Source organism: Grus americana, chromosome 10 (assembly GCF_028858705.1).
Source record: "Grus americana isolate bGruAme1 chromosome 10, bGruAme1.mat, whole genome shotgun sequence".
Lineage (NCBI taxonomy): Eukaryota > Metazoa > Chordata > Aves > Gruiformes > Gruidae > Grus > Grus americana.
Genome location: NC_072861.1, coordinates 15,270,870 through 15,342,137, shown reverse-complemented (window position 1 = coordinate 15,342,137; position 71,268 = coordinate 15,270,870). Strand labels below are relative to the sequence as shown.

At 45.1% G+C, this 71,268-nt stretch overlaps 1 protein-coding gene across 8 annotated transcripts; it reads left to right on the top strand.

The window, feature by feature from the left end:
• Positions 1-16,898: 16,898 nt before the first annotated feature.
• Positions 16,899-52,955, top strand: MINAR1 (membrane integral NOTCH2 associated receptor 1). Of its 8 annotated transcripts, none has more exons than XR_008578659.1 (14): positions 16,899-17,056; positions 23,739-26,073; positions 27,564-27,818; positions 31,876-31,986; positions 32,375-32,441; positions 33,968-36,148; positions 37,107-37,354; positions 37,438-37,597; positions 40,807-40,929; positions 42,757-42,978; positions 43,150-44,908; positions 46,614-46,865; positions 46,979-47,081; positions 47,509-52,955. XR_008578659.1 is itself a non-coding variant. In XM_054837289.1 (5 exons), the coding sequence occupies exons 2-5, from the start codon at positions 23,776-23,778 to the stop codon at positions 32,459-32,461; spliced, it is 2,751 nt and encodes a 916-aa protein (XP_054693264.1). In that variant the 5' UTR covers positions 16,899-17,056; positions 23,739-23,775; the 3' UTR covers positions 32,462-33,018. The 8 variants fall into 8 exon arrangements, 3 of the variants coding, with proteins under 3 accessions (XP_054693264.1, XP_054693263.1, XP_054693265.1); XR_008578661.1 differs by having other exon boundaries at positions 37,107-37,597; positions 43,150-43,297; positions 43,385-44,908; XR_008578658.1 differs by having other exon boundaries at positions 37,107-37,597; positions 47,509-47,637; positions 48,962-52,955.
• Positions 52,956-71,268: the final 18,313 nt, after the last annotated feature.

The following is a 71,268-nucleotide window of genomic DNA, read 5'->3' as shown; positions in this document are numbered from 1 at the left end:
GAGCACAGTGAGAATGTACCAACAGTTTTGTAACCTGCTAAATTAATAATGGAGCCAACTGAGCCATACACATAAAGGATCTTCCAATGCGATTAGAAATTAACCTTTAAAAGCCAGTGGGTTTTGTCTCTCAAAGTCTATGACTTGAGGCTGATGGGTTTTCTGTAATATTTAAAGATTTTGGGTTCATTAGGTGACATGGAGCTGGATGAAGCTTTGGGCTGGTTTGTCTAGGAAGACTCAAGGTTTCTGAGTGGGGGGGTTTTTGGTTTTGTTGTTTTGGGGTTTTTTAAGGGCTATTTTCCCAGCACTGTGTAGTGTGGATCAGGCTGGATCCCTGATAAACTTCCTGTAGCCTTAGCATCCACATCTGTGAGCATTCAGGGAGGCAGATACTAATACATGGCAAGAGGCACATCTCTGTTTCAATAAAATCCCTTTGTTTTGCCTAACAGCACTTCAGATAACTAAGTAAACTTCAACTTGAAGTTACCTAGATGCATGGTTTTTGTTTTTTTTTTTTTTCCAGAAAAATGAAACTTCCAAAAGAGCTGTAAATTAGCTCCAGCCTTCAGTGTAGTCAGCATTGAAAACCAGCGGTTGGACATGTATCTTAGCATTTTCTGGGGAGAAAATAACCATGGAGAAAACAATAATATGCAAGGAGAGCTTTTCAGCCTCTCTCTTTCTGAGCTAAGAGAAAGCAGGAGCATTTGGTGGAAAGCCAGGCCAAGTTTTGTGCCGGTTGCTTTACTGAAGGTCCCAGCGGTTCCCTTGCTCTGTCTCTGTCCTGCTGTGAGTGTGCATCACTTACCGGGATTTGCATTTGCTGTTTGCAGTCACGGAGCCAAATCCAACTTGACCTGAACATTTTTCTGGGTTTTTCCAGATGTTTGAAATCCTGATGCAAAGTCACATGTCACTTGTACAAGCAGATGCAGGATGGGAGGAGAAAAAACTCTTCTCTAAATTGTCTGGGGGCAGGTGAATGAACCAATTTCATGACACTTACATGGGTTTCCTTAGTCCATTTGAGTTTTTAATATGTTTAAATTAATGCATGGCAGCATTAACAAGACTGTCATTGATTGCTGACCTGTGTGATAACCACTAATACAGTGTCCAGTTGTTTGTCAGTATTTTCTTTTGCTGTGCTTTTCTATTGGCAACTAATCTCTTAGGCTCCATATAAAAACATCCTTCTCCAAAATAACGTGTTTCTCTTTGGAGGCATTTCAGACACATTTAAGAACAAACTTGCTCCAGTGACTTATTGCAAGCCCAGAGGAGTTCTCTAATGTCACTTCCATACGGCACCTTTTCTCTCTCTTTAGCAGCTATTTTCTCTTTTTTTTTTTTCTACCTGTGAAAGACAGCCTTTTTGAGACAGGGACACATGGGAGCTGCTTTTTATGCTTTGATTAACCCTTCCACCACTGTGGGCAGCTTGGGCCTGCCATGATGGAGTGAAGTGTGTCTTTTAAGCTCTCCCACACCTTCCACTGCCTTTTGCAGCCCTGCAGCACCTCCCCTCACTCATCTTTTCCTACCTGCTCCTGGGTCACCTCCTCACCTGGTTTAGGTCTGGATTTGGTCCATCAGATCTGGTGGATCTGGGTTGCTTTGGGCAGCTGAAGACTTGGTGCCAGGCCACCATAAGATGTAAAACACTGGCTGTGCATAAGGGGCTTTTAACATTTGCTGTCTCCTGGGCTGTGAGCTGGTATGTGCTCCTAAAAGATGAGGGTGTTTTGTAAACAGTGCTAGATGCTGTGAATATCCCTTCCACAAAAGCCTGGGAGATTAAGAATCCTGAAGTCCAGTAAGAACTGTCCATGCCTGTGCTGTTTTTGCAAGTGGGGTGCCAAGGCTCCTAATATCACCCTGTAATTACCCATTCAGGAGTCCAGGGTTTGCTGGAGAAATAACTAAGTGTTTTGACTATGCTAGCAAGTGCTACCAACATCATTCCCATAGACACAAGCACACCCACCCACCCCCACCCCCCTGGGGAAAATGGTGAATTTGGGGTGTTTGGATGCTGTGTGCCTGGTGGTGTGTCCTACCAGCACGAGGAGAGCAGTCAAACAAGGAGAATGTGAAGGACCACCCGATGGGACCAGGGATGCTGCTGACTGCGGTAAAGGTGGGTCTGGGGAAGAGAGCTGTGCTGCTGCTGCTCAGGCTAGCTGAAAATGGGTGAGATTGCAATAAAGACAAGCTTAATCATGTTGAGAAAAGCAGTAATAGATAACCTAGTTTTGGGCAGGCTCTGGGCTCCTTTTCAGTCTTTTCTGGAGTCACTGCCTTATGAGAGAAAGGATGGGGGAGAGAAAAACAGATGTCCCAGATACAGCTGGCATTTCTGATAACTTGACTCCTAAAATAATCTTGCTTTATAAAAATTGATTTTGTTCTTTTTCTTTTACAAAGAACAACACAAAGCAAGTTCTTGCTTCCACAAATCCTCTCTGAAGGAACAGTACTACATAAATCAAACTCTGGTTCAAGGAGTTTATTATTTTTTAAAAACCTTTAATATTTAATTTAAGCCATCAGTTTGGACTGACATGTATTCATTTTGAAAGGGCATAATTTTTTCTTTAAGAAACTGATTTTTTTTCCTTTTAATAGAACCTTTATATCATGCTAGGGGAAGAGGAAGATACTACAATATTCCACCAAACAGTATTGCACTCATGAAACCTTGTTTTCTCTGTGACGGATTCAGATTAAAATAATATCCTTCATGTTTTTCTTCTCCTAAAGCACTGGCGTGTTAAGAAGACTTACAGTCCACCAGAATAAAAGCTGAGGGCTTGGGTGGCGAGGCTGCCTTTTTGCCCAAGTGCTGGTGACTAGCGCTGCCTACGGGCCGTCGCACCAGTTGGGGTGTCTGCGTTGGTGCTTGGAAATGGGGAGGGTACATGGGCCCTGAGGTCCTGGGACCCCCTGTACCCCAGGTGATGTAGCATCCTTCAGTGGCTGCATCTGCAACCCCGCAACGACTGTAAGAGCTGCCCAGCTGCGTCAGGTGCATCATGTTTCAGAGAGAAAGTTCCCAGAGTCAGAAGAGCTTTTGAGCAAATACTCTATTAATTTTTTTTCCTGAAGGTTTTCTTTATGTAGAATAAAGTGTGTTTTCAGATCCAGCAGTAGGTATTAAAATGAATGTGTTTCTCTTCCAGGAGTTTGTTCAATGTGCAAATAAAATCTGCCCTCATGCACAGAAAATCTGGAAGGTTTCAATTTAAAATTCATGGGGTTTTCTAGAGAAGCGTATGGGATTTTTTGTGTGTGTAGAAATGTATTGAGAAAGATCCTCATCTGCATAAACCATCAGAGAGTAAATGCCAATTATGGATTCATAGAGTAGCATAAAATATCTGTTACTCTTGATTTATCCTTGTGATAAGACTTATAAAGAACAGAGTCTCTGTTAAAAAGAATGACTCCAGCTGGTATAAATAAAAACAATAAACTTAATGGCAAAAATGATAATATCAGCCCACAATATGATCTGAACAGTAAGAAGCAACACACAAATGGGTAGTTGATGTCCAGAGGAGAGGACTGCATTTCCTATTCATACTTGAGGGATAGATGAGCTTATTTGGGTCTGTAGGAGAGTTCTCATACACGATTCAAAGCAAAAGTAACGAGAATTACCGTGCCATTGCCCTGCTCATTGAAATACCAGTATACGCTTAAGTCTCCGCTTCTGAATTTGATTTGTTCATTGCTAGATCGGTTGGCACTTTCCAGTGTGATATGCAAGGTCTTAAAATGCATACATCTCAGGAGCCCTCCATCTAATTTCATTGCAGACTGCAACAAAATGTGAAAGCAAAGTCCCACATTAGTTGTGTGTCATCAGATCAGCTCTGCTGTGATAACATAAGAATACTTGAGAAAATGTATTTGCCCTGAGAAAAAACTGCTCAGGGAAGATGCTAAAATCTATTGCCTGATGGAGAAAGACCATCCAAACAGCGAGTGTGAAGGTGCTGCGCTGAAAGCTTCAGTGTGACAAAATGACTTCTTGGGCTGCTGTGCCTCTCCACAGGGAAGCAGGTCATGGCTGCGACTTGAGCAAGGCACGCAAAGCTGGGAAAAACCATTCCTGGTGTTGATGTTGGTCTCCTCTCTGACCTTGACAGCAATGATTTTTAGGCCTCTTGCAAGGCGAAATCAGGATAATTCAACTGAGAAGGCATGATCAAAATACTGATGAGTTGTGACATTGACTTTCTGTGCCTCAGTTTCCCACACACGGTTAGTATCATGGTACGTTAACTGTGATTAAGCATGGCATTTTGTGAGTCTCTTAATGCTACTGTATAAGCATGGATAATGATTTTTTGCATGATTTAAAAGCCTACCCTACCACTAGCATAAGGATTGAGTCCAGCATTATGACCTGTGCTCCCCATTAATGTTAAACATCCCACAATTCTGAGTTCTCCTTTGTACGAACCCTTCTTGCTAAGTCCTGATGTCTTTTGGTACCCACCGCTGTCAGCAGAGGCACAGGGCAGCAATCAGCAGGTTGGTCCTGCAGTGGGAGGGGACCTGGGTGACTGTGCAGATGTCAACAGGTCTCTTGGTAACCTTGATAGAGCAGGACGTAGGCAGAGGAGGTGGAGGTGGCTCCTTTGGTCCCCCCTGGGGATCCCAGCAAGAGGCAGCACTCGGCCACGTGTCTCTGCTGTGGTCCCACAGCAAGGCTATGGGCAGCGTAACCGATCCACCAAGCCCTGCTGAGCTCTGCAGGGGACACCTGGTGAGAGGGCTGGGACCTTTACGTGGTGATGTCAACCTTGTTACTGTGATTCTTGTCCTCCTCACCTCCCCCTGGCACTCCTTTCATGCAGCATCTAGACTTCCAGTCTCTGAGAGCTGAAACAAGGGAGGAATGCATTGCCCACTTACCAGGGCTGAAGCTTTGATTGCTTTAAAGCAGCCCAGCTGCAGGCTCTGCCAAGGAGGTGCTGCATTTTCCCTGCCACTGGCCTTGCTTTTCCTTCAGCCTGAACAGCAAACAGGCACCTGGTGACTGGTCTGGCTAGAAATCAGCTGTATCTCCCTGCGTGCAGCACGTGCGATTTTGGTTGCATTTGTGCCACTTCTCCGCACGGCCACACTGATGCCAGCGTACAGGGCAGGATGCTCTGTGGTCGTCCTGGCCACTGGCCCACCACCAGGAAACCATAGCCTTGGCGAAAACCTCAACTCTTAGAAAAAGAAACTATGAAACTCTTGGAAACTTTGCAGATGGTATGGGTTGAATGGAGGCTTGGAGACCTCCAGGTCTTGTGTCTGCTTGGTGTGAGAGCCTAGACCTGGGAGGATGACTTGAGAACAGCATGCTGTCGCCCCACCCAAATGTGCCACGCAAACCTGCTCAGTAACTGAGCAGGGCTGAGGGGAGAGAGGGAAAGTTTATTTTCCCTGTCTATGTGGCTATTCCAAAAATTCACTTCTCTGAAGAATTTTTTTTGGTCTAAAATTGTTCTTCATCAATTTACATCTATTTGTTCTTGTGCCAATATTCTTCCTCAGCTTAAATAGCTCTTTTCTCTCCCTTGTGTTTACCCCCTTGATGTATTTATAGAAAATAATCACAGCCCTTCCCAGGCTTCATTTCGCAAGGCTAAATGATGCAGCTTGTACAGTCTCCTCTTACAACACCGGCTCATCCCAGTTTCTTCTTGCCCTCAGTCGGACATTGCTGAGCACAGGAGAGCACACGGGGCAGGGTATTCCCAGCGAGGTTGTGCCTTGTCCTTCCCAGTGATGCTCACCCTGGTCTGTGCCCTGTAAACGTGTCAACACCCCTCTGCAGTACCTGTGTGCTACGCTACTCACCACGTTACCTTTGCTTTTCTATGGCCACAGCTCATCAAACCCTCATAAACATCCCATGCTAGACTAATGCTTCTCTTTTCCCCTTACTCCCAACTGATGAGCTTCCAGGCACTCGCAGATATTCTCCCTGGTCCTGAAGTACAGAATCAGAAATTTGTGTGAGCCCCATCCCTCTGCCTCTTTTTCTGTGCAATATTCAAGTTTTCTCTAAGAACGCTTCCCAACTTTTTGTCTAATGCCACTGAAGGCATCCGTGCCTTTCTGCTCTGTCCAGGGGTAATTAATGAAAATAGCAATTGAAGTGGGTCCCAGTCCTGGAGGAGTTCCTCTAGTAACCTCCACCCAGCCTACTCATCCTCCTTTCGAAACAGTATGTTGGCATCTCTCCTACAGGGTGAGTGGGAAACTAGCTAGCAGTTGTGAGTTAATCCAAGTAATTTCCAATGGACTTAATTTTCCATGTCAGCTGTTTTGCTGAAGTCCAGATAGATTATATGTGCTACTTTAAAAAATGAGGATTTTTATCAGAGAAAGATAATCGTGTAACTGGATGTGATTTGTCTTGGTGCATTTTCTCCTGCCACCATTACTTCCAGAGCCCTCTCCTTCAATGTGTATTAAAAAGCCTCGCTTGCTTGTGAAATCAGACTGAAGAGCCCATAGTTGTCCAGATTGCTTGTCTACACTTCCAAAAAAATATTGGAATATCATATTTTCTTATTCTATCTGATTGCACAGATTTATTAAATAAATCCTTGCCTTGTAGCTATCTTACCTCCAGATTTCCAAACCAATGCAGGAAGGGCGCTGGTTCTTTCTGTGCTGAAATCTATTGAAAAAAGACCAGCAATTGAATCTCAGTCACCATGCCTTTAATAACAAATGCAGGCAAATAAAACATCCTTGGGGACTCTCATTTTTCAAGCTCTGTATAGGTAACGTGGCTTCAGACTGCAGCACTGTCTCAATGCATTTAACCACCCTGCCACCTGCAAAAGCTAGCAGTTCAGATATTACACGAAGCATTTGGTAAAGAACGGTTGCAGAAACGGTTGCAATGAGCTCTGTTATCACAAAGAGGTTTGTCATTAAAGTGGAATATCCCGTACGGACACTAACTTTTATCATTCTCCAAAACCTGCAACCTAACGTGGTATTAACTGAACTAGTATGATAGATGGTGGTGTTATAATTGAATTAGTTGGGAAGCATTGACCTTTTTGATGTATAATGTCTCTGAATGTGAACAACAAATACAAACTAATGCTTTTATGAGTTTGCTGGGTGAGTTTAGCCATCAATTGACTTGTGATAAATAAGACGTTGTACGCTCCAGTCAATGGAAAACATGTTTGCAGCTCCTGTGCTTGTATTTCTGTACTCTGTGAAATCAGCTCTGCAGACACACATTACTCAGGTGTGGCTTTTATATTATGAGCTGGACCCAATTGCGAGCTCAAGTCCTCAGAGGACCTTATACCTGCTGGATAATGATGAGCCCAGCAGCTAGTGCTTGGTGTTAATTGTATGCTCCCTTACTGTGTGGCCAGATTAGCTGACAATGACCTGATGAGATTTCTGCTGTTTCTGCAGCACCTCTCCTCATCAAAATAGTGTAGATCAATAGCTGTTGCCTCCACAAGCCGTACCGAAAGGGAAGTTAGATGGGAAATGCAATTAGAAGAGAGGAAGCTATTTGCAAAGAATTCATGTTGTTTGTTCTTGTTGCGTTTCTACACCTTGGTCCTTCCAGCTCTAGAGCAGAAAATGAAATTTTGCTGTTTATCTTTTATTCAGTTTGAGTTTGACAGAAAAATCACTATTGCTCTAACCTGGGACATTTTATTAGTGTTTATCTGACCATGATAAATTCACATATTGCTACTTGCCACTGGAGCAAAAATAAATGATCTCCAGGTGGAGAAGGGTGCTCAGGGAACTGATGGGTGTCTGATCTGCCTCTTCAAATCCAGCCTAGGTCAGGAAAGCTTGCCCTGAAAAACATCTGTTTCATTATGTTACATGAAATGAGCTGATAGGTCTCAGCCGACGTACTGACACCTCCAAAATGGCATGTGCTTGGAGCAGGAAGATTGATTGCCGCGCCCCATTGTGCCTATTTGCAAGCGCAGCTAATTCCTGGTGACTTTGGTTTTCTGCAACTCGCTCTCCCCTTCATGCACAGTTTGAAGGTACTTTCTCGCACACAAGAATCGCCAACCCCCTCTCCGGATCTGAGACTCACCCACAGCCTAAGTAAGAGCCTGCAGCTACAGCAGCTTCTCGTAGTTACTATTGATTTAGGTAAAAGCATAAACGTTGCATTCTTCCAGTTTGCGTGTCTGTCTCTGGCCTCAGGCTCTTTCTTTTCCTCTGTGGGATCAATTACCTTCTTATCCTTCGACGGAGAGTCGGGCATGCCCTGTTGGAGCACAGGAGCAGGGACAATGCCGTAACAGATTGGATCAAAAGGATCCCTCTGATGCAATATCTTGTCACCAGGAGGACCAGCAGCAGGCATTTTAGGGAGCACTGCAGAAATGCATTGTCATGGCTTAATTTTCATCTAAGAAAAAAAGCCATCATAGTGCCTCCAAAGTGAAGTCAGCATAAGCCATGAAAGAGCAAAACCAGAGCAACCGGCGGAAATTACACTTGTCTCATCACTGCTTTTGTATCTCTCTCCCTCTCTCTCTATGTTTGGACACCTCTCAAAACTCATCTATGCTTCTGATGCATTTTAGCTCTTGACCTTTGGTAATACTTGGTGGTGATGAAGTTTATAGTACTGGTGCCGAAAGAATAAGGTCTCCCATACCATCTTTTCTGGCTCTCTGCATAAGTGTTAAATGCAACGAAGATATTTTAAAAATTTGTCTTGCAAATTCAGGGGCAAGTTCTGGCTGGGCTATATGCAAATGTTCACTGGTGGCAATGGGAGAAACCATTTCAAGGGCAGCCCGGAGAGGGGAGAGCGCTGTGAGGCCTGTTGCATCCTTAGGCAGAGAGATGGGAGGCAGTAGCTGCATCTCTGTCCTTCCCAGCATCAGGAGTCATGCTTGGCTTGTTCTTGATATCTTCTTGCTCCAAGCAATCCTGCTCAGCTCCAGCCTAGCTGCAAACAGATGCAGCTTTTCGGCATGAGGCATGTGCTGCGATGCTGCCCCTTCCCTGGGATGCTGCTCCTTGGACTTCTCTCTGTATCTCCTGGCAAGAGTTTCCTGAGTCCTCCTGGTTTTGATGTACACAAGCAGGTCAGGTACAACACACCTCGTGCGTCTTACCTGGTACACAGCAGAAGAGTGATCCCTTTAAGTATTTTATCTTTCCCACGTGCTAAACAAATCATGCCAAAAATGCCATGTAGAATGTGATTCCACATGGTCTCCACTGATAAAGCAATTATGGAAGACCTAGGCTTCAACGTGTGTATAATCCCCAGACATTGCAGGGAAAGTGTAAAGATCTAGAATAACTCACCCAGGGAGTGAACCTTGCAAACCTAATTAAATTCAATAGAGATATAGAAGGAAGAGAGATTCTTTTTCTCTATGACCTACCCATAGTCAATGGGAGAAAAGATTAAATGCTAGAAAGTTTGCAATCTATTTGTTGTGGTTAAAGAGCCTTGTACAGGATGTGTCACAAGCAGTTCACTGTCTTCATAACGTAATTTAAGCTATTGTGATCCATATGGGTCATCTGTCTTTCATCTGCTATTTTTCCCAGCATGGTGAAGCATGAATTTCTGGATAATAAAGACATTTTCTTATGATGCATCTTACTATATCATGCAATACCTCATGTGAATGATCCAGTGACCCGTAACAGGGCTGCGACACAGTGGGAAGGAATACAAGAGAATGGGAATACATGAAGACACTGCTCCCTTATTCTCTAACGGCAGTCAAATGGTGTCACACCACCTGCTCCAGCCTTACCAGTGACTGGAGAAATCCCAGGGCTGCTGAGATCGATAGGCTTTTTGCTGACAATTTCAAATGAAGTGAGTGATTTAACCCCAACCAAGCCTGAAGACAAAACCTGATGCGTGCTGCTGTCTGGATCTTTGGATTGCAGCCAGGGCATTTTGCACCAGATCGAGGTACAAGGTGGCCTGAAGAAGCCAGCAAGCAATGACTTGTCCATAGCAATGTTACGACCTACTCTCCACTTTTGGAGCACAACAGCATACATCCCTTCAAAGGATTTAAAGGCAGACAAACACAGCTCAAAGGAAAAGATACTAGGAGCAGTGAACAATTTAGAGATTTGGGACAAAACATGTGAGAGCGCTCCTTTAGTGCTTCCATAAACATGCTTGGTATGTGGGACGTCAGGAGAAGGGAAGCTGACCTTGGCCCTCACACAGCAGTTGCCTTCCCTTTTGACTCTCCACTTTGCATGGGCTCGGCCAGAACATATTGCTTAATCCGTGACAGCCTTGGAGCATCTGGCTGATATGTGATCCTTATTCCCACGGTGAAGATGCAGGAAACAGCTACAAATAAAAGCAGGGCCAATGAAGCCCAAGGTTAAGTGGAGGTACATTCCTGCCCACCATCAGACATGAACAAGCTAGACCTAGGACTGCTTCCACAATGAGATACTGTTTCCTGGGGCAAAACTGACAGAGGAGATGGGAGACTAGAGATTAGAACAAGCAAGAAAGCAATATTGAGAGAGCGAAAGGCAAAAAGGTGCAACTTTCAATCTGCCAGAAAAAGAGTCAGAATTAAACCCCCCCATCACAGCAATGGTTGCTTTCTCTGGGCCCACCTGGCAGAAATTAGAACTTGTCCTTTCACTCATCAGTGATTTGCAAAGACTCTTCCTTCATTTTTCCAGACTGCAAGGCTGGAATTAGGATGAACAGCTCCATCCTGCAGGACAGTGCCAGGCATTTCTCTGCGAGGCACACCGTGTCGATGCTGCGGGGGACACGAACCTGAGAGGATGCTGAGTGTGGACGGGGGCTTCAGATGTTGGTTCTCAAAGGTGTGGGGATATTTTGCAGTAAATATGTTTCACTTTTAAACCTATCAAGCACTAGACAAACTACTGAAGGCAATAATAGTTTCTTCATTCCTTGATGTCTTCAGTGGAGACTGCAGGCTTTTCTGGAAGATACTTTTTAATCAAATGCTAACTGCTGAGCTAAACACAGCAGTTATTGAGTAAAATGCTATGGGCTACGTTATTCCGCAGACTGATGAGCTAATAGTTTCTGCTGGCCTTAAAATCTGGATGGACATTTTAAGGGGATTCTATAAAAAGGCCATCCCAATAAATAATTACTCAGGGCAGTAAAAGCTAAAGCATTTGTGAATTCCTTGGTGACCACAAGAAACTTGAAGACAGTTTAACATATTACCTAAGTGCCAGCAAGTGCACTCTGACATCCATCGATACGACTGGAAAGTCTCCTCCGGCTTCAGTGGGCGTTTGGTCAGGTCACGGTTGTGGAAGCCGTGCAAGGGCTAAAGGCAGCAGGGAGGCAGGGCTGTGCCACCCTCCATCTCGGAGCATCGCTGGAGGTGAGATATCTCATGGGAAGGTTATTTTGATTTTCCTTTAGAAAACCTTGATGGGCAAGACTTGGAGATGAGCCAGTAACCAACAGAGAGACAGATTGCATAGAAAATTCACCTGAACGTGCAAGAAATCAGCACGTACTTTGCACAGCTTGGAAATACCTTTTCCTCTCTGGAACTCAGTATGGAAGTTAACACCTTCCCAAGAGCTCACACGGAACAAATATGTCTCCAGCCCTGACCCGAGATCGTACACAGCCTGTTGTTGAGCTGTGGTCAAAGAAATCTTGCAAAGTGGACAGGTGGTTACCTGTCACGCTTGCTGCTGCCTTCACCTGTCAGATCAAGAGGAACCGGTGCCTAAGCAGCCGGAGCAACGGCTGAGCGCAGATAAACGTGAGCTGCGCTGACTCCATCTGCGCGGCTTTCCAGCACTCCGCAAGATGCTCGCTCCCTCCCAGGGTCTACAATTGAAAAGAAGCCCCTGATTAATTTTTTTTCCCCACTTGTGACCTAAAATCAGTTGCACATGTGCTTTTGTGCATGTTCACTCCAGGAAGGGAGCTTGTCTGTGCTACTACCTGAGAAGTGTCTGAATCACAAAAGTTAACCCTTTTGCTCGTGGTTAACAATGCACTCAAAAAGGCCCTAACTGAAAAGCCCAAATGAAGGCTCATTTATAAAAAGATTGGTCATGAATACAAATACTTCAATTGTTCTGGGTCTGCTTCAGTTGGTTAAACAAGCTTAAATACAAAGTTTCTTCTCTTAGATGGCTTAGCCTGCGACCATTTCAATCATCAGTGTTTTTGTACATGGTCTTAAAAGTTCATTTTACAAATGCTTGAACATGCAATATGGGGGTTTATTTCTCATAGACATTTGTGTCAGCAAAAGCCAGTTGTTCCCACTCCCACTGGAAAGAAATTCAACATAGCGGAGGGAAACTCATTGAAACATTTATACCAATATTCACAAAAATATTTTATCTTATCCATACTACTCCACAGTCACTTTTCTCTGTTTGTAAATATATCGGGGGGGGAAAAAAAATCACTTCTGCCTAGGACTGCTGTCAAGTGCATTGCTTTGAAGAATTTGGCTTATTCTCCAGTCAGCACATCTGGTATGGGTGGATGATATTCAACAAACTGATTTTTTTTTGGTGGTTGTTATATTTCAAGTGATCCTGCGCCAAAACCTGTTTAGCTGAACAAGAAGTTTGCCAGTTATCAATCACTCACTGATAACCACTGCCAACACAAAGATGCATCTTTCCAGGCATAGCCTGCACGCTGGCCGCAGAAGCCAACTTAAGCAATATTGATACACTACTGAGATTTCAGAGGAAGTGCAAATAATGGAGTACTTGATAAAAATAGCAATCTGCAGGGTACATATTGCTAAGTGCTATTTAATGACGCAGAAAGTTTTGGTCTTGTCTTTAACCTAGGAGAACATGAAATATTTCACCCAGTCTGCGACAGGTAAAGAAAGCAGTGCCCTGGGTTGTCTGGTGGTTCCCCCCAAGGTTGCCTTGTTCTCCCAAACCCCGGTTAAGCACTCCAGGGAGCACAACAGGCTCAGAGAGTCTTGTCTGACCGGAGTGTAACCACTTGTACTCCCACCATAGGGCTATGCTTTGGGCTTTAGATTTTCTCTAAACAAACCCTGAAGAGATTGAAGACTTGCTCTTGGCACACTAGCAAACGCAAACTGGTCTCTGTACTATAAGCTATATTGGTGAAGGACTGTTTTTTCTACATTTAAATAGAATTTGACTGCTGCTAGCTGTTTAAGAAATGTCTGTGCTGAAGAAGGTACTAGGTGTGGTCATGTCCCAATTAAAATGAAATTTGTTTTCTTTTACTGGTCAGTGAAAGAGATTCATCAGGAAATGATTTAGGGGTTCCTCAAAGCAGATGGAACACCAAGTCGGCTGAAGGGTTTTTGGTATGTTGAGCTCTTGTTTTTCTAATGGCACAAATTTACCCAGAGGTTGCAATAAGGAAGGTGAAGAAAAGACTTGCTGCATAAAGACGTCTTAGTGCTTTAAAATGAGCCCTTGGGCCAGTCCCTTTGCTGTCAATGGGACAAGCAGTTTGGTTTAAGTTAATCGCTCATCTAAGTCTTTGCAAGGTAGAGCAGGTAACAGCTGTGCAGTGCTACTGCTACTTCTCATCAGATAAGGCAAAGCTAGAGCCCTGAGCCCAGGCTTGCTGCAGTTTATACGGTTCGTTGGATGCACATTGCTCTAGAGGGGTTGCAACTGAAAGAAAATTTTGCAAAAGGGTGTGGCCAAGACATTAGTGGGAAAAACCTGCCTCCCCAACGTGGAGACGGAGCCAGAAAGTTTCAGAGGAATAGCTAGCAAGCGTCGCAGTGATGAAAGTCAGATTTTCTTTCCTAGACCTCATCCTTGACACAAGCTTCTCCTTCAGCATCCATCAGCTTCAGTGTTTCCAGCCCTGGGGAGTTATTCCCGTGCACAAAGCACCACTGCTGCTCTGAGAGAGGACAAGGCAGTGGCAATGTGTTCATTTTTCTGTAGCTGGGATTAGCATCATGTATGAATGAGGAATATGCTCTGGCCCAGGCAAGCAAATGGGGCTGAAATATCTTTATATTAGGGCTATGCTCCAGAGGGAAGAGATTGCAGCCCCTGCGAGGAGCTGGGCACCGGCTCTGGGGCGCTGTGCTGCCAGCCGAGGTGGGGAAGGTGGATGTGTGCAGCCCTGGCTTGAGGGGACATCTCCTGCTTAATTTGGAAGGAGTTGCTGAAGGGGAGGGCAGAGAAGATGGGAGGCCTGGGGAGAAGGTGGAGGCTATGGGGGAGCCAGATGAGGTAAATGTGCCAGCGACTGAAGGAAAGAGGAGATGAAAGGGAAGAGGAGAGTGGAGAACAAAGCAGAGACGTCAGTGAAAGGTGGGGAGGGGAAACAGGAGATGGTGGTGCTAAAATTAGATGGGGAACGGGGACAGGGAGAGCTGATCTGGTGCTCTCCCCTCAGATGAAATTCCCACTGACTCTGCTATCACACCTGGTCTGCAGGGCCAGAGAGAATTGGAGTCCAGATGGGAAAGTGAGGGAAGGGGTGGGGGGGTCACTGCAGACCTGCAGCACCCTGAGCTGCTGGGAGGGGTTTTCCCTGGCCCCAAGGCCCCCCTCCTCTCTTGAGCATCGCCTTCATCCTGGGACACACCACCCAGTGTCTCTTTGTAAAATCAATGTCTCGTGTTCATGAATCTGCACCGTGTTTAACTGTTTCAAACCAATTTTTGCAGGTGATTCCTAATTATATGCTACTAGTCACAGCCCACAAAAAGCTAATGAAACCCTTGCCACCAATTAAATGTAATTTCTGTGTGCTGAAGGGGAAGCAAGGAAAGCAAATGGCAAAGTGACCAAACTTTCCTCTGGCTGCAGCCTGGCTTTGGGGCATTGCTGCTCCCAGTTGCCCTCTATCTGAGAGATTGGGGGTGGTGGGAACAATGTTCTGTGCAAATTACACTGCATGCAACGGAGGAGCAAGGACGTATGTTGAAGAGCATCCCTTCCACTGAAGCCTTGAGCTTTTAAATCGCTGCAGATTCTCACCAGGCTTTTTACAGGAGGCAGTTCCATATCACAGCTACAACTCAGGCCAGCGAACACACACCAGGACTGTGTGCCAAGGCAGCGCTGGCTGATACGCGACCGTTCCAGCTGCATGGTCCCTTTTCCTCCCAGGAGTTCAGGTTTATGCGGTTGGGGACTTCCTGTCAATCAGGGGATCGTTGATCAGACATCCTCTTTCATAATCAGAGAATGCATTATTGGTCTCATTATTATTTTTATTATGCTCCCTAATTTCTAGCTGGACCAGTTTTTGCTATGGGAGCCAACTCTGGAAACCTATCAGAACCTGGACGAAACCAAGTAAGATCAGCTAGACCTGGACTAGTGGTAAGAAATGTTTCCTACTTATTCTCTGGTGTTTGCAATTCTGAAGGGTACAGAGAGCTTTTCTGCCCATTCTGATGACCTGAAGGCATGCTCCATAGGAAGTGGTATAGGGCTGAAACCATCCAGCCATGCAATTTGCAAGTAAATGGCTACTTGTAGTGTAAAGCAATCTGAAAAAAAAACACGGAAAATGGGGCCCAAGGACACTGTGTCTTTCAGTGCTGTTAGGTAGTGGTAAGAATAAATGTATAAACACCTTTTTCTTCAATTTGCGAAGATGTATGTTTATCGTGTCCTCTTGTATTAGCTGCTATGTGCTTTAAGTGTCTTTACAGATATTATATATACACTGAATCACATACAATATTCTTTAAAGTCAGTGGAAGGACTTGCACATCAGTGGGTTTCAGAGAAAAACCCTCTCCTGACCCCTTGTTTCTCCCAAGAAAGCAGGGAGGTCTCTTCCCAAGGTCGTCGGAGTAAGTAAAACACATAGTTTTACACCAGTTTGTCCATAGTGGTCTGATGCCCATGACGTGTTAGTGCATACAGCCCTTTGAACTGGTTCATCTAGGAAAGAAAAGCTGATAGTCCACTTCCCAAACACTACTAATGAGACAAAAAGTCAAGCCTTTGACATCTTACTGCTTTATTCACCCAGCAACACCTCTTTTAAAAACTCTCTGCAATATTTTCTGGATCGCACGGCAAGTCGACCATCAGCAAGGAAAGAAGCAATGCTCTGACCTAAGGTAAGCTCTCGCCTGCCCAGACTAGCAGCGAGCGTGCCTCGGTACGCACTCCCATGCGGTGCAGCCCATGCGGGACCTTGCGCCGGCGTCCCGCACCGCCGGACCCCATCCCTGCAAGCAGCACAACCCACTTGCCTAAGGGGAGGTAGGGTACTGCTGGCCTAATGGGAGGTCAGGTACCGCAGGCAGCTGTGCTGCGCAAGGCCTGTGCATCAATGGCCTTTGCACCCCGAGGGTGGTGGGCGCGCAGGGGTGGGTGCTGGGGTGCAATGTCCCCAGGAGGAAAGGGGCTCTGTTTCACGCTGGGCATCCCCCTCCCCTGCCTGCCTTTGCACCAGGTTGCAGCCCCGCTGTCACCCTCTGCCCGGATTTGGGGTGCAGGGGAGGGAAATACCGGCACTGACAGTGTGGCTGGAGCCAGGCGCTGCTCCCCACCCCAAGCAGCGCCTTGGGCCGGGGGGAGGGGAGCTCCGGGGCTCGGTGCCGCCGGGACCCCGGCCCGGGCTCCCCCGCGGCTTTGGCGGCTGCGAGAGCAGCCGAGACTCGCACTAATAATAATAATAACAATAATAATTTAAAAAAGCCGAAACGCGGATCCCCCGCCTCCCCGCCGCGCACCGTCCCTGCGGGCTGGCGAGCCCCGCTGGCCGCCCGCTGCCGCAACGCCTGGGGCCGGCCGGGGCAGCCCCCTCCCGCAGCTGCGGGCGCGGGGGGGCGGTGCAGGGAGGCTCGGCCTGTGCAGCCCCCTCCCTCCTCTCCTCCCTTCCCTCCCTCCTCCCATGCCAACCTGCTGCCGCCTTTGTCAGCGCAGCCCGGCGCTATGGCATCCTGCTGGGGCTTCAGGCTCGGACTCTTCTTCCTCCTCCTCCTCCTCCTCGCTGGAAAGCGGCTGCTGCAGCGGCAGAACCAGCCGTGACGGCCGCGCTCTCCGGGCAAGAGGCAGGCGGAGCCCGCAGGTGAGCCCCAGGTGCGGGGAGGGGGGCACGGATGTGCAAAGGGAGGGGGGGCTGGCAGAGAGGGGTGCCGAGGACAAGCGCCCTCCGCTCTCCATCCCCCAGGGATGCCCTGGGGACCGGCGGTGCCGGGCAGGGGGCTTCAGCACCGGTTCCCCCCGCCGTGTTGGGGGCAGGTGGGGTAAGTGAAGGTAAGAGACCCCCGCCAGCCCCTGCAGTCCCACCTCTTTGTCAGGCTCCCCGGGAAAGGGGAGACTCAAAAATCTTGAAACTCCATCTGTGACTTGGGCAGCTCCACTTCAGTCCTGCACAGCTGGATCTGCCCGTGGGCAGCTGGAGGGGAGCAAGTGGGTGAACCCCGGCCTGGGCCCTGGGGCCCCCAAACCCCAGGTGGGGAGCCTGGAGGTATGGGGAGCACCAGGGATGGGGACCAGGGAAGCCAGACCCACCAGGGCGAGGAAGCTGGTCTGTGCAGAGTCAGGTCTGGGGTGGCAGTGGGGTTGTTACAGGTTTGCCATGCAAAAATCCAGGTTGCCCACAGATGGAATAAATTGCTCACATTTAACTCGATTAGACCTTTTTGTGTCTATCTGTCAGTGTTTGCAATGGTGTCTCCTTTTGAAAAAATTTTTGGGAAAAATGTGGCTTGGATGTGCTCTAATACTGTATCGAGAGGACAGTATTTATGTGTGTTTGTATGGGCCAATAGTTGGCAAAGAATAACCAAGAGCATATGATGCAGTAATAATTCAAGTAATTTATTGCACAGTTTTAGAATGATTGTTTGCACTTTTCCAGATCATATAGACACCTTAACCTGGATTGCATAACTGAACAATGCAAATAATCTGCCTAATGTTATTGTGCAAGAAAAATCAATGGCAAACCTTGTTCGACTTGAGCCCTGACACAGCTGTGAGGGTACGCTGCCTTTATCCACAAGTTCCCCATTAATTTATGCATTGGGAGCCTTTAAAAACTGCTGAATTCTGGTGGGGGGCTGAAGTGTTGTGCAGAGCCTGCCTCTGTTAAGGAGCTGGGTTTATAAAGCGTGGTTTTCCAAGGCTTGTTCACACAAGAGAAGAGCCAGAAAATAGCAACTTCTTCCAGTGCTAGTTCCCACCGAACCCCCCGGTGAACCGCAGATGAGGTTAGCTGTGGGATGCCTGGGAGGGTGCAAAGCGTCGTTCCTGTGCAGAACAGCAGCGAGCCGCTGGCAAGTGTGGGTGCACAAGCCCTGTGAGCTCCCAGGCTGCAGGCGTTCATCCCCTTCGGCTCTGGAGGAGTGAATAAAAATCACACCAGTGAGGCAGGGAGCCAGCACACATCTCCTACCTGCCCACCCCGCTCCCGGACAGCCGGGGGAACGGTCCAGAGGAGTCGGGCTGTTCGGGAGGGTTTTCCTCTTCAATGAAAGCTGGAGAGAAGCGATTGCTGTTGCGCGGGCAGGGCTCCAAAGTGCGCTTTTTAGTTTTCTTTTTAATGAGCAGCAGAAGGCAGGGGGAGGAGGAAGAGGAATAAGGTGTGCGGAAACCAGCATTGTTTCCCCAAGTGCTGGCTCCCGTGTGCATGGTGGAAGCCAGATGGGGCTCGAGATGTCCATTCGTTCGTCAGAAATTTCTTAATGTTTTGACAGAGAAATGGATTTTTGAGTATGGGAGAAAATAAAAACTGAATTCCATCTCGATGCATTACATGTTTCATGCAAGGCGTGAGTTGCCTGCCTTGTTTTATAGTATCTGGCACTGGCAAGACAGGCTGAAAGATTTATGAGCTCAAGTTAATAGTAAAACAGCGTATTACAGGCTCTATATTAATGTTCTCCTGCACTGAAGTAGCTGGCTCTTTCTGGGGGAATTTATGCAAGGATCACTTGCTCTGTCTGTCGTTGCCGTAATGGTATTATAGGGTGGCCCGTTAGTCACCGTGGGGGGAAGCAAAACAAGGATGCTGTTTCCCTCTCGGCTGGCAAATCAAAGGGAGAGGGGAAATGATGACTCCAGCAACCGCATCCGTGTATTAGCTGCACCTGCTGTGGATATTGGGAAATGGGGAGAGCAAATGTCAGAGGCACAAAGAACAGGGAAGGAAATGAAGGAGGAAATAATAGAGGAAGATAACGTCTGTCTGCCAGTGGCCACGATTCGGGCTCATGCAAGGCGTCTTGCCACCCTGCAGCTGCTCAGGGAAGTCTAGTGGTGGGACTTTCTCTTGAATCTCGTGCTGGGATTTACCTGCCCTGATGTGTGCTGCCCTTAGCCCATGCAGTAGGGCAGGGTTTGGGCTGAAGGTGCCACAGGGGAAAGCGGGCAGGGCAACTGGAGAGCAGTACTTATTAATTCCTGTGGATGGTGAATTTATAGGGTAGTCAGGAGGTGAGGGGGACCTCCCCACCCCAGCACTGATTTGGGAAGTGGTGAGGAGGGAAAGTGCGTTCTGGCATTTCTGCGGTGAAGCAAGCTGCGTGAAAGAGTACACGGCTTCCCCTAGTCTGGAGGACCACAGGGGAGAGGTTGTACGGAGGATTGATTCCTAAAGACACCAGAAAATAGAACAGTATATTCCCTTTGTGCAGCAGAAAGCACCACTAGGAATGGAGGTTGCAATCGTAATATTCTTGGTCTTCTCCTCCAGAGGCTGAGATAGTGGGTTAATGGTAAGACGAGAGCTCAGTTCATTGCTCTTGGTGCTGAGCAAGAAGACATTGATTTGTGGTAAGGTTGGAGCTCATCTGTGTGCAAGGAGAGTCAGACCCCATCGACTAGCCGTGCAATATGATGCTGTACAAGTCCATGCCGGGATATAATTGTGCTGTGAGAGCAGTGAATGTCGAATCTTAGGAAGCTGAGTCAAAGCGACCCTCTCAGTGTCAATATAACAAAAATCATTAAAGACAAAATGTTAAGTGGCTCCTTTGGTCGGAGACTGTCTTGCTGAAGATAAATAAGCTAGATCCTGTCCCTGTGTCTGGTTAGCTCCATGTCTCTGGAGACCAAAGTCAGTTTTGGGGTGGTTTGGAGGGTGCGTGTGGCTGCTGGTATTGAAGGTACGAGGATGTTGGTGGAATTGAGGCCATCCGAGGAGGCCCCATGCTGCTGCTCTTGCTGTGGGTGCTTTCATTCACTTTGCTGCTTTTGACTGATTCATGACCCCGTACCCTCTCTAAAAGGTCTTCCTGTGCTTATTTTGGAGCTTTGCATTTATGTGCCACGTCCAGGTTTATTCTGGTCCTGCTTTGAGAGATAATGAATGAACGCGGACATAACAGCTGAGATGGTGCACGGCCAAGTGTTTGGCACCTGGATGTGGCAGCTCCCGGGGTGACTTGCCAAGAGGCACCTGTCTCTGTCGCAGGCTGTTAGGAGGTTTGACAACAGACAGGGGAGCTTAATGTGCCACTGAAAAACTTGGCACTGTTTTTTCACATCCCTGGCCCAGGAAACAAGATTTCAAGGCCCTTTTATATTATCCTTATGGGGTAATACATCCTATTCTTCACAGCCTGAATCTGTTGCATGCTCCACTAGCAATGTTTCTGATGCTCTGGCACAAAGGAGCACCCAGTTCCGCGTCCAGGCTGAAGACCAAAGGTACCTTTCGCACTTAAGTGCGCTCACACCAGAAAGCTGTTTTTGAATAGCCGAGGGGTGAAGAGGAGATTATTCCAACTCCTAGCTAGCTTGGTTTTCCTCAAGGTCTACATCTGATATTGCAACCTGCCTTTTCAATTCCCACCTCCCATAGCTGAGCCTCAACTGGGCGAATTGGCCGAATTCCCACCTCAGCAGGCTCAGCTCTCTCCTGGTCACCCTCATCTTAAAGCCTCTGTCACCTCCCTGTCCCCTCACTGCTTTACAGCTGACCGCCGTCTCTCGGGCTTGGCTCTGGGAGCACAGGGTCCCAGGCTGAGCTAGACCAGGTCTAGCAGAGCTCCTTTGCTTGGGATCCGTGCTTCAGTGCCGGTGCCTTACTGCTTCGGTATGGACTGGAGTTCCCAAACCAAGGCTCCTTGTCGGTGCTAAATAATGTGAAATTTGGGGGTATGCAGGGTTTCCACTGAACTTACCAAACTTGTCAGCATTCAGCACCTTTTGAAAATCAGGCTGCACCTAAGTTTTACTAGATTCATAGAATTTAGAAACCTGAATTGAAGTTAAAACCTCTGATGAGAGGGGTACGCTAAGAATGGCTTGGTACAAAACAAAGAATGTCAAGAAACTGTACCTAGGATATCCTCACAGAATAAAGACAGAAAGGTAGGGAACAAAATGGGTTGACAGTTTTAAGAATATAGTATTGCAAACTGGCTACTTTTGTATTTTAGCAGGAGTGTGAGTGAGGAGAAGGTGGGGTGCTGCAGGTCCGTGCAGACAGAATAGAGCGTATGTCAGATTGTGACAATGCATAGCCAGGTGAGGGTTTTGCAAGAAGCTGTGAAGTTACAAATGGGAGGAGATAGTTGCTTTTGCTGGTATTCAGCCTGGAGGTGACAAAAAGACAGATTTCCACTCTTGCCCCAAATGGCAGATTTATAACATGCAGAAGATTGACTTGCAATGCCAGTCCCCTGGCAGCTGGGAAAGTCTCTGAGCCCCGCATGTGAAGTTTACTCTGAGAGTGCTTGGTGGCTTTGGTGGCAGACAGAGCAGTTTGGACCTAGCTCGGGAGCTTAATTTTCTAATGATGACATGTCAGTGAAATACAAAAGCCGGCTGTTAAAAAGGCTGTGCCTCCGAGCATACACTGTTGATAAAGAGAAAGGGGATACAAGCATCCTCCTCCAGCTTTTAGCCTTACTTTCTGCAGCCAAGCCCTGAGCAATGTAACATTTTTGCTCTTTTGTCAGTTAGCAGAAGAGTTGTGCTTCTATGCATAATACGCGAGCTTTAAAAGCAAACATGCGTGCAGCGGAGGTGTTGGAAAATCCCTGTAGCCATTGGTTTCTGAGAGTAGTATTTACAATCGCAGAAATACATTCACGTTGCTGCTGCTCAGCTTCTGATCATACGCAGCAGAAAGATGCTACTTAAATAAACAGCCAAGTCTGTATGAAGACTTGTTTCATATTCTTATGGGCAACCTGGTGGTTTTCTTTTTTCCCTCTGGAAGATGCTACTGTGGTGTTTGCTACGAAAGCTGATGTGTGTTGGCTTCTGGTGCTGAGAACGATCACCAGTGCGTAATGTCAGGGCAAGATGAAAGGCTACAAGAAAGGGAACAGGAGCCCTGTATTTCTGGAGTGGTGCTCAGGAGTCCTGAGGTTTTTGGCTGCGAGGTGACTTTTTAAATGAGTAATAATAAACCTTGCAAGCCTGATTTTTGTGCTTTGCTGTTTGGGTGAATATTCTGCACTTGATGCAGATGGAGAGGCTAGTTCCAGGGGTAATCTAAGGGTGGGAGTGAATGCGTAAGATACCATAGCTTTTTGGGGAAGGGAAAATATTTTTGTCGTTCCTATCAGTAAGAATAACAAAGATAAAGTGACCAAACATAGGAATTGGCAGACTGCATCATCCCGTGCTCTCTCCTAGTAGCCAGCAGCAGAGACACCAACAAGGATACTCACAGTAGGCAGATGAAAAATAATCTGCCCCACATCAACATCCTTTCCTAATCCATAATAGCTAGAGGTTGGTTTCAACTCTGAAAGCGCAGGGGTTTATATCCTTCCCAAGATGTTTGCTAGCGTTAGCTGTGCTTGCTTGAGCTAGTCTTGTTATCCACATAACTGCGCAGCCTTCGCTCTCTACCTCTGCCCTGTCATTTTGGGCTGGTGAAAGGAGCTGCACTCCCTCAGTATCTCTGGGAGCACATCGCTGAAGAGGATGTTCTCTGTCCTTGATATTTCACAGTCTCCAAATCCACCCTGATTGGCAGCCAGCCCTCTTGCATCTCCTGGAATGATTTCAAGATTTAGTGGGATATTTTTTTGTGTGTTTTGTTTAACTCTCTCTGCTCTTTTCTAAATCTTGCACTTTATAGGTGAAATGGGGCTCACAGAGACTTTTTACATGGGACTGGGCAGCTTTTCTGTTCCTGAATGATAAACTCAGGAAAAGGTATTTCTGGAAAAAGTGTCATGGTATCCAGAGGAGATAATTCAGAGTAGAGGAGAAAATAAATAAATAAATAAGCAAGATGGTAATTATGTGCTCACGTAACTTCTAAAAACATGTCAGAAGTTTATTCTCACAAAATCTTCCTGAGAGCCATTTGCAGTCAGATTTGAAAACAGCTGGGCTTGTCATGGTGTGGTAGATCATCTCTGGTTAGGCTAGGGCTAGAATTATTGCCAAACAATTTGACGTGTCTGTACTTTCAACCTCTCGCAAGTTGGTAAGAAATTCTGTGAAAGCCCCGTAGCAATCAGGCTGGGATTGTATATCTGCCATTAGTTCAGCCCCTCCGAAGCTTCTGCTGTTTATTCACTTGCTCACTTTAGTAGACGCTGACATAAATGAGTCTCCTTGGATGAAATCCTGATTCCATTTAAGTATTGATTTCATCAATGCTAGGATTACAGCCTGGAGTTCAAAAACATGAGAATGGGTTACACAAGCAAGCCCTTGACTGCATGGCTGGGGAGTCAGGTCCCATCTGTGGCTGAATTACAAGGTTCTGAATATTATCTCTGGATGACTTACAGTCTTCTTTGTTTGCTGTTGTGTGTTGTGTGTTGCTGTAGAAGTGGAAGGCTAAACAAAAAAAAATACACTTAAGCCATGGAGTCCAACCAGGAATCCTCGCTTTTCCTGGTGAAGATCTTGGAGGAGCTGGACACAAAGCAAAATACAGTTTCTTACCAGGACCTCTGCAAGTCCCTGTGTGCAAGGTTTGATTTATCCCAGTTGGCCAAGCTCAGAAGTGTGCTGTTTTACACTGCTTGCCTGGATCCTAATTTCCCAGCGACTTTGTTCAAAGACAAAATGAGATGCACTGTAAACAATCAGCAATCAAAGAAAATCATGGTTGCAGCAGATATAGTAACAATATTCAACCTCATACAAATGAACGGGGGAGTGGCCAAGGAGAAACTTCCAGTTGCAAGGCAGAAAGTGAAGAAGAAAGAGTCCTTCGAGTCCTGTAGATCTGACACGGAAGTCTGCAATATGGCAGACTGCGTGCCCAACTGCGAGCTGAATGACCAGGAGTTTAACCGGGGCTTTCCAGTGAGAAGGTCTTCAAAATGCAGAAAGATGGACTGCAAAGACTGTCAACAGTTTGTCCCCTCGTCAGAACCCAACTTTTTGCTTGGCGTTAATAAGGAGATGAAGGGCCGGGCTGCCTCTCTGGACAGGCTACAGGCGCTGGCGTCCTACTCCATCGCCACGTCTCCACCATGCGAGATGCAGAGTACGTACTTCCCCATGAACATTGAAAATGAATCTATTTCAGACCAGGACTCCTTGCCTATAAGTGCAGGCATAAAAGAAACCTTCATTTCAAACGACGAGCCATTTGTGATGCAGTCGTGTGTCCAGAAAAGAAATATATTCAAAGAAGATTTTCATAATCTGATTACAATATCTCCCAACTTAATACCATCCAACAAAAAGCCAGAAGATGGACACAGAGAGCCTCAGAACAGGAAAGAAAGCTCTAAGCAGGCTTTCTTCAACCACAGCTTTGAAATGCCATACAGCAGCCAGTACTTGAATCCAGTTTATTCTCCTATACCAGACAAAAGACGAGTGAAGCATGAAAGTTTAGATGATCTTCAAGCTTCAACGTATTTTGGTCCAACTACTATTCTTGGGCCCCAGGACACCAAAAAGTGGACTGGAAAGCCAACCAAGCAAACTGCATGGCCAGCTAAAAGCTGGAGTTTAAACACTGAGGAGGTACCTGACTTTGAACGATCATTTTTTAATAGGAAGCAGTCTGAAGAGAAGCCGCGATACCAGAGTTCGAACAACCCATCTCCAAACTTTCCTTCAGCTGACAGGCATCAGTCCTACCTAAACGCAAAGGATCAGCAACCAATTATGCAGGCAAACTATGCCGTGAAACCAAATGGGCATAAACCCAAGGAAATTCCTTCCATTCTAGATGTGGAGAAGCATGAGCCAGTCAAAAAGTTTAAGGATAAAAGCATTAATTGTTCTTCTGTTCAGATCTTAAGCATTGACAGGACCACGAGTGTTGGGACACAAACAGAGCAGCAAGTTCTGGACCACAAGAAATGCAAGGATTTGTGTGCGGCGGGCCAAGCCAAGTACGGAGAGCGGCACTCTCTTAAGCAGTCGGATGATGACTCTGAAATCGTGAGCGATGACATCAGTGACATTTTCCGGTTTTTGGATGACATGAGTATCAGTGGGTCGACGGGAGTGATGCAGTCTTCATGCTACAACAGTACTGGTTCCTTGTCTCAGGTGCATAAATCAGACTGTGAGAGCTCACCTGAGCACAATTTGACTAAAATCTCCAACGGGAGTGCCTGTAACAAATTGGATAAAGTGGTCCGGGCAGACATCAGTAACACAGATGATGAACTGAAAACGAGTGTCTGCAAATTAGTTTTGAGGATTGGCGAAATAGAGAAGAAACTGGAATCTCTCTCAGGCGTCCGAGAAGAAATCTCCCAAGTCCTGGGAAAATTGAGCAAGTTGGATCAAAAAATTCAGCAGCCAGAGAAGGTCAGCGTACAAATAGATCTCAATTCTTTGACAAGTGATGCTGCATCAGATGAGAGTAACTCCCCGCAGATATTTCAGTGCCACAATACTCCTCATGGAGGCAAACTAGAGAATAATCCAGAATGGTGCTGTTCAGACGCCAGTGGAAGTAATAGCGAGAGTCTTCGAGTAAAAGCCTTAAAAAAAAGTTTATTTACTAGGAGGTCATCAAGATCATTAACAGAGGAAAATAGTGCAACTGAGTCCAAAATAGCAAGTATTTCAAACTCTCCCCGAGACTGGAGAGCTATTACTTACACCAACCAAGTTGGCATTACAGAAGAGGAGATGAAAGAGAGAGATGGAGGAGAAAATAAGGACTGGCACAGGAAATCTAAAGAGGTAATTTCCACTTTAACTCGCATAATAAGCACTTAAAATAATCTAGTTATGAATGTCTTCCATAGTCATCACAAGCCTCAGAGTATGACAATACTTTGCCCTGCCATATTATGCCTGTCTTTATTGTTATCATAATTGTGTGATTTTGTACCTATACGTTCTTGCTTGGCAGCTGCAATATGGTCAAGTTGTTCCCTAGAAGCACTTTGCTTGTTTGAAAAGGGAGGGGGAGTCATGTGGGTGAGATCTTTGGAAGATGATGGTATTCTTCATCATCAGCGGTGACATAAGGAAGCTGGGTAATTAACTTGGTGAAAGGGGTGTGAGGAAAATTGAAATTCTCTAGTGGATGTTTTAGAAGGGATATTTTGAAATTGCATTGTGACGGCTTTTATCAGAGAAGTATGTACGTATTTAAAAGGCAACAAAAAAGATTCATGGATTCAAATCCCTCAAGAAAAGAATCCTTGTACATGTCCTGTGAGATGCAAACTGTAGTTATGTTCTCTATATCTGGCTTTCATGGCCATTTACATGACTCTTAAACCTCCCATTGAGGAAATGCAGCATAGCAGTGGTCTTGTTTTGGTCACTTAAAAAAATTCTACCCATCCCTCCCAACAGCTGCCCACTGCCATCTTCATGGATTGCACAGCTCTTGTGGCCGTCCTTGCGCTGGGCTCTGGTTGCTGCTCAGTTGAAACTGCGCATGGTGTGAGCAGTTGTGTCTGTTTTATGGATAGTGGAGAGGGTTGGGTGTCCTTCGGTCAATCAGGACCACATGATGGGCGTGCTGCGCCTCCTTATGATGGGGAGTGAGGGCAGAGAAGGATTGAGAAAGGAGAGGAAGAGATTTGATGGAAATAAGTGTAGTTGGGTGAACAAAAAAACATTAACCATGGGTTATTAGTAGGTTATAGAAGGGGAAGAAAGTTACCCTTAGTAAACCCAGACCTTGGCTTTTCTGTGCGTTGATCTGACCAGGATGAAATGCTGACTTTCAAAGTCCCTTCCTCACTCCTGCAGTAGACCGTGGCTGACACTGGATTGCTACCGTGCATGGTGTGGTGTCAAGGGGGTGCTACGTGGGGGCTTCCCTCTAGACGTTTTCCTGTTAAGATTTGATCTGGAAACAGAAATCTAGAAGTCTGCATGGGTGTCTCAGCTTTTCCAGATCAGCTAGGCTTTTCTGGATGTCAGGGTAATTTTCAGAATAGTTTTATAATCTGTAAACAGTACAAAACCTAAATTTCCTCTGCTGCATCAGCTTTGTGTTCATGTTATTGTGAACACGGAGTTGTGTTTGTAAAATATCTCTTTGGTCTGGTTGTGAGGAGAAGGTGGGGAAATGGATTAAGGCCATCCACAACCTTTGTCCTATCTGGTACTTTTTTTATCATGGTGATTCTGAAAGGAATATCTCTGTCGTTTGTGTTTAACCCCCTCATAGTCTTGTTTCTTCTCTCAAATTCTTTTGAATTCTACTGCAGGCAGACAGGCAATATGAAATCCCACAGCCACATAGACTCCCTAAACAACCAAAAGATGCTTTCTTGATTGAACAAGTCTTTAGTCCTCATCCCTACCCTGCATCACTCAAGTCACACATGAAAAGCAACCCGCTGTACACAGACATGAGGTTGACAGAGCTGGCTGAAGTGAAACGCGCCCAGCCGTCATGGACCATAGAGGAATACACGAGGAATTCGGGGGATAAAGGCAAGATTGCAGCACTGGATCTGCAAGTGAGTCCTGTTTGTTTAATTTGAATGGCTTGATTACGAATGGGTATTGCCAGAATATGCGTTTAAGAAGGGATTTGGATAGCTCAGGAAGGAGCTGTGCGGTGTTGAGCCTCTAATCTTGCTGATCCCTATCCATCCTGGCCAGGGACAAAGAAAAGTTTAGATGTTTGATTGCTGAATGGTGATCCTTGACTGGTTGGTATCCCCAGCTTATTCTGCAATGGAGTCATGTCTGCTAAGCCATTGTGGTGTTAGTAGCTCTAAAGATGAGTTTAGGGGTAAAGGGGTGCAGGGACGAACAAGTCCCTCACTGAAGCAAGGCAGAGTGATGCAGAAGCTGGCATTGCTGCTTTTTCTTTCACCTGTGTTCTATCTGAATTGCTCACAGAGAATTTAAATGTTAGGGCTTTTTCCATTTTGCTAGGGACATGAAACTTGTTTGCATTTTAGTGCAGCTTGGAAGTGTGCAGGCTTTTCTGCAACAAGCAGAGCAGAGCAAGTTACTGGCAGACAAATCCAAATTTTTGATTTAAATTTTCCCAAACTGTGCTGTATTTGAAATCACAATCCTGATATATTGTGGGCTGCCCAGACCCAGGACTGAGTGACCATGTTGGATGCCCTGTCTAGCCTGATAAACTCAAGACATCTTCTAGGAAGGAAGATATCTGAACACAGGATTAAAGAGGAAGCATGAAGAATGACGTCCAAAATGTGTAAAGACCAAACAAATGTTGATCATGAAACACAAAATGCATCACATAATGAAATCCACGCTGAGGTACAGATCACTGTGTATCATTTATATGCATTTCTACAGCAGGATGCAGAGCCAGCAGGGAGACTGGTGCTGACCTCAGGCATTTTGGGCTCCTTGCATGTGCGTGCATGCCCCAGAGCAGAGCAAGCTGCCTCAGCTAGCTACGGGCTTGGCAGCAGTTGGGGTACACTGACCTACAGCTTGAAGCTTATCGGCACCACACTAACACAGCTCTGTGATCGCCAGTCTGTGGGGTGCAGCCATACTCAAGCAGGGAGTCTGCTTGTCTCCAAAGCTTGTCTGCCAGGGAAGGTGGCATGCAAGAGCCTGAGACTTGCAGTTCCACATCAGCTCTTGATGGCTCACTGCTGAGGTACCTAACCCAGCTCCAAACCCATCAGACTAAGCCCTAGGAGACCATCAAGGTACTATGAGAAAGACTTGGTTAGGCAAGGAGAACTGCCATGCCTCATGACCCCGTGTCAGCTGGTTTGGAATTAAAACCATCACTCACACTGTTGCTGTAGTGCAACTCCCACGAGCGTTTGTGCAGGAATTTGTGCACAACAAGTTTACCTCCTGGCTCGGTTCATGCAAACTTCCCTGTCCTCACCAGCCCCTGCTCCTTGCTGTGGCTAAAGTGCACTCGGAGAGAAGCCAGGTAGCACAGGGACCAAGCTACATCTTGCATCAGCTACCTGCTGTTTTTTAGGTCCTAATAGCTTTAGAGGGCTTACTAAATTCCTCACCCTGGCATTGCAGACTGTATGCTAGAGTAGGGATAGGCTGAAAGAAGTTCCTCTGCAGCAGGCAGTCGCAAAGCATCCCCGACCTGCTGCGTGGAGGCAACAAGGGAGGTGATATTTGGAGGCAAAGCTCCCCTGGGAGAAGTGTTCTCCATCTGCTCCTCATAGGGCCGTTCCGTTCCCTGTAAGCAGCTCTGCATGACTATGAGCAAACCAGAGAAATCGGCTTATTGCCATCATTTATCTTTAGGATAAAGGTGATAAAACTTTACTGGTTTGATTCTCTCCCTCCAAAAGGACTGTCAGAATTGCATCTACTCTGCAAAGCCCATGTCTAGACGTTATAATAGAGCTTACTGACAAACTTAAAAAATAGACACAGACTGATGAGTGGGTTTTTTCCCAGTGATTAAGTTTATTAGAACTGAAAGTAAATACATTATGCTTTAATGAACATTCCTACGTCTGGCAATGAAATGAGAAAGGAAGCTGATTAACAGTAATGGGCCTTTTTAATAATGCATCTTCCTTCTGAAGTAGTTAAAAGGTCAATACCAAGGTAGAGAGGTCCAAAACTGTAATTTCCTTGAAGCGTAGCATTGACTATCTTTGGGGTTTTTCTACCTTTGTTTATTTAAAATTTCTCCTGGCGCTTGACAAGTCTGCTGGGTTTTCCTTCAAAAAAAAAAGAAATTGCAAAACTAGAGTCAGGCTGAAGTTTGTCCCAGGTGTGGGGTCTGTGTGAGATCTCATCGCTTTGCTCTGGGTATGGTGATCCACTGGGACAAAACATTGTCAGGCTATTTTCTGATGCCTTTAGAGATGAGGTTGCTCATTTTTTTCAGAAGGCTGGAATAGGTCATTCAGAGCCCGAACAGTACAATCTCAGACTCAGCTGATGGTCTCTGTTTTGGCATACTAGTGCTATCATAGAGATCTCCCTTAAATGATCATGAAACTGTTGATCAATTTTAATTGTTTATTCCTGGGGTAGCTATAAAATCACTTCTTGTAGTTGTTCTGTACATAAAGCAAACGCTGCTTTTGGGCAAAGCAAGGTTTCAGCCAGTAGCTCGTGCCCACAAAATCTGAATTAGCCAATTAAAGGCTTACCCAAATCCCTCTCAAGTCAGCTGGAGTTTCTTTGTGCGGAGTCCAACGAGCTTTGGATCAGGTCCGTTACAAGCCCAGATATGGTCTGCGTTAGGGTATTCTCACTGGAACATTTTTATGTGGAATCTTTTTCATTTTGTAAAGAAATGGCCTTTTGGAGCCCCAGACACAGGAGACAGCTTTGAGGAAAAGCTGTCATTTTTCAAAATGTTCTTTCTGCTTTATTCCTTTCTGCTGGTAAGTGCAATATAATGCACTTATAATGTTTGGGTTTTCCCCATTTCCTCCCAATTTTCCCTAACAGGAATGATGAAGGGAAAAATACAAGCAAGGTGGAAATGCAAAGCCTGAAGAGCTCACAAATCCTAAAGAAGAAAAAACTAAAATATAAAAAAGAGGGAAATAAAACATTCAGATGGAGACACTGATAGAGTTCCCCAGGTTGCCTTTTTTGTTGTTTTTTGGGGGGTTTGGGTTCTTTTTTTTGTTTTTTTGTTTAGCTGTGTGGAATGGGAGGGCAGTGTCTTCCATTTCTTAAGCATACTCTGAAAATCACCTCCAACCCAGGGAGACTCAGACTTTGGCAATGAGCAGAGTATTGCTTCCTGTGGAAATACAGATTGTGCCACTGGGGTTAAATGGTCTCATCTGTGGAGACGGTCCAGAGTAACGTGCGGTATCAAATCGTATGCCAGGTGTCCAGTTCTCTTTCTCGCCTCTAAAACCGAGACAGCATCATGCACCCAGGTGATTTTCAAAAGATGAAGCTGAAAGGAGAGCTAGAAGCTGAGGGTCACCTTGTCCTGGGTGATTTCGTGGAAACCCACTATCAGCCCCTCCGTGGGGTGTTCAGCACCCGCTGCCTGCGCTTGTGTATTCCCATGCTGAAACCAAGGGCTGGTGTCCCCAGGCATCGCTGTTCCAGAAGGGGTCTGCAAATTGCCCATCCAGAGGGATGCGGTGCCGGATGGGGCTGGGCAATCGCACCCTGCAAGCAAGTTAGGGTTAGCTTTAGAAAATGTAGTGCATGAGGAATATGTATGAAGAACCCTTCCCATCAGCTGGGCTTTAATAATTTAAAAAGCAGTAACAGACCGGTAGTTGCTGACATCTCTGCTGTCTAGCAGATTAAAGAGATTTTATTTAAATGCCATCCAAGATGACGAAGTTTCCGGCAAATCAGAGGTACGTGAGGGATTTTGCAGCAGAATTATACTGTTGCAGGAGTTTATTTTTTGCAGTATTCTGTTGCAACTTTTGTCAGCCTTATGGAACTGGGACCAGGAGCTGAAGGGATGTGAGAAGCGGCAATAACCCACTTTATCCTGACAGCAGACCCAGATGCAGTTGGGAGGCCTTCAGGCACATCTACTTGCTTTATTTATTTTATTAATGACAGATCCCAGACAATTAACAACTGTTTCCTTTTAATTTTTAGACTCAAGAATCTTTAAACCCAAACAACTTAGAATACTGGATGGAAGACATTTATACTCCTGGCTATGATTCCTTATTAAAACGCAAAGAAGCTGAGTTCAGAAGAGCAAAGGTTTGCAAGATAGCTGCCCTGATAGCAGCGGCAGCTTGTACGGTTATTCTGGTCATTGTAGTTCCCATTTGTACAATGAAATCCTGAACCTGCGGACAGACCCGTGACTCCCAGCCGCGTGTATCTCAGATAGCTCATGCTGTGTTTCAAACGTCTGATGGCAAAACTGTAAGGAATTTGCTAAGGAAGAATGTTCTGAGGATATCCTGATGGAGAATGCTGTAAATGTAGGCAAAACACAAAACAACCAGAGAAACTTTTTTTTTTTTTAAAGTATAATTTTAAATAACAGACTGTGTGGCGGAGTTAATGGGAACTTGGTTCAATTTTTATGCATTTTTAAAAGTGCAATTTTTTTTTCCTAAAGAAACAATATAATGTTTTACAGAATCAGAGACTGATGAGAATCCAGGCAAAAGAGGAAGGTTGTCTGAGCTGTGTTGCATTTAACGGAGGTATGGGTACATGGAGGTAGCACTGTATAGAAGGGAATGTTCTATGTGCATTACATCGAGGAGCTAGGAAAGTCTTAAAGCTCTCTACAATGTAGAAAACTCTGAATGTATTGTATTTATTTAATAGTATTTATGTATTTCATGATCATTTGATTGAAAGCGGACTGTGTAGCCATGAACGGAGTTCATTCCTATGTTCAGATTAAAAAGGGCTCTTTGTATTTGGTCTTGCCCTAAGACCCACTCTATCATTACTGAGTGCTTAGATAAGTGCAATGTGCTGCAGACCAAAAAGATTATGTTTTAAAGCAATCACAAGAGGTTTTAGTTGCTTCTGTTGAATAACATTTGCATAGAGCTGGCAAACTTGCCTTGCCAAAAGGGTATTCTTTACCTCCGCAGACAGTGAAATTATCTCAATTTCACTCCTGCCAGCAAGCAAAGCTGGCAAATCAAAGCAACACTCTGTTAAAGTTCTTGGAAATGTAATCTGAACAGTTGTGGTTTTTTTTTTTCCCCCACAAAGTCTTTGTGCCTTTTTTTAGACTGTAGATTAAATAGAACTGTTTAATTTTGCTATTTTAAGCCCATAACATAAATCACAACATAATGGGTACTAATGGAGGTTCTTTTCCCGCAAGCCTTCTATATAGCTCAGAGTGCTCCTCAAACAGCAGGGCTGGTGGTTACTGAGCACTTATATTAAGGGCACAGTTTTTCAACACTAGTGGAAACTTGCTGTTAATGCAATGCATTCGGCACGGGGAGATCTTTTTGCTTCCCTCTTGCTAATGTATTTAAGAATGATGGTTGACTCTACCGGACAGCAAGCAGTCTGTATCCCATGGGAGATGTCCATTTGATGCGTTATCCCAAATGCAAATAGCAGGTTCAAAGGAATACTCAAGTTATGACAGAAATTACATGCCATGGTTAGTGAAAGCAAATACCCAGACAGTATTACTCTTCTGTCAAGTATAGATGAAAAAAAAAAAAATTAAAAAAAAATATTTTCAGGAAATAATGTGATCTTGCTGGTCCTCTAAGGGAAAGGAGATTCTTTTAGTGAATGCTCTTTATGTAGGGTAATTTGGTTTCTTCAGAAGCAGCCTCCCTACACGATGACACAGCAGCTAGGAAAGCATCGGATGCTCATTCCTCCGGCTCTCTGGGATGTGCCACACTCGCTGTTTGTTTCTGGCTGGTTTAAAAAAAGTAGCGAGGAAAGGGTGTGTGGGAGGCGAAGGCTTTGTTGTGACTTTAGATGTGTGGCAGTTCTTTCCTGCAGCTGGAGAGCTGTTTATGTGCTGCTCGTGTGCTCTATTTTATTTAGGGATGGGTGATCCCTGGGACCGTTGATCCATCAGAAAAACAAGTGTAAGCACAGGGTCGGGTGTCCCATCAGCAAATACAGAACAAGGATAAGCCCCTAGACCAAAATCTGCGCCTGCCTGACCTGAATCCTGACTGAAATTCTGCAGCTTTGGCCCATTCCTAATACCAAGTTTATTTCTCTTTCCTCCCAGATGCTGCAGGATGGAGTCACAGCAGGGAGGGAGCAATTCACACTGTCTATTTTAGGCTGCCTTCACTTATGGTGTGATTCAGAGCACCTGAGTTTAGGAGCTCAGGATCCGTATGTAGTAAATATAGACAGGTAGAGAAACCTCCGGGGATGATTTGGAGCCGCCAGCAAGATATCTAATATTAGACATGTGAATACGCTCCGGAGGGCATTGCTCTGCGGTTTACCTTATGCACAATTTAGGTTGATTGTATATGTAAAAAAATCTATTCCTGGTTCCAGGTAATGTCAGAAAGCCTTTTTACACCCCTCCTTGGCCCGGCGATAGCAAGCATGAGGTGCTGTCGGGAAGAGCAGTGTGGCCCGTGGTGGCACAGCGTCAGTCCCCCGTCTGCCCACGCCGGTGGTGACGAGTCCCTCAGAGGGGCAGGATGAGTGTGGGACGGACACCGGGCAGACCCCCCGCCTTCACCAACCCCCCCTCCGCTAGCACAAGCGGTCTGACCCTGCTGGCCCCCAACCCGAAATCAGCAGCACTTCCTCCGCTGCATTTCAGTAATCTGATTTTAGAAAATACCTGAATATCTGGGTGGAGATGTGAGAAGGGTGCAGGAGATGTTATTGACTACAGGGGCGGGCTGGGGCTGTGCTGGCACTGATGCATTAGAGGAGATGTAAGGACCCCTGTTTTGTCTGTGCAGGGATTTTTATTGTCTCCCGCTGGCACCAGATGAAGCTTTGCATTAGAGAGACCCAAAATTCTGGGAAGGATTTGGCAGGTTATGGAGCCATGGGTGACATGGAGCTGGCCCAGCCCGAGCACTCAGCATCCCCAAACATCCATGCCGCTCCTAATTTATCGAGGTGCTTTTGCCCATCCTTACTTTGCACAAGCAGGCAGTGGCACCCACCTCCATCGGGGCAGTGGTTTCCCTGCACGCCAGACCGTGGTTCATCACAGACCTCCCTCTCGGGGCTTGGTTTGGCTCCCGCAGCCTCTGGGAGCATCTCCATGGTGCCAGGAGCCCGAGGGGAGCGGGGAAAGCAGAGCCCGGCTCCCTGCCTCCCCGCTCCACAAATACCTCCGGGAGCCGCTGCCTCGCCGTCTCCTCTGCTCCCCGGCTGCCTCCGGCAGCTCCTTGGCACCACTGGGATGTGCATCCCTAGCTGTTCCCAGCGGGTTTTACATCTGGCACTGAGCTCTTCGCTTAAAATAGGTAAGGAGATGGAGCGGTGGGATGCTGCCGCCGGAGGAGGGAAGGAGGGGCCCTGCGGTTCTGCACAGAGTATACAAGCTAGGTGAAATCCTGAGAATATTAACCTGCAAGAATATTGTGATCAACCTTGTGAACCAGTTATCAACTAGTATATACTGTATACTATACGATAGACTTTTGTATAAAAAAAATAAAATAAAAAAATTAAAGCTATAGGTACAGTGTAATCCTTGGTGTGATTGAAAAAAGTGACCTAGATTGTAGTACTTAATTAAAATAATGAGCATATTGAACTGTTTTTCGTATTTATGCCTTATAAACTTGATATATTACACATGATAAAACGAAACTGCAAGAATTATAAAAAAGATACTCCATTTTGGGGGCAAATCCCATTTGCTTTTCCTAAAACAAGAGTGCTGCTTGAAATCAGCTCAATAAATCATATGTGCAGAAGAGCAAGAGCAGGATCTGTCCCCAAATGACTTTTTAGGATTTTTTTTTTTTTAATGGGGCTTTGGTTAATGTACTATGTAATAATTTTATTTTATAAAGTTACTGTACAATGTTGCCTTTTGGTTCATTTAAATATAATAACAAATAAACTTGAAAATTACAGCGTCCTAAGTTTTAATGAAACAGTTATAATAATTTATTACTCCATTGCTTTTCCTCTTTTTTTTTTTTTCCAGGGACATCAAGATAGCCATGGGATGTGAGTGTCTCAGTGTTAAATAACTAAGCAGCCTATCTAGTTCTTGGCAGAATTGCTAATGGATTTCTCACTTGTGAAATAATAAGATGGCAGAAGATAATGAAAAATGAGTTTGTTGGGTTTCTTTTAAAAGCTCCTTTGCATCACGTTGTGTGGGCTTCTGGGAGATTAGCTCTTGACACTAATCATAATATTTCATTTTATAGGTTATTTCATGACTGAGTTTTGCCAGATCAACTCTTTTAACAAGGTCATGACTAATATTTTGGTATCTATTTCACTTACATGTTTATGCAACCACTGTCCCTTTTAAGTCAGTGCTATAGATAAGTATTTATAATCACCTATCGACAGGCAATCAGTTTGCTTAGGATCTCTATATGAATTTAATTTGCTGCTTTTGACTTGTTAATTGCAAAACCACCTTGTCTTAAAATTCCAGGTGTTGAAACAAAGATAGACCTGAGCCCACCACTGACGGTAATCCAGCATCAGAGGTTGCAAAGGGGAGCCGCAGAAAAGAGGGCATATGTAAATAATGAACAATGACATGAAAATGTAGTAATGTAAGATCTTGATTTCCTCATCTCTACTGCATAAGCACCTTTAATGCATTGCTTCAGCAATCCCGGTCAGGATGGGGACTGCCAAGTGCTCCCTGTGGGTCCCGGACACCAGCTTGACCCTCAGGTGTTCACGTGTCGTCAGTCAGGCTGCAAACCATCACAGGTCCCCTTGAGAGGGACTGTGATTCACAATTTAGCACTGGTTTCATTTTTGGAGATGGTAGCATGGATTTGCATCAGTTTCAGTTTTTTTCTTGTACCCATGAAGTCCAGAAGCTTACAAGTAGAAGTGCCCTCTGGATTTTTATTTTACGGCACGAATCCAGGTGCAGGAACTTCCATAAAAATGCTAAGTGTGACCACACTTGTGCCAAAAAATCCTGGCAGAGCATTCCTCAGCTAAGAAGCTGGATACGTAGGATATGTAGACCTCATCTGGGTCATCGCTGTGCTGGAAAATGGGGCAACTGCCAGGTTTCTACAGTAGCAGCTGGGTAGACTCACTGAGTCTTACGGTAGAAGAAAGCTCCTACATGCAATGCTGTATCAGCAACTAAGACGTAGCCCCACGCTCTGTGTGCTTCTTTGAATGTATTGCTCATAGCAGTTAATTGTACTGGTTGAATAAATTCTTTATTTCAGATATAGCTTTGATGAATGGCTCTGCCTGATGCACAAAAGAGTCACAAGCAAAATATTGGATCTTGGGGCTGTATTCTGCCCTCTGAGGTGCTCCTGTGACTCCATTCCATTGAATCTGCACATGGAAGAAGAGAAAGTAGCCTGTAGCCTGTTCGTAACAGTGTGGTCCTACTGAAAGAAAAGGTCACTTGTGTTGGTGTGCATGTTGGGAAAAGGCAAGCGCCTGTGGAAGGAATTATAAAGATGAGGTACTTTCTTTCATCTGATTTTTTTCTTTGTTATCTTTTTAGGAAAGAGCATTATATCTTATAAAGTGCTGTTCTGCTATTAGTTCTCCAGCAAGCTTGGTCACTTCGGATGATTTCTGGGACCATGGACCACTCGATCTCTTGCAGGCTGTTACGTCGATCTTCACAGTCCACTTAGAAACTGGAAAAAAATCTCCAAAAAAAGGAAGAAGTGGGCTGCCAGCAGCCAAGCTCCTTCCATAAGTAAGTTCCATTTGTTTTTATTTATTTTTCTGTAATATAGCACAAACTACGTGTAGGAGAGCCACGAAGTTCTTCCAAAAGCAACAGTACATCAAATCCTTCCCAAGAGCAATAGACTGAGATTTTCAAGGAAGACTAGTTAATGGTCCTGGATGAGCCCAGCACAAGAAAGCAACTGTGCATGGTACTACTAGGCATTGCTGGTCCTGGTGGACCAGCAGTGGATGTGATGAGGAGATGTGCAAAGTTCTCTGTTGGACCAGGGAAGCTGTGAGACTTAATGCAGTTTAGGGATGAGGAAAAATAGAATCATAGAATCGTTCAGGTTGGAAAAGACCTTTAAGATCATCAAGTCCAACCAAATGGCGGGGAGAAAGGTGTCTGAAGACACAGTTGCTGCTGAGGCTGGAGGCTTTTAGAAATTAAAGAGTTGTGTGGCAGCTTCCTCCCAATTACCTATCCCCAATCCTGCTTCTCTCTGCCCTCCCACATCCCAAATCTGTGGATTTTGGGATATTCCTCTGAGGCACTAAGGAGGTCTCTGGGCATACAGTGCAGGCTCAGGTCTTGCCTATTCTCAAAATTAACCAGATTTCCTCAGTGGCTAGAGGGAATTTTCTGCCAGAAAATTTCTGCTTTGTCCTCAGCTAGAAGTCCCCTGTGGTCCTCTCACCCATCCCCAAAACATCACAAGACCACCTTGGAAATGGCAGGGTTATGAAGGTGACTCCCATTTGCTTTCATGTTGGGCTTTGTGGAAGTCACATTTCCAGGCCAGCCTCTGCAACCAGAGAGTTGAAAACTGATTTCATTTATTAAAGATGAAAATAAATGGGTGAACTCCTCAAGTAAGAACATGCAGTTCTGATTGCTGGGGCTTTAGGAATAATGTCAAATCCTACTATTCACAACAAAATTGCTCTCTTGCTTATTTGGAGCCTCTTGTGCTGTCTGCACGTTCTCCCCCAGCATGTGGTGGGGCTCCAGCCCATGTCCACAACGGTGGGTGTCCCTCCTGGAAGCGGGGAAAAGAGGGAATGATGGATGGTAAACCAGCCCTACCTGGGAAAGAGATTACGGAAATGCTAATTATTCTGCCTGGCCTTGGAAACGATGGGGGGTCTGGGCCCTATTGAAAAGCTTTGCTGTAAACTCGTGCTTCAGTGACAGAGGAATCTCTGCTTGTATTGCAAAATCCTCCTGATCTGCCGTCCTGCCGGGCTGACACACTTACTGCAATAAAACATATCTGTGTTGTGCTCTGTGTTTTTCCCCAAGTAATGGTGGGGGGAGAAGGAAGAACCAAGGAGACTGACACGTTTGTCTTTTTTCCTTGTCTTGGTAATGAAATATTGCTGTTGAACTTTACCCTGCCTTTCCTGTTACTAAATTTTTTTTTTTTCAATGGTTACCTTTTAAGAGGCTCGTAAAATTGCATTACTAAAATTTATGACTGCGCAGCAAACGTGTGCACATGCATTAATTCTGTTCAAGGCCAACGTCTTGTAGCTGCAAAATTAATGTTATGGTACAGTTTCTAGTATGGCTAATGGGTGTTCAATAAAGCAGGGCTCATGCTTTGCTCACCTTATGGCACTTAATTCCTTGAAACAGCCCTGTCTTGTAGAGTTTGCCAAGTAACTGTTAAAAAGGGTACATGCACAACACATTGATATGTATTTTTATACATTTTTGTTTATTCAATTAAAGTCTTGAAATTCTTGGCCTTGTGACCTGGTTCAGTTGAGTTTCAGCTCCTTTGCATAGCGTTTAGTTTAGTTCAGATGTCTCTAAATGCAGTGGATTAAAAATGTGCCTCTTAATCCTGACTCTGGTCTGGAGAGGCTGAACTGGATGTTAGTGTTACCCTGCGAGTTATAGCCCGGGCTGATTGGAAGTGAGTGGACAATAAGAGTTCACTAAATGACCAAATTGTATCGGAGCATCTTCGCTATCTTAGCCTCTAGGAGGAAGAGCCTTTGTGGGGGCAGGGACATTTGTTTTCTCTTTGCTGGAAGACATGAGCTGACAAAAGTGAGGCATCCCTGGGATGGAGAAGAAACCCGTGCAGGGAGAAAGATAATCTCATGTGAAAGCTCTCAAGGCAGTACCGTCTGTCTTCCATGTTTTGGGACCAGTTGCTTGATCTCTGTAGGCTTTAGTTTTGTGCCAGTTATTTACCATGTCTCTCTACAGGCTTCTTCTTGGAACAGAGCCCTGTGGTTGTGAAGTGCCCAGGAAAAGAGGGGCCAGACATGGGCTGAGACATCTTACAAGCATTGTCTTGATGCTTATAATGACATTACCAGTATCATAAATAGTTACAGCCAGATCAGTCATTGAATTTGTAACTCTGGTGGTAATCAGTGATACAACACCTGGGAGGTATTTAGCTCAGCTTGTCAAAGTGTTTTGGTATTGTGAGAATGATGAATGTCACCAGGAAAGCTTTTTGGGGAGGATAAGAGGAGAGAGAAAAGGAGAGAGAAAAGCAGAGGAAGCGTGATGCTCTGCTGGGATTGCAGCATGGGGAGAGCAGGATTAGTGCTGCAAGAGATGGGCAGACCACGAGCATCTGCTCTGGGCCACCAGGATCAGAGCACAGCAGGAATGAGAAATTCTTGGACCAGTTATCAAGGAACTGGGAAACTCCAGGATACTGTACTCATGGGGGATTTTTACTACCCAGACATCTGCTGGGTAACAAATGCAGCTAATCACGGCGATAATGTACAACCCTAATTCACTATAAATTCTCTCCCATATGTTTAGAATTGTATTTACAGTAGGAAGTGAGGGATAGTTATTCATGAATCTAGGTGAACTGAGTTGCTGGTGCAGAGTCAGCCATATATTGTGGAAAATACTCTAAGACAGACTTGAACAGAATCCCTCTGAAAGCATGGCTGTGTTTCAGGTATTTTAAGCAAAAAATGTTGCTGTAATTACTGATTGCTTTTAAATGCGCCAATTGAACTCCTTATTTCTCCGTAACCTTTGTTGACCTTGAAGCATAAGTTCACTAGCGGAGCTGATGAAGAATTATCCACCAGACGAAATATGCCTCCTTGAATTCAATTCCGCTGATGAGGAGGTTGAAAAGGGTTAAGAAAAAAATAAGAAAGGAACCATGATAATGGCTGCTTAGCTCATTGCTAGCACATGAAAGGATGTTGTTTTATTGATATACTTCTATGGCTTTTGTTTAGTTGCAGGCAGTAATTTTGCGATCTAACTCACCATGGACCCACAAAAGCACCGTGAACTAAAATATATCTAATAGTGAAGTGGGAAGGAGGTGTCCAAACCGCTGGAGTTCAGGGCTGAGCATGGTTAGTTACTGATGAATTATGGTGCCTTTTCCTCCTGTTCAGTGATTCCCTGCTCCCTGGTTTTTGCTCGCCCCTGCACTGCCTCGTTGTTGGCATGGGTTTATTTCAGTAAGGATGCCGTATGTGGAGCTCTGGCTTCGGCCACTCATGACCCAGGGATTAGCATAATGGCATTACTGCTTATTCCTCAATTACAATCTTTGAATATGCAAATATGTTGATGCTGGTTACTGTAATCCCCCTGCCCTGGCTGGTCCCCAGCTGGAGAAGTCTTTGAGCCATTTGCTGGCAACAAGGGTTTTCTTGTTGGTTTCTCATTTCCAGCTGTGGGTGAAGGGGAAAACCCCTTGATCAGCTGCCTGAAACAGGAGGAGAGCAAAAACCAAAGAGAGAGGGCTGTTAAATTCAGAAAAATGGAATATCTTTTAAAAAAAGAGCTTGAATGCCTTTTCCCCTGTTATTTTCCTTGCAGGAGCTCACAGTCCTGCTGCTGGTGTGAGAGATGGGGTGGATCAGATTGCTCCATCCCACCCACTGCAGCAGGGTTTTGTCCTTGCAGTAACTGTCCCCCATTTCTGCCTGCCCTGGCTGCTTCCTGCTTGAAATCTGGTTTCAAAGTGAAATAGCTGAGATAGCAACCAACAGTTTTGAAGAAGGCTGTCCGTCTGCTGCTCTTGGTGGTCCACCTGCTCTGGTGGAGCTGAGTCAGTGTAAGGCAGGAGAGGAGTTCAGCAGAAGACTTTCTTGCTTGGGTGGAGGGATGCTCCTGAGCATGGGGAGCCTGGGGTTACCTGGCCCAGCTCGGTTACTTTGGACTAAAGAAGGATTGGTGAATTGCAGAGTATTTTAACATGTGCTGAGCTGTATATATGTGTCTAGAGCAGGAGGTCTTTTTATTAAAATATTGATTAACCTTTCCCACTGCTCTTACCAGTATTTTTCTAATAGTATTTTCAGTATTACTTATTTTTTCCCTGTATCTTTTTCCAGATAAGTATATATATAGACAGAGCAACTGTTGTTTTGGTGGGGTTTTTTTGTTTTTGTTTTTTGTTTTTTTTTTTTTTTTCCCAGAAGAAATATGTAAAACAGGAAAAACAATGCCTTTTAAACTTCCCTGGCCAAGGGTGAAATCCTGGTGCCATTGGAGTCCAACTTCCCCAAACTTCTGAAGGGACAGTATTTCACCCAAAACAACCTGTGGGGCACCTGCACTCAGTGTCATGGGGACTAGCATTCAGGTGGAGGAGACTGTCCTCAGGTCCAGCTCCCAGTCATCCTACTATTTCCTTACACAGCCATGTGTTTACCTGCTAGCTCCATCTGCACAGGCAGCATCTGTTGAGAAACAGTTACTTTGCATCTGAGTTGATAATGGTGCTGTGAGGATGTCACTGCAAATGTCCAGGGAGTTGGGGTATCTAGAAAGATTTGGAAGGAACACTTTTGCCTATGCATGGGAACATGTCCCATGCCATTATGTGTTAATGGATATGATTTATTTCAGAAAACGAAGAAGAAAACCCAGGCAAATGTAGAACCAATGATTTACAGGAAACATCACTGTTTGGAATATAAATATAGACAAGCAGCATATTTGTTGCTGATGGTGCTATGTTCCCTGGGATAATAAAATCATTTTGTAACTATGTGTCTGTGTCTTGAGCTTGCACACATTTTGTCTCAAAATTTCTAATTTCTAATGAGACTTCCTATCCCGAATATTTTTCTCAGACCAACAAAAATGGTTTGACATCCATTTGTAAAAGGCTTCATTCTAATGTATCGGTATATTCTGTTTCCACACCATTTTTTTTCTGTTCTCAGGATCTCCCCTCATACTCCTTTATCAGCCAGAAGTGGGAGAAGATACCTGCAAATAAAGATGTACGTCGTATCAGGACCCACTACTGAAAATGTCCTGAGCGTTCCTGAACTCTCCTTTCATGCCATACTCAGCAAAAGCTTGTCACGCTCCTTTCCAGGAAGATTAGTATGAACTGAAACACTTGGAAAGCAATGGTTCTTCACGTGGTTTTGACCCTTTAAGTGAGTAGTATTTTTTGGAGGTGTTCATCTTACTTTCACTGCAGGCATTTCTGCTGTACATCAAAGTAATGAAAAAAATCACCAGAGAACGAGATTTTCATCTTATTCTATGATAAAGTAGTACAAAAGAATTATTTTTCACTATGTACAAATGATCTGTATCTTTTTTAGGTGAATTGTAATCATGGAAAGGAAGGAACATCCTGGGGACTGAAGAGCTATGTTTAGGGCAAGTAAAGGACAGCATTGCATGTATTATTTTATCATCATGTATCTCTAATCTGGAAGAATTCCTCTACAAATCTTTAGGAGTAAGAAGGTAATCTAGTGCCAAGTTTTATTCAGTGTTTGGCTTGTCTGCTGAGACCAATGGGAAGAGATGAGGTTGTGATGTTGATATTTGCAGGAAGCTGAGGTGATATCGCCAAGACTCTTGAAGCATATAAAGTGCCAAGGCTACAGGAATCAACTCTATCTCAGAAATGGTGCTGATAAAATCTGTATTTGGAAACACCGCAAAGCAGGAACGTGCTCCAATTTTTGTGTTCTGGAGCAACTTGTCAATGCGGAAGCAAGAGCCAGTCCAGTAAAGGACAGGACTTGACAGATGTCACCTCATGGCCAAGGTGTCCCACCTCTTGTCTTCTCTTGACCCAGCCTCCTCATAGTCAAAAATCGTAGTCGCTGTGAGACTTGAAATACATTAATCAAGAGAGAGATTTCCTGATATGTTATTGGTCTATGAAGCTGTCCAGCCTTCCTGTCTGAATTTTGGTTTATTCAAGTTTACCCCAATAATACTGGGTTATCTTTTTTACTCCTATCAGTTTGCCATAGTTTGTAAATGGTAGAAGTGAATAAAATTCTTCAAGAATAAGTTCTGCTGCAATGATCCATTTTACTTAAACGTGTGATCAAACAAAAACGCAGCTTCTGAAGAACATTTTAGAACACAAGCAAGATCTGGCAACCTGTTAGATGCCCTCAATGACTGTAGTCTTACCACAGACTTTGATCACAGCTTCCTTCGTCTCTTTTCATGTTGCTTACAAAGTTACTCCGTGTAAAAATGTAGTGTATGATTTACTTTAACCAAGGAGATACGAATTCATTCTGAAGGCAGGAGATGGCCAATCTCCAGGCTCGAGTTGTGTGTATATCTTGAACGATTTTGGAGCGGTTGCCGTGTAGAGGATGTGCCAAGTGACTGACAGCAGGGCCACACCGGAGAACATCGTTGTGCTAGTCACTGACTATATGGAAGTGGAAAGGTGACCTTCTGCAGTCAGGTTTCATTATTTCAGAATTGAAGATGAACTTTCCCCAAAATTGTATGGTATAATGGGTATCTGTGCACTAACCCTCCCACCAGCCCTGTCTGCACACTTACATTTTGAGCCATCTGGAAGCTTTTATGGGCCAGGAGCCATACCCTGAAGCGGGACGGTCTTCTCTGGGGGAGCTGTGGTGGTTATTGAAGGAATTCAGCCTTTATTTAGAGATGATCCATCAGAGATGGTTCCAACCACTGCTGAACCGCAGGTACTGCTCAGTTGCCGTTCTGCGACTGCCGCGTTACATTGCAGTATTTCAGGAGGAAAAGTGGAGAATGACTTTTCCATTTGAAGCCATATGAGGGGATTCAGCCAGACAGCATGTAATTACCCTAGCTGGAGCCGGGCCAAGCGAGAGGATCTGCGACTCCCCATCTGCAGGCTTATTTTCAGCACTTCAAATGAGAGATTGCACAGAACACGTTGAAATTAATGAAACAAACTTAGTTTCTGTCTGGACATCTCCTCCATCACGCCCACATCAGACACAAATAACTCATAAGTACGGTTTTTCCCTGGACTGCCCTGCAAAGGCTGAGCTTACAAACACAAATGAAAGAGCAGCTGGAGGCAAGAGGACTTTCCCATTCATTCAGGTGAGTTGTGAAGTGGGTAATGAAAATGCTATTGTTTTCCAACATGGGCAAAATAGGTTGTTCAGGCAAATAAATTCTGCCTGTGACTCTTCCTCTTACAATAGAAACCATGGCCCTAATCCAGTAAAGCACTTTAGTATGTGCTTAACTGGAAATTTGTGAGTGGCCCTGCTGATTGCAAGGGATCGGCTCTCGTGCTCGAAGTTAAATATGAGGAGTGGGAGCTGGCAGGTGGGTGGATGAGCGGTGCTGTTGCCCAGGGGCCCTGCCTTATTATCTATGATTATACGGGCTTAGTGTTTAGGCTGGATCCGGGCCCGTTTGAACAAAGAAGCGGGATTAGCAGGCGTGCAAATAGGGAGCAAAGCCAGAGGGTTCCAGCAGTGTCGAACACAACGTCGTTACTCTGACAGAATGTATAAAAGTGAATGAAAAGGCAGTATGATTGCTGTTGCCATCCTGTTAATTAGGCTGAACTCATGCTTCATTAGTGCTACAATATGCTTCCATCTTAACAAAGCCCTATTGGGTGTATGGAGCCACTTTACTATTAGTAAAATGAAGCCTTATCAGAAAGCCCTGTAATTCATTTCGTAAGACAAGTCATGACATATGTTGTGTTGAAATTGCACTGAAGAGGCAGATTACTTGCTTAATGCTTGCTTTTCCTAATGAACAGGAAAAGATGTTTTCAAAACGAATTTATTTATTGTATTGGGAGCTCTTCTGACCTCATGCCTAATTACATTGCCTAGTCCTTTAGCAGTGTTTCAAGTAGCTCCTAAATAACACAAATTGAACAGATCTGCTTTTGCTCTTGCACATTCTCTCAGTGGCATTGGGAAAATACCGTCAAGCATTAAAATCCCTGTTTCTTGCTGTCATTGTGGGGAACAGCATTTTGCGTATTACCAGCACAATATCCCTGCAGCAGGAATGCAGCAAAAGCACTAGCACAACCCACATTCCCTGCTTGCAGCAATATAAAGCAGTACTGATTAAGCAGCATAGTGAAAACTTGACACAGAAGCAAGAAACGATGTGCACTGGCTCGTTCACTGCCCCAAACAAAACATGCGCTCTCTCAACACTGCTGTATCGTGAGCAGAGTGTGTAATTTGTAGTAGCGTTAGGATAGATGCTGACCTGGCAGTGATTTTCCTATGGACTCACTGTGCAGGAAAGGGAGTTTGGATTAAATCAGGGCACAGGTCCACATTAGCCTCAACTGGAGAGCTGATGTAAGTCAGTCCTGCCCTACCAGACATCCCCACTCCCTCAGTGATGCTGGTGGGTTTCTGTGGCTGCCTTCAAAACCAGATTTCTACAGATTAGAATATGTTAGGACTAACACACACACACACAAAAAAATAATCGCAAAGAGTTTTTACTGAGCTTGGTTGTTTGCCCCATCCATCTAGTGTAGCATACGGCAGCGCTCCGCAGTGCAGTCGGCACCGTGGGAGTAATCAGTCGAGGGTGGAGAGAGAAAGAGCAAATGGGTGAGAAAGTGGATGTAGGGAGGAGTGACTTTAACAGATCTACCACCGAGGGTATAAAAATTAGTTGTGTTCACAAAGGTATGAATTAGAGGCAGAATAACGTCCCAACCTGTGTAACTAATTGCTAGTGACTGTTAGGGGTGTGGGGGCAGGCTGTATTTTGTGCTCTAGCGATGGTCTCATTCAATGACTCTCTTCTACAGGCTGAAGTCAAATGGCAAACGTTAGCTTCATTTCAGTACAACAGGATGAATAACATGGTGCTCAACCATCTTCTGCAGAAGGTTCTTGTTTGATGTACCCCTTCTGGGAGCCCCAGTGGCAGCATCGCTGTCTGCAGCAGTCAAAAGCAGCCGTGTCCGGCAAAGCAAGTTACGTGTGGTGGAGTTAGACTCAACTCCATCCTAGCTCTCAGCTCTTCCTACCTGAATGATCTGGATTTGCTATTACTGGTGGTAAGTGCAAGGAGGGGAGATGTGTGGGAATACATTCTTATTTTCATGTTTCCTCCTTGTACCATTCTTTAGCCTCACTTTAAACATCTCTGCTTACTCATGTCTTCCTACAGTAGACCTAAAAATATCCCTCCCTCCTCTTCCAACGCTACACCATGCAGACCTGAAATGACCCTATATTAGAGGGGTCCAATGGAGAAGAAAAATGGCAACGAGGTAATGTAGCAAAAATAATTGTATGAAAGAGCATCTTTGAACTGCTCAACAATTCTGTTTGTTCTCGCAACTCAGGCTACTTGTATTGTCATTCAGCTCCAGGGCTGAAGGGCGTTTATTGGTGTAACCTCCTGAAATCCATGCATTTTATCACGGGGTGGCTGCAGTTGCAAGCGAGTGCTGTGGACGATGGGCACAGTCTCACATTTGTGTGCCAGCTGCCGTGCGATTGCACATCCCCAGTGAAACCAGCACCAGCAGTGTGAACCTGGGGAGCTGCACTCATTCACACCAGATCAGATTTGCCCCAGCACTCTGAAATGAGCGCAGTGATATGAAATTTATAACAACGACAATTGGGAACTAGAGGTGGTTTTGCAGAAGGAGTATTATTTACTGCTTAAATAGAAATATCTTATTCTTGCAGGCATGGAGAATGCTTCACTACCGTAAATTTGGGAAGATCCTGTAAAATTTTGTTTCAAGATAGGATAACGCCTTTCTCGATGCCTTAGGGCCACCATCACCATAAGCCACAATTGTTGGTTTTCATCAGGTTAGTTTGTATCTGGATCAGATCCCTTGCTCTGCTTTGCTATGCAGCTGTAGAGATGCTTGAGCTGAAACGAACTGATAGGACAGGATAGGGCAGGGCAGGAATGGCTGTTTTGGTGGCAGAGCCAGCTTACATCGATTTAAAGTGATCACAGAACTGTCATATGAGATAGGTGATTGCTAGTGTTCTCCGCTGCTCATGGTCAAGGACACACCTACAACTCTTTGGTCATTTAACCGAGTGTTTTCCTAAGCTCATTTGTGTATAGGTGACATATATAAGCGAAAGTGAATAAAGAAAACTGGTGTGTCAAATAGCAAGAACTTGTATACTGCCAAGTCACAACTGTGGTTTTTAGTATATATAAGCTATAAGAGCATCTAATTTTCCATTCTTCCGGCTGGGTTTGTAAATGCGAATATGAAATAAATGACCCATTATCAATGTGTTCCCACAGAATAACTTCAACAACAGTACAAGATGCAATCCACTTGCAAATGTCTAATCCAGTTATTCTGTGGATTGTTTTAGATAGCCTTCCTGGGGTGAAACAACCATTTTTAAAAAGTGGATGGTCAAAATTTAACACGTTGAGGAGCACAGGCTCCCCTCCTGTTTCCCTGTGCTTGTGAACTGAGTTTACAGGGATGGTGGGTGTCATGCGGTACTGGATATATTTTGCTTCACCTGCCATACGCCTTAACTCACCACAGTGTTTTGCATCTGGGTCAGCTGTATTTTTATCAAGCATTAACATGCATAAGGGTTTGCCAGTGCTTAATAAAAATGCTACTGAAAACTGCATTCTTCCATCTCTTTATTGAAGCGGATTATATTGTGTTTGAACTGTGTTTGAACTGAAGGTAGACTCATGTGAAAACTGTTGTATTCATAACCCACGCCCAAGCAATAACAAAGAGCCCAGTTAATGAAAATCACTCAAAGGAAATCACTGCCCACCCCTTCCAAGATCAATTAGAAAGATTATTCCAGCATCCCTAATGCTGCCACGCTGCTGTTGTACTGTAAAGCACCTCTTCCCTTTAGAAGGCCAAGGCAGGGAGTCTGACAATAATGTGTAATAAACAGTGCTGGGGAAAAAAGCACTTGTGGTGCTATTACCACCATAAATTCCTACAGCAAAGGACAACACTTGGACAGCGTAAATATACAGGGTCTCCCTGTGAGGCTCACGTTCAAAGGAGCGCAAGAATGGAAGGTTTGGGGGCAAAAGCTGCTGCCCAAAGCTGGATGGGAAAGTTTGAACCACCTATTCAGACAAAGGCTGGCAAAACTCTTTCCCAGGGGGTTTCTGTCTTTGCAGGGCTCCTCAGCGTGGCTTCCTAACCCTCAGTAAATCAAGGATCAGCTGGAAGATGACTGTTCCTCCAAATAGAGAAGAAAACATCCTTTCTGGCAGTACACCAGCAAATTCAGATGCTGTAACATCACAACAGATGGAGTAGCTGCCAGAGAAGAAATGCTATGTGTAGAGTGGGGAATCCAATGTTTTGCTGCGTAGCCATAAGCACAGCAGTGTGGGCAAACCCTCAGCTGCTGGGACGTGATGATGCTCCACTGGCTTCAGATGTACAGCAAATTATACTAGTTGAGAGGCTGGCTTTGATGCGGATCTTCCGGCTTCTAAATTTCTTTGTCCTCCTCCCCTTTCTCTTCCCCTCTTGTGTCTCTCTTGACAGCAACAGGTTTCTCTCAGGGATTTTTTTTCCCCACTGCATCAGAAGGGGAGACTGAGATTTAATGATGCAGAGCTGAATGCTGGAGTTTCTTAATAATTGCCAAAGGTCTTAAAATCTGAAACTCTAGGATTTATCGATAATGAGAAAGTCAGAACCACTTTGAATAGTTGTGATACTAATTGTTCTACCAAAAATAGCCAATTTTTTAACTATGTGAAAAATTAATATTGCCAAAACATTATTTTTCATTGCAAAAATGCACCAATCCTTTAAACAGCGTTAAAGATATGATTCATTGACTTATGCAAATGAAAAGTGTTCATAATCATTTTGGTAAATATTTCATTTTAGTGTAAATACAGAGCCATTTTAAACTGCAAACATATCCCAAGGCAGGTAAGGTTTATTTCAAACAGTTCATAACACAAAGAGCTGTTGCATTTTCCAAGTGAATCTTCCTTCTGCCCACATCTGGAGGTTAAAAGGGAGGAGAGAGAAGAGGCCAAACTTTTTTTCTCAAATGGTCATGACTAAATCACTGAATAACTACCTTTTGCTCTTTACAGGTATTGTAAATATTCTAATATGCAGCGCGATTCACAGGCTGCACTGTGAAGGGAAAAGTGCCCCAACCCAAGTAGCTAGGAACAGAAATTATAAATAGAAATCTTAATTAGCCCTGTGTTTAAATAAGAGGATTTGTGGAGCACAGCAGGAGTAACTGAGGCATTGGTTCCCTTTGAGCTAAACCCTCGCTCTTTGCTCGCTAGCCATACAATTCATTGCCGTAACACATTACGATGCATGTTAATTCCTTTGAAATACGTTTCAACCCATTGTACTTCCAAAATCACCAAACAGTTGATTTAGCTTTATGTGCTTACGCGTTGTTGGAAAGATAGGACATTTCCTATTTGACTTTGTAGCTTTCACTAATCACATACTTCAGATTTCCTGTCTGAGCAGTTAATAAAAGCTTATGAACTTCTGACTCGTGTGATTGCAATCAGGAAATGTGTTTCTTAAACACGGAAGGTGCTTGCTTTTGTCATGCTAGAAGACGGAGAAACTTCCACTAATTCCCTCCACTGATAATTTTTATCTTTGCTTTGCTTGCTGCTTACGGCCGCCTTCGTCAAAGGGCGCTGCACAGACCGCTTGCGCTTGCAGAGCGCTAACGAGCACTCGGTGCAGTCGGTAGCTGCTGGAAATGGCTTTTAACAGTTTCATTGCTGTCCACAGCAGGTGAATCCAACTCACCTAGAAAGGGGTTATAAATGCAAGGGAAGTGGTAGTTATGGGCAGTGGGACTGCCCCTGCGCTAACACTGCAAACTGCCGCATGGCTGTGTGAGGCTGCAGGGGCTGTGATTTTGGGGAGTTTGTGGTCCTCTTTGCCATGCTAGATCTGTTTGTCCACACTCTCTTCTCCTTCCCCCACTACTTCATTTCTACATGGCTGTTCATAACCACCTCAATCCCCTCCCTGGGGAGGGAAATCTCCTGGTGTGATGGGGATCACCTGTCCTCCCCTGCACAGCTTCCTCAGGGTCCTCCTCTCCCACCTAGGAAGCACATGAGAGTCCTGCCCTTCACTATTTGTGGTTAAAAGCTTCCTGAATTCCATAGGACTCCTCTTCAATAACACACCAGTTTTCACTAAAGGTCAAAGTTCTCATTGAACCCAAAGACCCCAAAGAGCTTTGCCCAAAGCCCTCAAGTTTGTTTTTCAGCCAATGCTATCAAGCAACCAGAAGAAAGAAAGTGGAGAAGGGGATATTTTCTACATACTGTTTCCCTCAGTCTTCTGCCGTGTGTGTATTCAACTTTATTTTTCTTACTTTGCAACAATTCTTTCCCTCAGATAGGGGGACTGCTGATTTCTCTTGCTGCTTTTCTAATGAGTCTCTTCTGGATTATCTCCATATTCCCAGAGGGTTTATACTTGCGTCTCCCAGAGGAGAAGCGTCTCCCTCTGTGCTTGTATTGGGTCTGGCTGAGATGGAGTTAATTTTCCCCATAGCAGCCCTCACAGTGCTGTGCTGAGTATTGGTAGCGAGCAGGGTGTTGGTAACACACCAGGGTTTTGGCTGCTGCTGAGCAGCAGTTGTTCCTCCAACATTCCCCACCACCACCACCACCAGTAGGCAAGATCTTGGGAGGGGACACAGCCAGGACAGCTGACCCAAACTAACCAAAGGCATATTCCATACCATGTGATGTCTGGTCAGCAATAAGAGCTAAGGGAAAGGAGGAGGAAGGGCGTGTGTGTGTGATTGTTTTTGCAACGTTTGTCTTCTGGAGCAACCACTACGCATACTGAAGCCCTGCTTCCTGGGAAGTGGCTGGACATCGCCTGCTGATGGGAAGTAGACAATAAATCTTCTGTTTTTCCTTTGCTTCTGCAGGCTTTTGCTTTATTAAACTGCCTTTATCTTGACCCACAAGGGTTTTTTTCCATCCTATTTTCTCCCCCGCTGTCCTGCTGAGGAGGGGAATGGACACCTGGCCTCCAGCCAAGGTCAACCCACCACAGTGCTCTTCAGGTGGGACAGGACTGTTTGCATAGCTGAAAACAGTTTTGTTTCTCACATTGGCTTTGCTTATATCTAATTTGCTGCCCTCTGTTAACACTTAGGCACTTTAAGAGCTATTGCTTACCAATGTACGCATTTGCTGTTGTTTTTTGCTAAATGCATTTCATTTTGCCCTTCTGAGAGGTATCTCGTTATCCCAAGTCCTGCACAAAGCCAGAAAGAAGCTGGTGTCCTGCCTGCACGCCCCTCTCGCAGAGCAGCGCTGCAGAGCGGCTCAGATGAAGGGTACGGGCTTTTCCCTCAACCAGAAGTTGTTGTGTGGCACGGCACCAGGACCAACAGCCTGGCTTGTTAGCACGAAACTCCCCGCAAAGCTTGGAAAGTGAAATCCTGGAGTCACCAGGGACTTTTTACCAATAACATCAGCAGACTCAGGAAATCACCCACCACCCTCTTCAGCAGTTGAAGATGGGGTCCTGCTGGCTTTGTGCTTTGCTCAGCACTTTCAGTTCAGGGTTGAAATCAATCATTTGGCTTTAGATTCAGTTTTAGTACTTCCTCGAGGTTTCCTGGAAAACCTTAGACAAACAAATAGTGCCTACATGATTTGTAACCCAGAAGAGGAACAGCCACATCTTTCTCATGGGAACAGGAGAGCATCACTGCTGCAGCGGACACCTCCCTACCTCTCCCCATGGGACCTGGGGAGCAGAGAGCACCGAGGGAATAACCTTCAGTCTGCAAAACATAAATAATATCCAGACTGCAGGCCCTTGCCTACATCTGCTCCCTGCCGCTACCGAGGTGTCGCAGGCTCTGCAGAGCTGATGCTACCTCTGGACTCCCAGCTCGGAGCTGTTGCTTTTTTCCTTTGGCACCTCGCAGCATTATGGTGTATTACAGCTGGTCTCCAGATGTACCATACTGTAAGATCTTGCTTTAAGTATTCCCTGAAGATATACACAGCTTTTACAAGTTTTAAAATGCTAATAAAAAGATTAGCATCATTATTTATTTGGTTGATATTTTCTCCCTGATGCACCCGTGTCTGACCAGACATACATATACAGGCCAGCATTTTCTTCTTTTGAGAGCGAGGCATCATCAACAATGTTCTCGCCTCCTGCTCCCACAAGGAGTTTAAGCAAGAAATTGCTCATTTAATTGCATTTTTATTTAAGATATGAACTTCAAAATGCTTTCTACTACCTTAATGGGGTCAGCTGTGCTTTTCTGTTAATTTGCCTGGGGAGAGTGGTGGAATAGGAGGACCTAAAAGGTAGGGGAGGGTCCAACAGGAAGGTGTATAACAAGAAAGGCACAAGCGAGGTGTTGGGAAAGTTGAGGTTGGAAGAGATTTAAGGACAGGGAGTCACAAGCTGGTCTGGAGCAGAGCACTGGTTTGGGCAGGGCATCCCAATCAAAATGCTGTTTTGTAAGTGAAAACACATGCAGGGCCCCTCTCCCAGCAGGCAGCCCCAAGCTATGCCCTCTGTGATGTGCTGATGTGCAGCAGCTGAGCCTGCTCACCCCTGCAAGGTGGGAGGGAGGTGGGTAGCAGCAGTGCTCCTGGGGATCCTTCCTGCTGTGGCTGCAAGGTAAGGCCCTGCTCTGGCCAGGGATTTAGAGTCTTTTTCTCTTCTTGTCCAGAAAGATGCGAGCAGATCCCTTGTTCCTGTTTGTGTAGACTTGTTTGGGGGTTGCAGCTGTCTTGTTGCTCCTCTAGGAATGAGACAGTTGTCTGGTCAGGGAGCTGAGTAGAAACTTTTCCCATTAGGACCAAACTTGGTGGAAATGAGGTGGTTTGCTTGTTTTCACTGTTTTTGCAGTATCGTGGAAGTGCAGTTGAGTTTATAAGTACAGGAGAAAGAAGTGTTTGGTGATTTGCAGGAATGCTCCCATCAGTGCAGTGGTGGCCAGCACAACCACGAGGTCACTTCAGAAGCATTGGTGTTTCTGATATGTGGATTTGTGTCCAAGGGAAGATGTGACCTTTCTGCTGAGGTTCTTGCCTTTGGTGTCCTCAACAGGAAGGATCAAGAGAAGATGCCAAAATACAGCTCAGATGTTTTCCCATAGCTGTAATGGCAGGGTGGAAGCAGTGTAGGTTTTTCTTCCAGCTAAATTAAGTACCCTGTGTCTTAGACTGTAAAGGTACCTTTTTTTTTTTTTTAATTTGGTGTAAATCAGTACTATTGAGTAAAATTGGTGGAGTACTGATAATGCTCCAGCTGCCAGGTGGCTTGTGGCTTTCTCTTAACATCACCGCTCTGGTGCTGCCTCCAAGTGCTCCTTACAGATCCTGAGGACTTTGCTGTCCTCTGGTAACTACAATAGGCAGCCTGGGTTAGTGTGTTTTCTGAGAATGGAGGGATAATTGTCTGTATTTGTGAAGATTTTAGAGTTAACTCCAACAGTTGGGATAAATAGCGGGTTGTACAAAGAAAGAATATATGAATTTCTGAAATCCATCAAAGCATTGAAAGGATTTCTCAGTGTACCCAGATGATCACAGTCAAAATGTAGAACATGTTGAAAAACACTACAAAACAGAAAGAGTAGGAGAGGAACAAAATAATCAAGGATAGTTTTAAAGGGTCCTATGCAGACACTGGATTCCTGATGAGCAATGTTTTCAGAAGTACCAGAGCAACCCAAATCACATAAACACTCCCAGAAGTGTTTATCTCATGTATCACTTATGGATCTGTCTTGTAGCTGGAGCATGTGGGTAGAAGGGAGAGCAAGCTTTCTGGGAGCATTTACAGAAAAAATGAAGTTGAATGGTTTTCACACTTGTATGTGACTTGCTCAAAATTCAGCTATGCAGTATGCAAAATTGTGGCTTGGTTGCCTCTGAAGATGCACAAATATCCATCAAAAAAAATTAAAATAACACTAACATGAATGACCACATTCTTGCAGGAGCACATCTTTTTTTGGCTGCATACACGATAACGTGCTCTGTGTTCCCAGCTTGACCTGGCCCCATCTCCCCCATGTTTTCTACCTGTTTGGCTCTTCTCTGTCCCATTTGGTTGAAGTTCACCTTCAGCATCGATTTTGATAAGGCCTGACCGCTTACACACCAACAACATAGCTCCACACGCTCATTTTCTTAACTGATCTCCAATAAGAGATTAGCTCGCGTGAAAAGTGGTAATATTTTAACCCTGTAAATTTTGAGAGAGCAGAAACATATTACTTAGAATTTGCTCGATGCATTCAGCAACACCTGGGAACAGTTCTGGATTTTTGGTGTGTCTATATGCAGACCCTTTCCCCTCCTGCCTACGGACCTGCCCTAGCTCTAATCTAGTCCAGTATTCACAACTTCCAGCTGGCTCTGGTTTCAGTTCTGTGCTAGTTTTCTGTGGCTTCCCACAACTTTCACCATGGCACCAGGATACAAAAATGGAAAAAAAAAAAAAAAATTACTAAAGTGGTTTGCATGAACAACTCTCAACCTTCTCGCTGTAGCTTTCTCAGGGTTCCTGTGACCTGTTAGGGCTAATTATAAAAAAACCCCTAGCCTTAGTGATGGTGCAGTTGTTACTGTGAGCAATGGGATTTCTGCAATGCCTGTCTCAGCAAATGGCTTGGTGTTGTTTCTGCAGATCATAAAAAAGCTGACGAGAGCATGAATCTTCCTGTTGCTCTCCCCAATAGTTAAAAGGAGAGGTAGCCTGCACTCTCAGTTGTTTCTCTGATGGTACCAAGTCAGCCAATTACAGTAATAACTGAAAAAGTTTCATTTCTCATACGATAGTGACGTTGCATCCTAGAAATGATACCCAAGTGAAAACTTGCCAGTAAGATGACCCAGGCTTACTAGCTATCAAAGTCAAGCTCACTGGCAGGCTGCTCATGGATTTCAGAAATAATCTAAAAGCAGAGTAAAAGCTCAGCCTGTACCTGAGATCGTCAAAACTGATGTTAACAGCAAAGCTGACAGCTCACTTGACTTAGAAAATCACTTGTGAGGGTTTTGCATTTTGTCGGAGTCTCCTCAGTGGTTTAGAAAAATAAATATAGATGTACTGAACAGGTTTGCTTAGGCAGCATCCTGAGCCATGTGGAGCCCTCAGATTCTTTCTGAGGTTTGTGGACTTCTCCCGTACACGTAATGACAGCTGCAATGAAAGGAGAGCACCTGGGAAGTGAGCAGTAATAATCCCAGCGCTCAGGAAAGGGTGTCTGATAAGCAAGGTTAGTCCTAGAAAGTGAGATTTGGCAAGATCAGTGTTATGTTTCAGATGTGGGGAAAAAAAAAATTGAGAAGGAAAATAATGAGTATGTGCAGTAGAAGAAAAAAGTTTCACTTCATAAAGGCTTGCGGTATGTTTGCTAACCTGTGAATGGGTAACTTGCCTTTCTTTGGTTAATCCTGGGTGTCTAAATGGCGCGATCAATACATGGTTAATTCTCGGTAACTGCACGCAGTGAAAGTCCTATGTTCCAGCTGGGACAAAAGCAGCCAAAAATGACAAGGCAGCAGTGCTTGTGATGACCTCTGAGCTGGCAGACTTCACCCAGTGTGAGGCCAAGTTCACATAAACCCAACTGGACACAGACTCCAAAAAGACCCAGCAGTGTCTTCTGTAAAACCAGATAGGTAATAGGAGCTACCGAAAAGTGCTAAAGTACTCAGGGATGTTAAGGACATTTTTTTTTTTTTTTTTTAAATTGTGGATTTATAAGAATAGATCAAAACTTATCTCTGCAGTGTCAGAAACAGAGAAACCTGAAACTGCTGGAAACTCCCTTGGGTTTGCTCTCTTTTATAAATTCTGACCTTTGACTCAGCTGCCCAGACACTGTTTGGATTTTACATTGGTTTACCTCATAATTGGATGAAGCTCAGCAGTTTCGGCTGAGTTTCTGGGTTCAATCAAATCATCATATATATGAACTCAGAAGCTTATCATGAACTACCTACTGGGAATTCACACTGCAGCCCAAAACCCAATAAAAAAATTCTCAGGAGAAGTGTTGAATTGGCATCTTGTATGGCTGTCCAGAGGAAACTGTTAAATATCTCACAGTACTTTTGACATGATCCAGCTAGTGCATCCCCTGCCCCAGTGTTTGCCTCTGGCTTTCGGCAGTCCACGTCGCTGCAGGAGTTGCTTCCTGCCCCAAACTGCTCCGTGAAGGTCCTTAGCTTGCACTAAGCTTGATCCATTTTTACCCTAGCAGTGCAATAATTTACTCTCCAGAGGAAAAGCTACGTGAGTAGCTTCGTGTTCCTGTATAAAACTTACCTTTCCTTGAACAGTTGTTTTTCTACGCTGATATGTGCAAGTAACACAGCAGGACGTTTATCCCCCAAAAGCCTCCTGTCTCCACTCTTCTGTGGCATCCTTTCTCTGTCCCAGGCAAACCTGCCTCGCTTCTCCCCTGTCTTTGATTTCTGCTGGCCCAACTTTATGGGTGCAGGTTATCCGAATACTCATGGTAAAGGGAAAATGTGAAAATATGGTAAATTGCCACAACTTGTGATTGAGTTTTTGAGGACTGTGCCTCATTGGCTGTAGTTTGTCAATAAGCAGTGGTTATTTAAATTGTACTGTTTGTTATTTGGATGTACCTACAGAAGCCTTTAGTAATCCGTTTGTTTGGTTTTTGGTTTGGTTTTTTTTTTTTTAAATAAATTGAAAAATATCTCTGGGTCAAATATTGCTTTTGCCTTTGGACTCTGTTATGGTGATAAAGCATTTCAGTATTTGCATCGCTTGCTTGCAGCTAATGCTACGCCCCTGGAGGTTCCCTTAGTGGAAAGAGCATTTTCTGTAGAGGAGCCATATGTGCGGAAAAGATAAGATTTGCAATTGCATATTTAAAAAAAACCACAAAGCACCATAGGTCAAATGAACAGCTGGTCTAACTCCTGTTCTCAGTGAGCTTCCTCATGGCCAGGCTCAGCTCAGAGCATCTATGGAAGCATGGCACTAGTTACGGCACTGGTGGCTGAACTGTTATTAAACTATTAGTAGGAAATAGCCTGGGTGAGAGACACACGGCACAAGAAAGGCCTTGGAAGCTTGTGTAGTACAGTGAGATTTTTCTGGTTAACTTTTTCACTGGGTTTCTGTGCTTGAAGGAACAGACTTTGCAGCTACTGCAAGTTTCTCTGAAAGTTTTAGATAAGCCACTGAGTTTTATTTTGGAAAACTGCGCTGCACCGAGCTGGTGCAGTGCCCTGGGGGTCTGCAGCATCTCCCACCTGAGCACAGGAGATGTCACAGGGCCATGACCTTGTGAAGGTCGAGGTGAGTTCCACTTGGGTCTGGATCTGGTATAACTGTGTCTGCTATTTGGATTGCCCAGTCTTAAAATGACTGTTCTGCGTGTTATTGGTCAGAGGGATTAATAGACTTGGAGAGATTTTCTGTGTAGGAACTTTCTGACTTCTGCATCACCTGAGCATCTCCATGAGCTGACCTCCAGAGCCAGAGTGGCCCAAGGTGGCTGAGCTGCCCATGGACACACCAGTTAGCACAGAGATTCATAGTGCAAAAGCCCTATGAATATTTGAGGCCGCGTGTGGTGGTATGAGTTTGGCTGAAATTTTCAATGCACTTCATGAATTAGAATTACCCGTGAAAAAGAAGTGGAAACCAGAGGTCCAGCCCTCTTAGAGGGTGTCTAGAAATCGTGACATCCAAGGTTGCTGGAGGTCAGATTTATGTGTTTTCATCATATGCCCCATTTCTCTTGTGCTGTTCCTTGGCCAGCTCATTTTCTGAGATCCTTCTGATTTAAGATACAGACTGTGCATTCTCCTCCCAGTCACTCCCCTGCTGACACTGTCACGCTTTTTGAGAGAATACATGAGGACACAAATCCATTACGGATCTCAAAAAGAGTGGCTTGTTTGGAAAATAGTAGCTCTAAGTTTGGTACATCTTCCTCCTTACGAATGCACGTTTTTATGTGTATAAAAAGGTAGTGCTTCTCTGGAGAGGTGTTCTTGCAGGTATGTTGCTCCTCTTATGAGCTCCATGCTCTGAAACTGGCAGCGTGAAGTCTTAGCCCCTTTCAAGTCAATGAGAGTCTTGCTGTTAACTCTTTAGTTCCACTGGCCGCTCTCCAGGCTATTATGATGGTAATGTGTTTATGGCACTTTTTCTAAGATCTGTTTCTCTGCTCTTTTCCATCTCAGGACATTAAATGCAGTGATGTTGCTGCTCATTTTCACGGATGAGAAGTGATAACTGTATATTGATTTATTTATAATTTTTTATAAACTCGGGTAGTCAGTGGTACAAGTTAATTGAGCTATGCAGTGGTCAAGGAATGTTAAATACCCCGGGCACTGTGTGCAAGTGGTGAATACGCTTTCTTGGCTAAGGGCTGGCCAAATTCAGCCTTAACTGTTGGGCTGCTAAGGTTGCTGTGCACAGCCTGGGATCCCTGGTGCAGGAGCTGCAGGTCCCGTTACCCACAGCGGTGGGCTGAGGATGATTGAGGAGGGATTCCCTCGAGAGGGGTCCCCAGCCTGCCAGAGACCTGCCCAGATGAGCCCATAGGAAACGCTGGAGAGGGATGTTTCTGCATCATTACCGGGATGCTAGCAGCCTGCAGCTAATGCAGGAGCAAAACACAGGGTACGTAAGGAATTTGCTAGCAAAAGTGCATTTATTGAGAGTAGCTCCCAAACTTCTCCCCCCCCCGCCATGCACACTGTGGGCTCTTGACCCCTTTTGTATAACAAGGGAAGGGGTGGGCATTGAGGTGACTGCCATACACCGTGCTCATCCCTGATGCTGATTTGAAAAATAAAGTATGTTACGGAGAACTTCTCCCCTAATTCATTTTTGGTTAATGGGTAAAAAGAGCTGGCACAGCTTGAAAAATGCAGCGCATGTAGTTCGAGAAAGTCTCGAGTCACAGTGGGAAGAGTTAAACTGCGTTTAGTCTTGTTAATCTGATTTATTGTAAGCAAAGGCACTCCAAGCAAAACAGCAACCCCTTAGATTTTTGTAAAAGATCTGACAACTGTTTTGTTTGTAACATTTAAGGATATTAAAAAAGCATATATAATTGCCTCCTAGGAGAGGCATTTGTGCAGTGCAAGTCAAGAGAGGAGAAAGTGGCAGATTTGATGAATAACAGTAAAGAAAAGTTGAACTCTCAGAAACAATATTATGGAAGTGTGATGTCTAAAGAATATTTTCACACTGGTAGACCTTTACACCAATATTTAGGGAATACATCACTTGTTTTCAAGAGACAGCATTTATCCAGCAAGATACACGAACTTCTCCCTTTCTTGAGTAGCAAATATTGGATCCTGCCCCCCCAGGTTTTGTGTCTTAGAACTCAATGGAAAAGTAAGTGGATCAGATCATAATATCAAAGATGGGGAGAGGAGTTAGACACCGGAAACTTTTTAACTTTTTTTTTAAAGTCTACTCTGTTCTGAAATTTGGCAGAAATGTAATTCGACAGCAAATAATGTTGTGATCAGGGTACTAAAAAGAAAAAGTAAATGTATGTATCCTGGAAAGACAATACATAGGAAACTTGTCTGAGATGGAAGGACATACACGCACGGTAGGTCTATCAGCGGGATGCAGTTGCTGCAGTCTCATTCCGGGGCACGGAGCAGTGCTGGGGAGGCGAGGATTTAGAAATGCTGCAGTCTGCCCCAGCACAGCCAAACCCTGTGAGTCATTAAGCCATTAAAGTCAAGTACGTTCAGCCCCAAGTCTCACACTCTGTTCTGGCTCTTCTCATTCTCCCCCCCCTCCTTTTTCCTACATCACGGCAGGGATGTTCCGGCAATGTCCCTCCCTCCCTGGGCTGAGTCAGGGCAGCTTCCCACACATCAGCACAGCGAGCTTTGCTCACAGCGTCCCATCCCTTAGCAGACAGAAGAATTGTGGAGGTTTGGGTTACTGTTGTTTTACATGCTGTACTAGCACATGCAAAGGGCGACCACAGAGAAGAACAAACCTTTCTCCCCCATCTCTTTATTTTTGGAGACGTGCACAAGGATTCAGTGGTGAGGCTGAGGCTGGCAGGAGGTGGCAGAGAAGTCACAGGTGGCTGTTGCAAAACATCTGCTACCTCAGCCCATGGGGAAGTGTTGCAGAAGGCCAGTATTACATCTCCTTCCTGGCCATGGAAATGCATCTGGAGAAGTGCAACCATGCACTACGTATCTACTTACTCGTTTTTCTTGTCCGGAGAAAAATGATTTTAGGATGTAAGAAGGAGGTCTTCTGCATAGGATCCCGCTCTGGGACAAAGCAGACTGTGAGCAAATCCCTTGGTACAACCTGGGTCTGCAGGTCCGGCTTTGCTCTGGAGAGTAAGGCTGATCCACCAGATCTGAAATGGGAGATGCCTTCCTTCTAGCTATTTGCCCAAAAAGAGGGTCTGTGGAAAAACTTCTTCCATCTGACATCAGATCAATTTTCCCCGCACTTAATGGGTGTGAAACTGCATATATTAACTTTCAGAGAGTCTGTTTATCGCCGTGGGTCTGGTGCACACTAATTCTCCAAAGGCCTTGAAGCTAAATAGGCCACTCTGTCAGTGACACGTGAAACTATTAGAAAGATGAATGCGTAAAGCCCTATAGCAGCGAGACGGGTAGCTGTGGCTGCCGAGTAGCTCTTTCGGAAGGCAGCGAGGCTGCGTGGGTAGAAACCCTCTTAGGTGGGAGCCGAGTGCCCTGTGGGCTCCTGCAGATCTTCAGGGGCTGCCAGCCTGATGCTGGAGAAGGATTTGTCCTAGAAACCCTTCTCCTCCCTTAGCTGTGAGGGTTTCGGGCAGAACACCCTCCTCGCTGGGAGCTGCCAAGCCCGACCCCAGACCCCCCTTCCACGGCGTGGTGTGGGGGCTCCAGACCCCCCTGTGCAGCTCTTTCACATGTGGTGAAGTGGCCAGTCCAAGGGCCATGATTTTCATCTTGAGAAAGCTGTTATTCAGCATTGAGGTGGTTGTGTAGGTTTTTTATTGTGGGGGTTTTTTGTGTTTTAAATATGAGCTTCTCTTCCTTCCATTCTCTTATTAATTCAGCAACCTTTTCTGGGGCTGAGGGAGCTGGAGCTTGCTGAGATGAGGCCAGTTGCACTTGACAGTGCTTTAAATATCTTGAGATTAAGAAACACATGAAATTAAGATTTATTTATTGCTTTAAAGACCTATAAGAATAAAAAAAAGTGATGAAGGGGAGTTAATAGATTCTGAAGTCTCGATAACACTACCAACCCCTGTGGCTTCTCTCATGGGTTAATATTTTTATACCAAGTAAAACCGTACAGTTCAGACAGTATAATCCAAAAGTCATTACAGAAGAGGATAATTCCAACTTCCAACCTTTTATTTAAAAAAAAAAAAAAAAGTCCTAGGGGGAGTTTAATCATACGGCGCTAATCGCTTTCAGTGTCACCGGAACAAGCATGAGCCTTTGCAAAGTTCTCTAAAGAGCAGCTCAGTAATACGGTGCCATCGGCTTGTACAGTTTCAGGTTGCTTGTTGCAGCCCCTGTGAATTTGCTCTGTGTGTATCTTGGCTCTTCGGGGATGCAGCGCTCGCTTTATTTCCCTCTTCCTCTAACAGCAGAGCGTTCTTCCAGGAATTGCCGTAATGGCAAAACCTCAGAATATCCACCAGAGAGGGAATTTCCAGGACTCTGTAAAAATTTAACGGGCTTCCACCGAAATGATTTGAAAAAACCTGGAGAATTGGACTCTATCTGTGGGGGTTTTAGCTGTCCAAAATATGTCTCTTGTGGTAATGTAAATCTGTTAAACTCTACTGAATGTGTTGCTGTAAAATGTATCTTTTCTTGTTGAGATCCTGAAATTCTGCAATTTTCCACATAAAAGGAAACACGAGTATTCGTTTCATAATCTCCTTGGCCTTTCAGATTCAAAATGCTCTGAATGCTGGGCTCAGTAGCAGGAGGCTGCTCTCAGTGTATATTTTGTTTTATTTCCTTAAGTGAGACCACTCCAAGAGCCGCTGTACCGAGCCGCTGTACCAAACCGCTGCACAGAGCCTCAGCGATACGCGACGCGAGGCTGCCTTCCAACACCGAGTACTCAATATCACATTTTGAGTGGTATTTAAATTATCTTTTCTGCTAAAGCCTGGAGAATTAAGACTTTCAGAAATGGTTAATCTCATGTCACTGGGGATCCAGATTCCTGTACATCCAGGGAATCTAAGGCAGGACACGTGGATACTCGGCAGCAGGAGCTCTCAGCTCTGCAGGACTCGGGTGTTTAGGCTGCATCCCCACCAGGTACAAGCAAGGTTAGCCCTGCCAGACGGGGATGATAGCTAAAATCAAACCTTGGTACGTTTGTGCATTATGCAGAGCATCACTTGGAGGAGCAACACTAGAAATGTTCTGCAAAAGCTGAATTTCAATACTGTGCTATTGTGTTTCGGGTTTATTTTAAACCCCATTTGGGGCCAGACTCCTCACTGGCGTGCATCACTCTGACTTTGTGAAGCTGTGCTAATTGAGAGAAGCAGAGGATCTCTCTCTCTTGTGTTACATTTAAAATATTCATACAATTAAACAGTGCTTTGAAGTGCTCTGGAGCTAGATGTACTGTGCTTTACTTTGGGTGGTCAGGAGATGAAAATGGAAATGTTTTAATTGGATTTGGTCCTAAGAAAGTGTGCCATGTCCTTGTTGGAATTTCCTTGCTAAGCAATACTACACCTTCTCCTTGCAGCTCAGAGCGGTTGGCCCTGTGCAGAGGGGACCGTGATAAATGGTTACTTTTAATCATCTCTACTTTGGAGTGAATTAGGAAGTAGGGGCATGTTTTTATTTACTGACCTGTATTAGTCCACACTGAAGGATTTGAACCAAGGAGAGAACTCAAATGCATCTTGGCTGTAGGACAGGTTTGGACTTGTTTGTTTATTTGTTTGGGGGGGTTTATTTTTGTTCTGGTTTTTACAGTGGAAAAAACCTATTTACTCCAACTTCCTGCAGCTGCATAATGAGGTGCCGTTTTCTGATATGCAATATCTAAAGGTCAGAGAAAGCCTTGCTGCTATAGAGTAATGGCTTGTGCACTTGCAGAGTGTGCGTGTGTGTGTGTGCACAAGAATCCCCTCTCTCTACGCGGAGCCCCAGCCCAGCTGCAGGCAGAAGCTGCGTGCAGGGAACTGGGGCTGTGGCACGTTCCCCACGCGATTGCACCTTTCAAGAAACTGCCATCGCTGGTGACATAGCATTGAATTTTAAAATTTGTGGTGCTGTTGGATTTTTTTTTGACATACTTGTCTCATTTCAGATTCATTTACAAATCTTTCAGTCTCTGTTTTCGCAAAGCTTTCACTCAAAGTTGTCATATTCCCAAGCTTTGTTGGGTAACATCTTGTTGGCGATATACGTCTGGCACAGCTAGGAAATAACAGCAGATGAGATGTGTGTAGCTCCCCCTCTTTGACAACAGCAAACGTTGACACTTTCACAAAAAGCTTTTTTTTTTTTTTTTCCTTCTGGAGTCCTAGAAAATTATATATATGTGTGCATATATTAAAAAAAGTATATGCATGTGTGTGTATACGTAAGTAAAATTATGTATAATGTGTGTGTATTAAAAAGAGTATATGCATATGTGTGTACACATAAGTAAAATTACATATAGTGTGTGTGTATATATATACACACTCGTGTGTGCATATATAAATGTTAACCACTTGGTGATAACTCTGGAAGGTTAGATGACATTGCAATTGCTCAGAAGTTTACTTCCTTGAAAGATGAAGCTGAAAAATCTGCAGGCAACGTTAAATCCACTGACTTTAGTCACCAAATGAACTTGCCCCTCAAATGTGTATTTCTGTGACACTCTCCTTCCACTGCAGGTCTGTTTTCTAATTTTATTTTCCTCTTTCATCTTCCAGCTGCTTATCTGTCCTTCCAGATTCATTACCTCTCCTGTCCTTACTTCCTTTCTTCTCCTGCTGTGTTCCCATTTTTAATGATTTATTTTATGTTTTATTTTATAATGTTTATATCTACAGAATGAACTGGTTTTATAACCCCCCAAAATGAATTCTATAATTTATTTTCCTCACAAAGTTAATGCTCACTGCTGCCGAACAGTCTTTCGCTGGTAGCGATGCATGCCCTGACACTGATGCTGGGTGACTTCACTGCGGTTCAAGCCACACATTTTGGCTGAGTCAGAGTCAGGACTGGCTCGTGATGTGGGTGCCTGGGGGGAGATGACCAGGCTGGGGTAGGAACTTAAATATAGCTGTTCTGAATCAGACCAGTCATCCCTCCATCCCCAGTTTCTGCCTTTGGCAGTGGCAATTAACAGATGCTTAAACAGGAGCATGAACTGGGGGAGCATCCAGAGCAGTCCTTCCTTAAGCGTCCAGCTCCTCTTCCCCTTTTTGCTGTAGTTCAGAGCAATCAGAATTTGGTGACTTCCTAAGCAGAAATCGCATCTCGATCATCCCATTTAATAGCCACGACTTGGTCCTGTCTTCCATAAGTTTGTCTAATCCGTCCATGGATTTATTTATCCTTTCAGTCTCCATAATCCCATGACAGAGACACACTCAGTTATGCATGGAGGGGAAAAAGATTTCCTCCCCTTTATTGTAAACCTGTGGCCTGATCATTTCGCTGGGTACCTCCCGGTTCTTGAAGCGTGGAAGAAGGCCAGGAATGTGCAGCGCTGGGTTTATAGAGGGTTATGAGCCTCAGTTCAGTGTCAGGAATCTTTATCTCCTCCTCGAGGCAGAAACACCTCGCTGCCAGCTGCAAACTAAAGTCCATAAATGCATAAGCATTAGTGAGGGGGTACATGAGGGCTGCAGAAGGTGCATAAATCATCCAGGGTATTTTTAAATAATAGCATGTCTCACTACATTCATCTCCCTTGAGTTTATTCCTCAACCCCTCAGTACATTTTGACATTCAGGCTTAATCATACCTTCCAGTCAAAATACGCAGCACAGAACCGTCTTGGAAGAAAGCTGCAGCTCCCTCGAGCCCAGACCGCAGATCGATAGGGGCCGGGCAGAGCCAAGGCTGGGCTGATGCTGTAGATTATGGCACATAAATGGTACCAGCTTCACAGCATCCCTGAGAAATCCCGCTGGCAAGCAACACAGCATCTCCCCTGGTTCTCCCCGAGCCTGGGTGGGAGCAGCTTGGTGCTGAGCGGTTAATTTCTGCGTGTCTCCCCCTCTGTTTCAGCATAGTTACTCTGGTCACTGAGCAGAGGACCGGAATAAGTGGGGGTGTGGGGCTGGTCCAGTGGAGTGACCGCCCCACAGGGGTCTTCTTTCTCATCCTGCATCCCTGACCATTGGCCTGGGATTTTTGGGATTGCTTTCTTAAGTGGTTGTGTGCAATGAGAACTGTTTGATGCAAATGCAACCCCCCAGGCATTTAGAAGGCAGAAAGAAGGGAAGCTGGATCCAGAACTTGCCTTCAGGAACAAGATGTGATTCCTAGTGGTCATCGTCTGGGTTTAATTCTGAGGACAGGTTTGACCAGCTGCCTCCCACCACTGTGACGTGGCCTGATAGCAGAAGTGTAATGCGCATCTCCCATTCGATTATCCATCAACATTGAGCTCTGCCACCAGTAGCACGAAAGAGAGACCGTGGGAAGAGCAGCGGGAGGCAAGCAGCGTGTTCGCTTTCAATTTACCCATAAGGGAGGAACAGAAAGAGAAGGATGATGAGGTGGCCTGCAGTGCTTTGTGGAAGGGAACATCTTTTTCAATTATCCATGTCTGCATTGTGTAAAGTGTCAGGAGTCCCAGTACGTACTCCCCAATATCCCGCTTATGTCAACATAGATCAGCTTAATGCACAGAAATGATACGTGATACGAACAGCTTATCCAACATAGTAGATAATTGCTGGCCACTCCATCCAACCAACAAACCATACTCTGGGAAGTCTTAATACTTTGGCTGTGACCCTTGGGAGTGATTTTAAAGCTTGCAATCTCCTTTCTCTCCTCCTGCAGTTTAGGAATAAGAATTATTTTCAGGAGTGATTCAGGCTAAAGATCCACTCTGTAAAGAGACTCACAAGGAAAACACTGAACGGTGGGCAACCACCTCAGGAAGCTGGGTTGACACAAAGAAAAGCCATGTGCGTGACCGCACGTGAAAACGTTTTCATCAGAATTGCTCTCTGCCCTCTGTAGTCCTGGTCTGACACGAACCTGCAGTTCTTGTAGCCTAAGACAGCAATTGCCTTCTTGCAAAGGCCTGCAGAGAGGAGCGTCCTCAGAGCTTCATAATATAGAAGTCTTTGGCAGAGACAAACTACATGGGACTCTCTTTCCCCAGTGCTGCCTCTTGATTATGTTGGTATATACTGCAAAATAAGATAAAAAGTCCTCTTGGCATCATGAACGCTATCTCCCTAGCAATCCAATACTTGCCGGCCTAAGAAGTGAGACCAGATGCGCTTTGTTGCTCTTGAAGCACCACAGAGAAACACTGAGTACAAGGTTATTAACTTAGGAAAGCTGTCCATCCAGTAAGAACAATAAATAATCCATGACAGCCTCTCTGCCTGACTCCACATCCGATGTCCCCTGCTTACACTGATTCACAGCCGGATAAGATTCTCCTCCTCAAAACTGGCCAGCAGATTATTTTGGGCAAAGATGTGATGAACTCACCTGGAACCACCTGCTGCCCCTTTGGTTCTTGTTAGCTCTACGTCTTGTTAGGCTGGACGGTTGCTTCTGGGAGCAAGAAAGGATGGAGGGACCTGATAATAGTTGGATATCATTTCCTCTTCCTGAAGAAGTCAGCCAGAGATGTGGGCACTGATGCGTGTCAGTTGAAGAGCAAAACGTTGCACCAGTGTGGGTTACAGGCTGGCTGTGGTTTGTGAGCTTACAGCAAATGGAGTAAATAGCTCTAGGCACGGCATGTCTGCTTTGATTCTCTGGAAGAAGTTCCCGTCAGCTGGTGATTCAGGTTTTGGGGGCTTTGTCGCTGCCTGGTGGGCCTGGAGATGGGCATTTCCCACCTGCTGCAGGAATACTGGTGCCGCTCCATGCTGCATCTCCAGCTCTGGTTTCTGGGTGCTGGTAACAACTTACTGAACTCTGATTTCAAAAGGATGAATAATGCAGAAGGAAAGAAAAAAAAAAGGAACTATCACGGTTTTGATAAGATGTTGTAGCCACATTTAATTTCTGCTCATCTCTGGTAAAACTCTGATATTAGAAATAGCCTGGCTGTTTCTGTCTAAATTTCAACTGCATTTTCATGCCTGATGCTCAAACGTGGCCTTTTCTTGCCTACATGCATATGCATCTGTTCAGATGGCACAAAGCCTATGTACATGTTAGCAACATGCCTGTTGCACTGGGAGAAAGTACCTCTTTACACTTAATTACCCTCAGTGAGGAGAACTGCCAAAATGGGCAGAAACAGCTTCAGGGCCTCAGCCTGCGCAGCGTCTCCCTGATCTCCTACTTAACATGAGAGACTTACAAAGGTTGCAGTGAAGAGGAAGAGAATAATCTTTTTTTCTCTCCAGGATAGAGTAATGGCTTAAACTTCAGCAAAGAAGATTCAGACTAAATAGGAGGAAAAACCTTTTAATGGCAAGGATGAGGGTTTCCTGGGGCGGTCGTAGGGACTCCACAGCTGGAGGTCTTCAAGCAGAGGCTGGATAAATATTTATTGAGTGACATAGCCATGGTTGAGCTTTCACAGGGAAAGGGAGTAGAGAAAGTAAATTGCTGAGTTTCTTTCCAGCCCTTTGATTCCATGAAATAGGCAAGAAAATTTTAATTCTAATAAATAAATAAAATCTTCCACTTTTGCTACTTGTGCTGCTGCTCTAGGGCACAGAGTCAGGATATGAATTGCCTGTGCCAGGAAATGTGCGCTGAACAGAACAGGACAGAATATGCTTTCCCAGCCTGTACAAGTCAGCAGCTGTGGCGTTACACGCTGGATCAGCTGCAGAGTCTGAGTGTATGTACTGTCAGTCCTAAACCCAGCAACAGGGCACTCGAGGGGAACAGAAATTCAGATCTTTGTGTTCATGCACATCTTCTTCTGATGTTGCCTTAACTTCCTGGGATGGTTAAAGCCATCCTTAGGAAACACTGTTGACAGTGATTTGGTTACTTGCTGATTTTTACCTTTTGTTTCTCTTTGCATTTGCAAGCTCCCGCTTTGGTTATTAGAAGTCCTATACACATCCCCTTGGTCTGCTTGCATCTCGCTTGCTGCAACTGCCCCGTTCTGTATTCTGCATGGGCAGTTCATGTATTTGGCTAATTTCATGTGCTTTGCCTGGCCAGTAAGTATGACACTGTTTTATAGCATCAATGCCATCGACAGCTTTCTGTCATTACCATGGAGAAATGGCTGCTGGCTGGATAACAAGAGAGAGGAGCCCGTTGGGCTGCCGCAGGAGCAACCAGAGATGTACTCTTGACACCTCGGTCTGCCTCCCTGTTCTGGGAGGGCAGAGCCTGCACCAGCCTGCAGCTTGCCCAGCACGTGTCCTCCAGCTCTCTGGGGCAGCTGGACCATCTGCTGCCCGTGGGGGAAGGAGCTAAACCTCCACTTCTTGTAGGGAGAGCGATTACCCGAGTAGGGGGTGGATGGTTATTTCCCTCCATAACCTGGTACCCGCAGTGTGGGTGGCAGGATAATGATGCACCCCACAGTACAGACAGCCCAAATTCTGTACTCACTGAGCACTCCTACCCATGAATGTAAAAAGTGGTTTATTTTCAGGGAGTTGGCACAAAAGGAGCCTGTGGAAATTCACTTAGCAATCAGCACTTGTTTTCGGCCATGGCTGTTACCGTAGCAGATGAGGCTTATATGACCCCAAGTCCATCAATCTTCTTGAATGGAGGAGATGCTGTGAGCACAGGGGGTGAGGTAACTGGTTTTTTCCCATTATTTTGCCACAGTCCCAGCTGCTCACCAATGGCTGTCTCTCTTGTCTCAGTTGATTTGGAACCGACTGCTTCTCACCCAGATCTTATTTCACCTGAAGGATAGCACTTTCTGGGTAAATCTGTGTTACCTGCAGGTCTGAGCGGAAGAGAGGAGCACTCTGAGGTCAGCAGAGTGCTGGAAACCTGAGGTGTTTTGCTGATTTTCCTTTAAACTGACAAACCACTCATGCAGATCTTGTCATTGCTGTGGGTCATGAATATGTCACATGCCTGGTTAGGTGTTAGCCTGCCAGTGATACTGATTTGGGTCTGAAATAATGGTAGCTTTCTGGCCATTGGGCTTAATTGTATACCTGTATCCAAGGAGTCCATTAGCAGGGAAAGATAGGTGGCCCAAAATAACTGGGGGGAGTAAACTGCTGTGTAGGAAGAGACTGGGTCTCCCTGTTTGGAGAGGAGAGGGCAAGGGGAAATACGACTGTGTTTTGTGAAACCACAGATCTAGAGGCTGAAATGAACTCAGAACTGTTATTTTATTCACCACGTCCCGCAGCATGAGGGAGGAGCTGGCGTGGGAGATGGGTTCCAGGAGGTGCTTCTCATGCTTTTGTGACCAGAAGTTGCAGTGCTTGGCTGTGTGGTGGCAGCTTCCGAAGCTTTGTTGGGAGCTGGAAAGAAACTGCCTACTCCATCAGCCAAACAGGAGCATCCCAAGCTGGCCAATACCGGGCCAGCAGCTGACGAAACCAGTATGGTTTGTACTGTGTGGACATGGAAAAAACCCAGAACACAAATCTCGACGAAGGGAGCCTCCAACCTTTGCTGTGCTCATAAGAATATCAGTCCTGGAGGCCAAATGTGTATAAACATAACTTTATTAACTCGGTGGGTGGATGCCATACCTGATGGGATACGTGATGGGAATGCGAGCTGAAACTCTTCACTGTGGATGTGTATGGTAGGTCTGTGCCAACACAGCCAGCAATCAGCGTTTGTAAAACCAGCCTTGAATCTGTTCTTAATTTCACAGTGCAGACAGCCAGGGAGACCACCGGCTTTACTTGAGCATTCACAGGATTAACGTGCCACCAGCACTACGTTATTGCTGGTGGATGAATTCCGCGCAGGCAGCAGCAGCACTGCTACTTCAATGGAAAAACCTACAGCTTCAGGGTGATGATGTGTCGCATAGCTTTCCTGCTTTAATATTCACTCCCTGAATTGCTCTCTTGGATGTGTTAATTCCACATGCCTTTGTCTGCTGTTCTGCTTTCCTCTCACAAAGCCAGGAAAGAATAAATAGCAGTGTAATGCAATGTGCGACAGTATAAATGCCCTCCAAAGAACAACTGCTGAGACTGTTGACACGAGAGTTTGTAAGAGAAACAAAAGAAAATATGCTGATTTTGCTGGTTTGCTGCCTAACTCGTGCTGTGCCTGACTAAATGCTATGTCAGAGCTCCATTGCTCGTGGTTTTCCAGTGCTT

What these genes read in the sequence shown, in the direction of transcription:
- MINAR1 (XM_054837289.1), top strand. Translation starts at nt 23,776, where the DNA reads ATGGAGTCCAACCAGGAATCCTCGCTTTTCCTGGTGAAGATCTTGGAG. An exon ending in GGCACAGGAAATCTAAAGAG is followed by an intron (nt 26,074 to 27,563) that starts GTAATTTCCACT and finishes ATTCTACTGCAG; the next exon opens with GCAGACAGGCAATATGAAAT. An exon ending in CTGAGTTCAGAAGAGCAAAG is followed by an intron (nt 31,987 to 32,374) that starts GTTTGCAAGATA and finishes AATGTTTTACAG; the next exon opens with AATCAGAGACTGATGAGAAT.